Below are 69,609 nucleotides of genomic sequence, written 5' to 3' on the forward strand. Positions count from 1 at the left end.
TAATGAGTTATAATTAACTAATAATTAACTTACTGATTATAATGAGTTATAATTAACTAATAATTAACTAACTGATTATAATGAGTTATAATTAACTAATAATTAACTAACTGATTATAATGAGTTATAATTAACTAATAATTAACTAACTGATTATAATGAGTTATAATTAACTAATAATTAACTAACTGATTATAATGAGTTATAATTAACTAATAATTAACTTACTGATTATAATGAGTTATAATTAACTAATAATTAACTAACTGATTATAATGAGTTATAATTAACTAATAATTAACTTACTGATTATAATGAGTTAGAATCAACTAATAATTAACTGATTATAATGAGTTAGAATCAACTAATAATTAACTGATTATAATGAGTTAGAATCAACTAATAATTAACTGATTATAATGAGTTATAATTAACTAGTAATTAAGTAACTGATTATAATGAGTTAGAATCAACTAATAATTAACTGATTATAATGAGTTAGAATCAACTAATAATTAACTGATTATAATGAGTTATAATTAACTAGTAATTAAGTAACTGATTATAATGAGTTAGAATCAACTAATAATTAATTCTGTATGTTCACCTGCTGTGGAATGAAGGGTTCTGAATTAATATTTATATTATATATAAAGTATTTAAACCTCATTACGAACGTTATTTTTAACTCGCACAGTAAATCTGCGGCAGGTTTGTTTTCATTTTCAGACAGTGAGACTTTCGCCTCAGGCCTGAGGTTTTATTAGTCATCAGATCAGCTGCTGAACAGCTGATTTACCGTTTGGCAAAAGTTACAAAAGAAACTAGCGCTGCGTTTTACTGATCCCTGTGAGGTTTGTGAACTACTGCACAGCCTCAACAACGTCTGAGGGATTTTAAAACTCAACCGACCGTACAGGAAAACACAACTGACTAAAGGTCATCAGCAACTTTCAGGAAATAACTGAGGTTTGTGGAGCTCAAGAAGAAGAAGAAGAAGACGAAGAAGAAGAAGAAGAAGAAGACGAAGAAGAAGAAGAAGCAGCTGATTCTCCTGAGCTTTGAAACATGTCTCTGTCTGGAAGTAGAACATCTGTGTCTCTGAGCTCCTGATACACGAGAACGTTTCTTCAGGTCAGCAGCCGTGTTGTTTTTTCCGTCTTATCTGACGGAAGTAAAAACCTCAGCAGACGTGTCACCTTGACACCTGAGACGCCGGCAGGATTCACGTGTCGGTGCCTGTAAGCTCCAAGGTTACAGAGATATCCGAGGAGCCCTGAACGCCTCACGTTCGACCTCATGTAAAAGAAAATGACCACGAAACGAGAAACATCTCACAGCAGGAAGCTGAAGAACAAACCTGGGTTAGAGGACGACTGCAGGTCCTCAAACAGACCATCAGAGGAGAAGGAAGGACTCAGGTCACTGTGTGACATCACAGACAGGTGAGAACAACAGGAAGTTGAGCTGCTCCAACACGCTCAGTAGCAGAGATATTTGTAACACTACAAACACAGTTCAGAGTTCTTCTCTCGTCCCAGGACGGTCACTGGACAGACTAGAGACAGATAGAGACAGAGACAACTAAAGCTGGAACTCATCCAGCAGAGACAGTTTTCATGTTGTGAATCTGCTTCAGGGGAATTTAAGAGAAATCAGGATTTGAAGTAGTGAAATATATCGTGACAGTTGCTGATGAGAAGATATTATGGTGCTGTGGATACGTCACAGTCCTCAGAGTTCAGTTCTGCAGTAGCTGATCTGCCGATGACTCGTTTTTACTGTACATGTCCCAGGAAGACATTTGTCTCCCCCTCAGACGGCAGCGCTGTGGGAACAGGAGTTCCCAACCCACCATTTAACAAAAGTCCGTTTCTCCCTCTGCAGAGTCCAGCTGTTGTAAATTATACCAATCTGAGCGTGTGGGGGGCGGGTGAGGAGGTGGGGGGGAGTCATCTGGTCCAGACCCATTGTTTTGTGTTGAGGAATGAGCTCAGCGTGGGAAACTGGGATGTGGAGCGATTACGAGAGCTGCACAGCTGGACGAGCGGCTCTGGAAATCGCTGCTGATGAAAGAGACACACACCAAACCCACTTAACCCCCCCTCCACAAAACACCCCGACAGTTCCCCTAAAGTTCCTGTGATTCACTCGGAGCTCCGTTTCAGTCTGATGTGTTCGGGATCTTTGGGAAAACTGGCTCCGGTGATTCAACCTGTTACTGGAAAACGTTCCAGCTGTGGAACACAGAGCACGTTCACGTGTTTTAATCTTTCGAGGAATTCTGGGATGTTTTCCCTCCATGTTTGGACTTCAAAGAGACACTACCCCCCCAACACTCAGTTCTTCACATGACGCTCGGCTTTAAACTCTAAGTGATCTCACAATAATCTGGAACTGTTACATCCAGAGACACAAACTTCATTGAAAATTCTGATGATTTTAGAAAACTGTGACGACTTAGAGCTGCTCTGTTCTAAACACACGTGAAAAGTTTAACATGTAGTTTCCTGCTGACGATCATATCTGAACGTGTCCAACACCCCAGCAGCAGCAGTCACTGTATTTTTAGTGCAAAGTTTAGTTTGCCTGTTGATGCTCAGGATTTCAGCTGTGTTGGTTAAACCCAGATCACTGAAGGAGGCCCCTCTCCGTCCATCTGCACCTTTTCTTCTCTGTGGCAGGTTCGTGTCACCCTCGGCCTCCACTGCACAGTCGAGTCGGGACATGTCGCCTTCTGCTGCAGACACTTCAAAGAGTCCACGAGCTCTGAGCTCTGCGAACGCATCATATTTCCTGAGATTTCAACTCCTGCCTCATTCTGAACTTCACCATCCGCTCAAGATTGAGATTCATCATGAACTCACTGACTGAGCAGGATGTTTATGGAACCTGAAGCTTTTAAAACAGCCCCAAAACATCAGATTCACCTTTGCAACAGAATAGACTCCAAATGTGAAACATCCGTACTGAGTCTTTGTTCAGACAGTACCAGACTACATTCACAATTCTGCGAATTCTACACTCTCACTTGTTCTAGATTATTTAACAACTGTAAAAAGAATTATTTCACAATCTGTGGAACCAGTACTGAAACTCAGGGCTGGTTTTGGTGACCAGGTCCCAGAAACAAATCTTCTAACATCAGAAGAAATTTCTATTTCTTCTTCAGGGAACCGCAGACCAACCTCCTGAGAACCTCCAGATCACTATCTACATGCTAAATGCTCTCCGCCTCCACCGATGAGACCCTGATACATGAACTTCGTTGTGTGAGGATCCGCTCTGTTAAAAATCAACTTGGCAGAAAAGGACAAAATATTTAGAGACGTCTAAACAGGAAAGAGCCTCTTCAAGCAAACATGAAACTCGATGAGCCCTTAAACGTTCAGCAAACAGTCAGAGAACCACTTCCTGCCCGGACGACAAATATTTAGGAAACTCACTGAGAGATATCATTAGACAATCCCAACAAGACCAGGACTCCATTACCCACAAGCCACTACGTCTCTGCAGCGTTCTAATAATTCAACATGTTTAGTCTAAATTAAAATAAATTAACAGAGACATGAGAGAAACACGACTAAAGGCATGTTTTCAAACTGTGTTTTAATTTCAAACTGGAGTCAGGTACAGATGAGTGGACAGGTGTGTGGAGGACAGGTCAGAGGTCATGACAGACAGGCCCAAAGATTTTCACTTTACTGTGATGATGACTCCAACACCCTGACTTCCTGATTCCTGCGTGTTCAGGTTCTCCCCACTTCACACCTCCCTCCTGATCCGTCTCCCACAGAACAAAGCCTGATCTTTAATTATGGAAACTCGGCCTCGAGCTCAGAAAACACCGAGTGGAATTAGACGCATTTCCATTTGAAAACAGGGCGTTGATCCGGCTGCAGCTCTAATCAGAGTCAGTACCTGAGGCCACAGAGACGGCTGCATGACTGAACCTCTCAGGAATGTCAAGCACTGTTACAAACAGTGGAGCTGCTGGGGGGGCCCGGGGGAACCGCGGCTGCAGAAATAGACAGGTATTTTTAAAAAAGCTGAGTCAGAACTTCAGGACGACGACGGCACACGAAGCAAAAAAACGTCCACACTGTTTCCTAAAGTCCGAGGAGGGGTTTTCACAGGTCGGACCTGAACCAGGACTTCAAGTCTATTTAAAATGCTGAAAAACTAAAACCTGCACTCAAGGCCCCCGTCTCTGTTTCCTGAGGTCCTGACGTTCCACCACATCTCACAGCGTTCATCAGCAGGTTGAGCAGAGTTGGAGTTTACTTCAATTACATGAAGACAGAACGGTTTCCTGCCACAAACCAAACTCTGTAGAACTGTCTGAGAAAAGTTCACATGAAATTCAGTGAAATCTTTGGACCTAGAGATTCAGCTGAAAGAATAAGAAAAGATAAAATGTCTCAGCACAAACCGAAAAAGGATTCCTAACCAACCAAACTCTGTTCATTTTTCTGAGTATTTAAGGAAATAGTCAGGGATTAATAAACTTAAGGCCCACTTCCAGAGATCTCCTCTGAATTCCACAGGCTTCATCAGCAGATGGAGTTTACTTAGACGACATGATAACAGACGTTAATATGTTTAACTTTGACTTTATTTTACAGCGTTTGAGTCTCAAAGTAAAAATTTAACACGAATACTTTGAGGATGTACATGAGATGAAGCTGAAAGTGCCACAGTCAGAATACGCAGCAAGGTCAAAGTGTCACAGCAGAACAACACAAACCTCAGACAGTTTACACACCACCAACCAAACTCAGTGCAGTTTTTAACTAATAAATTCAAACTAACACTGTAAACTTGAGTTTAAAGCTACAGGTAACCTTCATTTTCTTTTTACTTCATTTGATAAAATGTCTAGTTTTATCTGAGCAACAGTTCAGTGAAGGACTGAAGCATCCAGACAATGATCGTGATGGAGAAGTTGTCTGACACTAATCCGTGTTTCACTTTCACAGCCTGACCAGCTTATTTTAACCTCAACTGATCAGAATCAGCCTCAAATCTGAAGAATACAAACACGACTTCATCAGACGCCGCTCTACTTATTCTCAGAGGTTCGTCCTCTGTTGTTTACTGTTAAATGAGGACACGCTGTGAGAACAGCTGTCTCCAGAGGACACATCAGTCCTGTCTGAGACCCCCCAGCAACAGGAGACACCCGGTGCTAAGTTCACACCTCCGGCTGCTCGACTGCAGCCTGGAAATCACAAGGTGAGTGTGATGGAGCTGAAGCACTGAGGCTGCAGCCGGGTCAGAAAATAGCTGCAACCCCCCCATCTACACACTCACTGTCCACCCCAACAATGAAAACTATGTCCAACACGCTTCAGTGATCCAACTCCCTGATAATCAGCCTTCACTTCAAATGTGAAGCAAACAACAATCACTGAGTCTCACCAAACTCCGTAGAAAAGTCGACCAATTTAAAGTTTAGCCTTGTAACAGATATTCAATAACACTTTCTAAATCTAGTTTGAGGAGCAGCTTCAATCTTTTCGGTGTAAGAACCACTTTTGATTCAAAGAAGGAATCCACCACAGAAAACAGGATTTAAAGCCACTGAAGTTAGGCCGAATGTGAGTCTGAGTCCTAACGATTCATTCAATATTTAAGTTTGTCTCATTCACCGTGAACTTTTTTATCTGGAGCCAATAAAACTTTTAATTGGAGTTTTTTCGGAGGGAGTGCCCGCGGCGCGCCGGGTCTCCCCCCGGCCGGGGCTCTTACCGAGGTGCAGGGTGAGGTTGATGGAGTTCGGGTACTGGATCCCCGCCAGCATGGTCTGGCTCTGCCACCAGGTGGTGTCCAGGTGGTTGTTGTAGTCGGTCAGGTACACGGCGCTGTGGTGGTTCCCGGGGTCCGCGGCGTCGCAGATGTGGCAGGACTTGGTGACGCCGGTGGCTCCGGTCTGCACGCAGTACTCCTCGGGCGGGGACCCGCAGGTGTTGGTCGCCACCACCGTCATGTTGAACGCGGCGTTCACGAACTCGGGCATGCAGCGCTGCGGGGCGCCCCGCTCGTCCGCGCACTCGTCCATGGCGGCGCGGACGCAGAACGCGACCCAGCTCCAAGCGACCAGAGCTCGGACCAAACTCGGCATTTTTCAGTCGTCCCGGTTCTCGGACACAAAACCTGCGCGCGGCTCCGACTCCGACTCCCTGAACTCGTCCAAAGTTTCAAATCACCGACAGATTCCGGACGACGTCAAGTGAAAACATGCGGGAAGAAGCTCCGGGCCGCGTCCTGAGCTCGTGTCCCGGCGGTCCTGGTGTGTGCGGGTCTGTGTGCGGGTCTGTGTGCGGGTCTGTGTGCGGGCCTCAGCTCTTTGTGTCCTCCGCCATGCACCAACTCCAGCAGGAAAAGACGGGGATCAGACTACACCCAGTCCGCTACTGCGCAGGTCTGAGGCGGACACCGCGACCACTTCCGACTCAGATCAAATAAAAGTTGGTCCAGAATCCGAGTCCAGGACCGAGTCCGGGTTCCTAAGAGTTAATTAAAACTGAAGTTAAAATGAGATCTGTCTGATTTTATTATTAAAACTGAGTTAAGATTTTTATCTCATTACAAACACAGATTCTGGTTTTAATCGTCAGACTTATTCAAAACTCCACTTGAACATAAGTAAAGTAACGAAGTGTCCGTAATAATAACAGCTGGAGAATAATAAACTAAATTCTTACCCTGATCTGTTCTTTTTAAAGTGTTTGTATTTTTCTATTCTGATTAAAAAACTAAATATAAAACATAAAATGAGACAAATCATCGTCATGGTTGTTAATCAATCACAGACAGAGTCTAACCACCAGATCATCTGCACCAGCGTTAAACGGGTTATTTTAGCCTGATAACAGCAGTTTCTAAAACAGGACTCTGATTAGATCATCAACCCTGAACCATCAGACCAGGTCCACAAACCAGTAAACAGCTCAAACAGTGGATGAAAGGATGAATCAGAGACACACAGCTGTCATGTTGATGTTCATCAAATGATCATTTGGAAACGAAGACGTTTCAAAACCTTTTGCTTCTGTTTGGTGAAGGACAGAGGAGGCCTTCAACCCCTCCCAGAGTTAAACATGGTGGTGGGAGCACAATGCTGTGGGGCTGTTACTGCTTCAGACACAGGGAACGTTGTTCGGCTGCATGGATCATGAAGAATATCGTAAAACCAGTCTAGATTTAGGTCAGAGTCCAGATGTCAGTCCTGCCTCCAATCTGTGGAGAGAACTCAATTCAATGTTTGTGTGTACAAGTCTGTCTATCTAGATCTATCTAGATCTGTCTATCTAGATCTATCTATCTAGATCTATGTAGATCTATCTAGATCTGTCTAGATCTGTCTATCTAGATCTATCTATCTAGATCTATCTAGATCTATGTAGATCTGTCTATCTAGATCTATCTAGATCTATGTAGATCTGTCTATCTAGATCTGTCTATGTAGATCTATGTAGATCTATGTAGATCTGTCTATGTAGATCTATGTAGATCTATCTAGATCTGTCTATCTAGATCTATCTATCTAGATCTATGTAGATCTATTTAGATCTGTCTATCTAGATCTGTCTATGTAGATCTATGTAGATCTATGTAGATCTGTCTATCTAGATCTATCTATGTAGATCTATCTAGATCTATCTAGATCTGTCTATCTAGATCTATCTATCTAGATCTATCTAGATCTATGTAGATCTGTCTATCTAGATCTGTCTATGTAGATCTATGTAGATCTATGTAGATCTGTCTATGTAGATCTATGTAGATCTATCTAGATCTGTCTATCTAGATCTATCTATCTAGATCTATGTAGATCTATTTAGATCTGTCTATCTAGATCTGTCTATGTAGATCTATGTAGCTCTATGTAGATCTGTCTATCTAGATCTATCTATGTAGATCTATCTAGATCTATCTAGATCTGTCTATCTAGATCTATCTATGTAGATCTATCTAGATCTGTCTATCTGCAGTTTTAACAGTGGTCTGTTTGAACGCTGCCATCTTGTGCCCAAAGCTACAAACAGCAGCTGAAACAGTAGATTCAAGATTCAAAGTGTTCATTGTCATGTGCACAGTGAAGAAGTCATGTTTCCCTGTACAGTGAAAGTCCTCCTTTCAAAGTGAGTGTGAGAAAATAAAAAAACAATAAATAATATAGAAACTAGTTAATAAACAATAAAAAATAGAGAAGTATGCTGAAATAAAGAAATGGACTAAGTACAGAGGTGTGTGCAAAGTCAGTGTACAATTAGGAGTTGTGTGCAAAACAGACATTAATGTTCAAGCAGCAGTAAATAATGTGAGATTTCTGCGTTTTTGCAGTGTGTTGTGTCAAGAAGGGCCGCCGACGTAAAACATTTGGTTAGGATGGGAGTTAGAAGTAAGAAATTGTGGAGTGAGTTAGATGATGTGATGCAGAGCATCCTCAGAGGTGAGAGAGTGGTGATTGGTGCAGATTTAAATGGACGTGTTGGTGAAGGGAACAGAGATGATGAGATTGTCATGGACAGGTTTGGTCTTCAGGACAGAAACACAGAAGGACAGATGGTGGAAGACTTTATTAAAAGGATGGAGATGACTGTAGTGAATACTTTGTTCCAGAAGAGGCAGGAACATAGGGAGAGATATAAGAGCAGAGGGAGAAGCTCCCTCAGGTGGACTAGATGTTGTAATCTGAAAGAGATCAGTGACTGTAAAGTACTGGTAGAGGAGAGTGTGGCCAGACAACACAGGGTGGCGTAAAATACGATGGTGGGGAGGAAGATGAAGAGGACGAAGTAGTTGAAGTTAAAAAAGGAAGAATGGTTTAGTTTTCAGGGAGGAGCTGAGACAGACTCTGAGTGACTGGACAACTACAGGTAATGTGATCAGGGAGACAGGTAGGAGGGTACTTGGTGTGTCATCAGGGAAGTGGACAAGGAGACTTGGTGTTGGAATGAGGAAGTCCAGGTGTGTATACAGAGAAAGAGGTTAGCTAAGAAGAAGTGGGACACAGAGGACTGAAGAGAGAAGACAGGTGAAGGTAGAGGTGGCAAAGGTCAAACAAAGGACATCTGAGGACTTGTATGTTAGGTTGGACAGTAAGGAGGGAGAGGTGGATTAGTACAGGTTGGGGAGGTAAAGAGACACAGATGGGACGGGTTAGGGTGATCAAAGACAGGGATGGAAATGTACCGACAGGTGCCAGGACTGTGACAGAAGATGGAGGAAGTAGCAAAGATTAGTAAGAGTGAAGTGAGGAGGAGGAGGATGAAGAGTGGAAAGGCAGCTGGTCCTGATGACATATCTGTGGAGGTATGGAACTGTCTAGGAGAGGTGGCAGAAGAGTTTCTGACTAGTTGTAGAGGGAGAGGATGTCGAGGAATGGAGAAGTGTACTGGTGCCTATATTTAAGAACAAGTGCAGAGGAATGAAGCTGATGAACCACAGAGTAGTGGAAGCTGGGCTGAGGTCAGAGGTGAACATTAGTGAGCAGTGATATGGTTTCATGTCTAGAAAGAGTTCAACAGATGCTGATGGACGAGTAGAGATGGACAAAATGAGTTGTCTTCACAGATGTAGAGAAAGCATCTGACAGGAAGCTGAGAGAGGAGCTGTGAAGTTTGTCAGAGTAGAGTAGGACATGTAGGAAAACTGTAAGACAGAGGTGAGGTGAACTGTAGGTGTGATGGAGGAGTTGGAGGTGAAGGTGGGTCTGCATCAAGGATCTGAGCCCCTTCTTCTGATCTGGTGATGGACAGACTGACAGATGAGGTCAGACAGGAATCTTCACGGACTATGATATTCGCAAGAAGCTGCAAGGTCAGACCAACGGAGAGTGTGGATAAGAGGTGAATAGAAGAGTGGGGTGAAGAAGAGTGTCAGGAGTTGATAAAAGAGGATCAGAGAGAATGAAAGGAAAGACGGTGGAGAGACCAGAGATGATGTACAGCTTAGAGATAGTAGTACTGAACAAAAGACAGGAGGCAGAGCTGGAGGTAGCAGAGCTGAAAATGTTGAGGATCTATTGGGAGTGACGAGGACGGAGAGGATCAGGAATGAGTCCATCAGAGGGACAGACCATGTCAGGTGTTAGAGATGAAGTCAAACCGAGGTGGTTGAGAGGAGAGATCGGGAACATATCAGTAAATGATGCTGAGGTTGGAGCTGCCAGGAAGGAGGTGTAGAGGAAGAACGAAGAGGAGGTTTATGGGTGTAGAGAGAGAATACATGGAGTTGGTGGAGGATGGAGAGGATGAAGAGGACAGGGTTAAATGGAGGAAGATGATTCACTGTGGTGACGCCTGAAAGGAAACAGCTGAAAGGAAAAGAAGTGTGTGTGTGTGTGTGAAAGAAGAAGATCAAACGTTAGCTTGTCTGTAGAGGTCGAACTAATCGATTATTACAAGTGGTACTTTCAGTATTAGTTTGGTGGAATGGTTTTAGTGAAATCACTTCCACTGGCTTGTCAGTAGGGGGAGGGCTTGTTCTGTAGCTTCTTTCTCACAATATTCTCGAGTTACCTGTGGCCTGTGGGGTTCACCAACAGCTGTGGCCGCTGATTCAGCTACAACATTTTAACACAATCACAACAAACACCATGTGTTTCTGTACCCACCTGCAGAAGGACCCATAGATTTACCTCTGGACAAGAAGAACAGTTACTAAAGGGGCGGCAGTAGCTCAGGTGGTAGAGCAGTTGTCCTCAAAGCCCAGGTTAGGTGGTTGGATTCCCGGTTCCTCCTGGCTACTTGCTGAGGTGTGAGAGTAGCAAGGGGCTGAAACCCTGTAGTAGCGCCGACATGTACTGTCTGGCAGCTGTCCAACCACAATTTCCCCAAGTGATGTCAGGCATCTACTCTACTACAGTTTCCAATGCATAGTGTTCGTGCTCTGAGGAAACTCCACCCCTCAGGTGACACAGACCAGAAAACAGGTGGTTATTCTGCTTCAGAAGAGACAAACACACACACTGAGAGACAGTTGATAGAATTCACCTTCAGACCAAGACCAGACTGGGAATACTGGGAATACTGGGATGCTACCACTTCAACCTGCTGCTGACTCTAAATTCAATTCAATTCAATTCAATTTTATTTGTATAGCGCCAATTTACAACAGAAGTTATCTCAAGGCACTTTACAGTGTAAGGTTTAAGACCTTACAGAAAATATTTATACAAAATATTAGAGAAAACCCAACAATCCCATTTGAGCAAGCTTTAGGCAACAGTGGAGAGGAAAAACTCCCTTTAGAGAAAGAAACCTCCAGCAGAACCAGGCTCATAGTGGGCGGCCATCTGCCTCGACCGGTTGGGGTGAGTGGAAAGAGAAGAGAGAAAAGAACAGCACTAAACACTGAAGAGGAGTTTGAAAAGAACAAAGACTGTGAGAGAAGTAAGGTTAAGTAACTTTGAGGGAACAAGGACAGTGAGTGATTTTCAGCTGCTGTGTTAGAAAATGTCTTCCAGATTAGAGGAGGAGCTCTGCTGTCCTGTCTGCCAGGACATCTTTAAAGATCCTGTCGTCCTGTCATGTAGCCACAGCTTCTGTAAAGTCTGTCTGCAGAACTCATGGACAGAGAACTGATCCATGACTGTCCGGTTTGTAAGAGACTATCTTTCAGAGTGAACCTCCCTGTAACCTGGCTTTAAAGAACCTGTGTGAGAGTTTGTTACAGGAGACAGATCAGAGATGTTCAGAGAGTCTCTGCAGTCTGCACTCGGAGAAACTCAAACTCTTCTGTCTGGACATCAGCAGCCGCTTTGTCTCATCTGCAGAGATTCAGAAAATCACATCAACCACAGATTCAGACCCATCGAAGAAGTTACTCGACAACACAGGAAGGAACTCGAGGAAACTCTGGAGCCCTTAAAGGAGAAGTTGAAGGTTTGTGAAGAAGCTAAAGTGAAGTTTGATCAAACAGCAGAACACATTAAGGTCCAGGCCCGACACACAGAGAGGCAGATCAAGGAGCAGTTCAAGAAGCTTCACCAGTTCCTAGAAGAGGAAGAGGAGGCCAGGATGGCTGCACTGAGGGAGGAAGAGGAGCACAAGAGTCAGAGGATGAAGGAGAAGATGGAGGCTCTGAGCAGAGACATAGCAGCTCTTTCAGACACCGTCAGAGCCACAGAGGAGGAGCTGAGAGCTGGAGACGTCTCATTCCTCAACAACTACAAGGCTGCAGTGGAAAGAGTCCAGCAGCGCCCCCTGCTGGAGGATCCACAGCTGCCCTTAGGAGCTCTGATAGACCAGGTCAAACACCTGGGAAACCTGAGCTTCAACATCTGGACCAAGATGAAGGACGTGGTCTCCTACACTCCTGTGGTTCTGGATCCAAACACTGCTCATCCAGAACTGATCCTGTCTGAAGATCTGACCAGTGTGAGACGAGGAGAGAAACAGCAGCTTCCTGAAAACCCAGAGAGGTTCAGATACTGGTCTGTTCTGGGCTCTGAGGGTTTTAACTCGGGGACTCACAGATGGGATGTTGAGGTTGGAGATAGTACAAACTGGAAACTGGGTGTGTTAGCAGAGTCTGTTCAGAGGAAGGGAAACACAGGGTCTGGATTATGGAGGATCTGGTTCTTTCTGGGTAAATACACAGCACTGTGTCCATCACATCCAGAAACTGTTCTCCCAGTGAAGAAGAAGAAGATCCAGAGGATCAGAGTGAATCTGGACTGGAACAGAGGAAAGTTGTCTTTCTCTGATCCTGATACTTAGACACACATACACACCTTCACACACACTTTTACTAACAGACTGTTTCCATATGTTTATAATGGGAAAAATCTCCCAGTGAACATTTTACCAGTGAAGGTCTCTGTGAGAGTAGAACAACACACACAGTGTAAAGATGATGATTATTATTATTGTGATGTGGTTTGTGGTTAACAGAAACTGGATCCAGAAAAGGTTGAACATTTTTAGTCGAACATTTGTTGTTCTGTTTGTTGTTTGTAGAATTCAGTTTTCTGCTCTGCAATGCTGCCACATTATAGAACATATTTGTACTAACAGCTAATTACTAACCCATCCCATTTATGAAGGTATGAAGATATGATCAAATCACTAAAGGACTAATGCTTCAAAAACAGACAGATGTTCTTTACGCAACATCTTCTTCACCTGTACTTAATCTAAGGTCTTTCCTTTCTTCCAAACTTCCAAATTCGTACCCTTGCACGTCCTGGTGTAAACACACAAAAGAAAGAATAATCCAGAGAATTACTGTTGATTTTTATGTTCTTACTTTATTGATGTCAGTGTAAAAACATGTAGCAGGTTTTCTACTTGGAATTTAAACACTCTCAACCATTTCTGTCTGTCCTCATTGTTTTCATTCCACTCATGTCGTCTTTCTCTTCATCTGCACGATTTTGTTCTATTTCTTGTCAGTGCACCTGTCTAAATACTGCTCCGCCCCTGACTTACCTGTTCTGCACATACTTATCAAGGAATCTCTATATACTCACTCCCAGATTGTTCATCAAGCCTTTCCTCAAGATTCTCCAGCTTCCTGTTCTATCTGTGAACTCACTTTTTTGTTACCTTGGACTTTGTCTCATTGGACCAATGATCCTGGTCGAAGAGTTTAGTTTTTTTAATGAACCTGAGCTCTGCTGCAGACCTGTGGTTTGTTTGTCTCTCTTACTGACATGTAACTAAACCTCAGCTCAGCTTATTGACTACAGCTTTACCTGCCATGTAGTGATACCTTTGCCTCAATTCTCTTGCAAGAATCATTACTCACTAATTTGCCTGTGCTCGGCTCATAGACCAGGCCTCAGACTTAAGCCACAGTGACAACTAATACAATCTCACTGGACATACTAGCCAGGTGACTGTTGTGAAGAACCTCCTGTCTGCTGTAACTCCAGTCTCAACCTGGTTCTCTACCTGCTCAGTCGTTGCACAAATGTAATAAAGCGTTTAAAAAGCTGAAGCTGTAAATACATCAAGATAAAAACTGAGGGATCTTAAAAGGGATATTTGGCCAGAGAAGAGGGTGCATTCATTGAGAATGGAGGGGAATCTTCTGCAGAACAAGGCTGCGTGAAAAAGATTTAAACGTAGTACTGGTGTTGACCATCTCAAGGATGTGAGGACTTTACTTTGGGTTTCCAAAGAGCTAAGTCAGGTCTCTGTGTCACTAGCAGAGATAAACCGTGACACCACTTGTCCCCCCTTTACAGTCACTTCAGATCAGGTCCATCATCAGCTAAAAGTATGGGTGGCACCTTCTCTCTCTCTCTCTGGGCATCAAGAATACCTAAGATTTGGAAAACATCTTGTATAGTTCCAGTCCCTAAGAGCAATGATGATTGAACACCTATTGTATTCATGTAAAATATTATGAAATGTTTTGAGTGAGTGATTTTAAGAGCCCCTTAAGTTGCAGATCAGCTCTTTTTTTAGACTCTCTTAAATCTTCTCATATATGTGTAGAGTGTGCACTGCTGTAAATGGTACATTCTATTTAGATGGTTTTCATTAACAAAAATAGTCTTTTGAAATCAGTAAAACATTTCAAAATGTTTTATACCAGAGTTCTGAGGCCAGTGCTTTGTTTTATGGGGTTATATGTTGTTGGGTTAATAGCATCACTGCCTAACCAATCAACAGCTTTCTTACAGGGGATTGTTATATCAAAAGAGTTGATAACTGGTTCATTAGAGACTGAAAAAGGACCAGAGAGAGGGTAAAGACTAGTTTGAGGGTCATCCCCTAGAGTTCTGGTTTTAAAATACCCAAAATAAGGTTGGGCATAAGGAACATGTTTAAGGTGCACAAAAGGGTAGAATAGGCAGATTGGAGATGATGGGACTGGCGCTTCAGCATTAGGTCCTCCTGACCAGTAGATGGCCCAAGACCAGGCTCTCAGAAGGAGATAATGGTGCGTAAAAGGGAACAGGATTTCTAGAGCAGCAGCACAATAATGTAATGGGTGGGTGTTATGTGTGTGGAGGAGGCAGAAAGACTGGTCCAAGAGGATAGGTTCTAAACACAGCAGAGGTCTAGAGCCAGAAAGACAGTCGAGAGAGAGAGGGTCAGGGGCAGAGTCGGAGTAAGTCAGAGTTTCAAAGCCAGGGCCAGTAGAACGGAATCAGACTTACAATTGACAAGAGATGGTTTGTGCAGAGGGAGGGAGCCAGAGTCAGCAAAAGCACACGTGATCCAGGCCGGAGAGTCACTTCTGGAATGATAGCAGACATCTGACAAAAGGAGTGTGAGTGTGGTGCTGATTATGAAGGAAAGACACAGGCGAAAGAAATTAGGCTGGTTAGGAATAAAGTGGTGGAATTAAACCAGGAACCAGAACAGAAGTGCCAAGTATTTTCAAAATAAAACAAGGAATGGATAGTGACCATGACAGTACCTCCCCCTCCATGGGCACCTTGTGACGACCTTCCAAGTTGAACTTTTCCAGGGCCAGCTTTACTGCCAGACGCTCTTGAGACCTTATAAAGTTGCACTCAGCAGGGCACAGGTGGGATCAGAAGAAGGTGCAGGGATGGATCTTCTGATTGCTCGGTACATTGTGGGAGCACTGCTTCCAAGTTGGTGTCAGTGGCACCAACCTCCATGACGAACTGTCAGGGGCGTTCAGTACTTGTGAGTTGAAGTTTTTCAAGATGGCAAAGGATCTTTCTGCAGCATTGGTCCACTGGAGTTTACTTGCTGGAGGTTAGCTGGTGAAGAAGAGCAGCAATCAAGCTGTAACAATGGATGAAGTGTTGGTAGAAACTAGCGAAGGCCAGGAACCTCTCCCAGAATCCATCTTTATGCTGCTGACGGACAAAATTTCAGGAAAGACTCTGAGGGGGAGTAGAACTCAGTCGGTTCTGGAGGAGCTGTTGTTGATAAACCTGAAGGCCTATCCTAAGTCCTGAAGACCTGATTGATAGAATTTAAATCACAGCTGAAAGAGGCCACTTCAAAATAGTCCAGTGATCAGTTCGTAAACATTCTTGGTGCTTTGATCTGTGGTTCATTATCCTGCTTCAGGACTCATTACCTTGGACAGAGACGCAGCTTATGACACTAGTCTGGAGATTTCATTGTGTCCTGCACAGATTCAAGACTCCCAGGATGTTTCTGGCAGGTCCCTTAGCGTATTATTAGGACTGGACATAATGAGGGACTTGGAAAAACAAGGACACCTCCCAAAAAACAAGATGAATTGTTTCACTTACCCAAGCAGGTGAAGCTGCTTTTATTAAGATAATACAGCAGCATTACAGCTAAATACAACATGATGAAAATCTACATTGATTTCCTCTAAAAGTTCATTTAAATTCAGCAAAATCATCAGTGACATAAAAGATGTGTTGAACCCTAAGCCTAGGTTAGCAGCTGTTTTTTGTTTTGTCTCTGTCTAAGTCGGTCCAGTTTCAGTTGGTCACTTTGGGTGTAGATAGAGCTGCGTGTTCTCCATCCTCCTAAAGTCCAGCAGCACCTCCCATACCTGTGCACTGAAGCACACATACTGCTTTTTAAAGCACCAGAGGAATACAATGAGGAAGTACTGGTACTCCAGTAACAAGTATTTATACAGCTCAACATGTACTTTAATCCACCGCTCAGTGCTGGAAAGTAACCACGTACATTTATTCCACTGCTTGTGTAGTGTAATTTCTTTTCTCCCGTCTCTTCGTGCTTCATGATTCTGTGTGACGTGATTTGAGTTTATTGTTGAGTTGGTGCCAAACACAGAAAATCTGACTGAAATTCAAAAATCTCCATTTGTAAAGTAACTAGTAGCTGATAAAAAAATTGTTGATTTTTTTTATGTTTCTCTTCAGACTTGTGTTAACGCTAAAACAGTTTAGAGATCAGCCGGAAACATGAAACATTTATTGAGAACAGTTTTTCAAATCATTCACACAAGTCACCAAACTGGGAATTTCCATCTTTACACACATGTACAGAACCTCATTGACTTTTCTGCTGATTTTACCTGCTGAGCTTTTTTGTCAGTTTGGTCGTCAAATGTTTTCTATAAAACTAAAAACTTTTCCATCTTCAGACCTGAACCGATGGCGTCAATAACCTCCTCTGTACCCTCCACCACCTCCTCCTCCACCCCGGTATCCTCCTCCACCCCTTCCATAGCCCCCACCTCCTCGATAACCCCCTCCTCCCCCGTATCCACCTCCCCCCCTGTAACCTCCTCCACCTCCACCCCTGTACCCTCCACCTCCTCTGTATCCTCCTCCCCCTCCTCTATATCCTCCTCCTCCTCCTCTGTATCCTCCACCCCCTCCTCCTCCACCTCTGTAACCTCCTCCTCCACCTCTGTATCCGCCTCCTCCCTGGTAGCCTCCACCTCCACCTCCTCCATCGAAGCGTGCCATCTTGGGAGGTCGAGGTCCATCTCCCATCCTGTGCAGAGACAGAACACCGTAAAATAAGCTGCTCGTTGATTGGACAGCCGATTCTGTCTCTGGACCAGTAGCTGTGTGTGTCGTTACCTCTGGCTGTTGGCCATCATGTTGAGTCCAGCTGCTGTCGGTTTGGAGATCTGTCTGATGACATTGAGCAGGTGCTCGTTGGTTTGGTCCATCTGCCCGATGTATTCTGGGTCTTTGGTCACTTCCACCACCAGAGCCTCCAGACCGGCCCTCAGAGCCAAGATCCCCCCCGCCACATTGTGGGGAGTCCTCAGTTTGATCCTGCACACATTAATGTGTAAGGTCAACACTCACAAATCTATTGTCTGCTTCATCAGTTGCAGTCTCTCTCCAGGATTTTGAGCTGTTGCACCAACACTGACATCTCCTGTTAAAAAATTTGATTTGATCTCACTGGGTGTCAGGAAGTGTTGATGGAAACTTCATAAGAAACAAGGTGAAAACAATCAGGACGTGAACCACATCCAGCTGTGGTCATGTGGATCCTCACCAGTCGTCGAGCTCCACCACGTCTCCGTTGGAGTTGATCTTTTTGCAGCCGAACAGCAGCAGCTGCAAAGGACTGACCAGAGTCATCCCTTTAGCTGAGATCGCTCTGGTTCGAATCTGAAACAAACAACAAACAGCAACGCAACTCTTCAGTTCCCTCATCAACAACAACACAACACAGACTGAAAACTGCACAGAATAGAAATAAGCAGCTCTGTTGAGGGAGGATCAGTGAGATCCACAAAGTTACTGACATTTAATGGATCTGATCATCGTACAGCTGAAAATCAGCAGCTGGAAAACATTTTGAATCATGAACACAGACCAAGGGGCTGGAAAAGCCAGGAAGCCACTAGACCAGGACCCCTGATAAGAGACAAAAGTCAGTTCAAACACTAAATGACCACCATGACAGTTTGGGGGGGGTTTACTTCTAATCTGTCCACATCTGGACTCAAAAAATGAACGTATGGACAAACCACAAAAACGAATATGTTTCTTACCTGACAACATTTTCTTAGTTATATTCACCAAATATTCTTTGTAAATTAAACAGAATTGAGTTTTAAATTGAGTTTTTAAAACCTTCTCGGACTGTACTGTGATTAAACTTAGACTTTTTGATTTACTGCAGCACATGAGGATTTTTCCAGTTCTTTTGAAAAATGTGAAAAATCTGAATCTGTGTCAGCTAAACGTGATTTCTACCTTCTCGCTGAAGACGAAGAACGGGGAGGGATAAGTCATGTCGTGGCTGCTGAAGGGACAGTTGACAGAGGACTTGTGGATCAGAGCGTTACGTCCCTCGGTGGTCAGGATCTTTCTCTTCTCCTTGTGGTAGCAGACGTTGGGGTATGAGCCAAAGGTCAGCAGAGAAACCACCACGTCCAGGTTGTTGTCCGGGCCGATGTTGTTGAACATCTGCGTCATCAAACACTCTGACACAGATGCAGGGGAAGAAGGACGATGATGATGATGATAACATGATGATGATAATTCAGAGTTCACAATGATTTCTCAGGGAATTAATGGTGCATTCAGGTACCTTCGGGAAATCCAGAGTTGACCAAGATCTCTTTAAGCTGGACTTTGGCCTCCCAGGTCATCCTCAGAGTTGACATGTTGAGACGTTTGTGTTCACAGAAACGACTTTCTGCTTCCTCACCGTTGATCCTGAACAGAAACATTAAAAGATTAATAAATTATCAGCTTCAACATTCAAAGATTTTAGTTCTGCAGCCAATAAACATGTTTTTCTACAGAATATGTGAAATTAGCTTAGCAGACACACCTGACATCGTCCCAGGCCTGGAAGACCGACAACAGAGCCACGTGATCAGAGAAACGACTGCCAGCAAAGTTTCTGTGAACGAAGCCGAGACGTTTCCCTTCATTGATGAAAGGTTCTGGAAAACAGGAGGCAGCTGAGATGGTGCACATCGCATCTCCAACACTGCAGGGAGACAGAGAGATGGTTCATTAGGGTCCTGATGGAGAGACGCAGTCAGGTGATAACCAGTAAACTGAAGGGGAAACTGACTGGAAGATGCAGCCCATGATCATCATCTTCCCCAGGCGAGGTTCGATGGGCAGCCGAGCCAGAATCCGTCCCAGAGGAGTTAACTCATCGTTGACGTCTAGAGCGTCCAGCTCTGAAAGGCACACAGAGGAAGAGTCGTCTCTTTAACCCATAATTAGTGTGACATTACATTCGCCAAAGCAGGTTATTATGGTGCAGAAACACTCACATGAATAAGATTAAATAAAATGATATGCAAAAAATGTGGTATTGTTATGGTTACGTGGTTAGAAGTGTGTGTATGGTACCTCTCAGGGTGTGTTCAGCCTCGATCACGGCGTCCAGCGGCGGTGGCTCAATGGCCTTGGACAGAAAGTTACCGATGGCTCCAAGTCTCAGCAGTTTGATACTCAGAGCGACTTCATGCAGCGGCGTCCTGAAGATCTCTGGAGTCATGTGAGTCTCGAGCCTACATCCACACACCCACACCCACACCCACACACACACACACCCACCCACCCACCCACCCACCCACCCACCCACCCACCCACCCACCCACCCACCCACCCACCCACCCACCCACCCACCCACCCACCCACCCACCCACACACACACACACACACACACACACACACACACACACACACACACACACACACACACACACACACACACACACACCCACACACACACACACACACACACACACACACACACACACACACACACACACACACACACACACACACACACACACACACACACACACACACACACACACACACACACACACCCACCCACACACACACACACACACACACACACACACACACACACACACACACACACACACACACACACACACACACACACACACACACACACACTTTACAGTCTGCTGAAAATGAATAAGAGTGTAATGCTGAGTTTTTCAGAGTTTGGAGGTTGATGTTCAAACCTTTCAAATCGAGCCCGGCTGCACAGGTGAAAGCAGAACCCGGGTCGGACTCTGCCGGCTCGACCTTTCCTCTGCTCCAGGTTGGTCTTGGAGGCCCAGACGGTAGCGTAGTTGGTCATGTTGTTGTGAGAGGTGAAGAGCTTCACTTTCTGCCTGTGAGCACAAGAAACAGTTTAGTTTGAAGTCTGAGCTGAAGCTAAACGCCGACAGTCCGAAACTCTTACTTGCAGGAGTCGATGACGTAGACGACGTCGTTGATGGTGATACTCGTCTCTGCGATGTTGGTCGACAGAATCACCTGAAACAGTTGGAAGCATTTCTAACGTTTATCTAAAGAAATACAAAAGTCTATTTTCAACTCTAATGTTCTGTCATAATTTCAAATGTGATCAGTGCGATCGACTATCTGCTGTCTCTGATGTCTGGAACACGACTAACTGGGACGTGGCTCGAGGATTTTCATTTCATTATTATGTGTGATGGGAAACTGTCGACTTGATATTTCTCCGTCCTGCTGAATCTCACCTTTGTGATGTTGTCAGGAACTGGTTCAAACACCTTCCTCTGCTCCTCTCTGGGAATCTGTGAGTGCAGCGGCAGAATCCGATACCGATTACCTCCTAAAAATAATTGAGGAAAATAAGACATAGAAAACCCTTTAGTGCAGCCTCACTCAGTGTTCATCAGTCCGGTTTCATACTGGATTGATATTTTTTGCCATAAGATTTATCCATACTTTTTTTATGAACTTCTAATGCAGTGTCATAGCCTCCGGATTAGCTTTCCTGTCTCTGTAATTCTGTCTCTCCCTCAATCTTTGGACACTTCTACCTCATTGAGGGATTCCTCTTAGCTGCCTGGAGTCTATAAAAATTTTAATTTTTATTGTGGGGGGGTGGGGGGGACAGTGGAGCTTTGTGGTGATGTGTTCATGACCACAGTCACATCTGTGATACTACTGCATGTGTACTTTGTTTTGATGTGAGACTCACCAAAGTGTGGGTTGGTCTCCAGGTGTCTCTGCATGGAGTAGATGAGGTTCCAGCCCGGCAGGAAGATGAGCACGGCTCCGGCCACCTGCAGCGTCTCTATGTATTTCAGAAGAGCTTCAACGAGCTCGAAGGACGTCTCCTTCTCGTTAATCTGAGCCATTGAGCGCTTCGTCTCCGCTGTGTAGTCCGGACCACAGATCACATTACAGTTAGTCTGCAGAGAGGAAAATAAGAGCTCAGCACCGAACTGACACAGTAAAAATCCTACCTGAGAGAAAGGTCAGCATTTACTGGTTACAGTGAAGAACTGAACTAACCTGTGACTATGAGCTTTATAAATAAATCTGAAGAAGTATTTCAATGACTCATCATCATTTGCAGTAAGAAGGATTCAACTCATTCAGCACTTCTCTGAGTGGAACATTTAGATTCTGATGCATCATCAGGACAAACTGCTTCTTACATCATCTTCTCCTCCCTCCTCCTCTTTGTCTTTCTTCTTTCGGTCCATTGGTGGAGGAACAAAGTTGGTCATCTGGATGCAATCTTCCAGGAAATACTCTGCAAACAAAACAATAACGAACTTTGCAAAACTCCACTCAGAGACCACAGAGCAGAGGAACTGGATTTTTGGTTTAATCCTCCAGTTTCACCACAACAACATAAACTGCAGCCGTTTCTAAATGTTGTGAATATTCTGCGTTCTAGATCTAGTCCGGTACCTTGAACGGGAAAGGTGCGGCCAAACACCTCGATGATGGGACAGTTGAAGAAGTACTCTCTGAACATGGTGGTGTCAATGGTGGCAGACATGAGGATGACCCGGACCTCTGGGTAGGCCTGGACCACATCTCTGAGGACCACCATTAGGAAATCGGTCTAGATGGACACATAACAGAGTCAGACAACACAGAGACATTCAGGCCTGAAAGGCTGAAGCTTAACTAGAGCTCCTGGTTCACTGGTTCCAAACTCACGTTGATGTCTCTCTCGTGGATCTCATCAACGATAACGTGACTGATGCCTCTGATTCCAGCTTCAAGCTTCCGCAGCAAAACACCTAAAAACACAAAAACACACTCAACATCACAACATAATGTAGAGACGCTGGGTTCAGGTCACAGGCATCTGGCTCTTTCTCTATGTTTGTTGTTCTTTTCCAACTATAAATCATAAAAAAAAAAACTAATTTATTTGACAAACAGCACCAGAGCCAGAGTTGGATGATAAACATTGTATAACTTCGATGTAAATAACAATAATTTAAGAGTTTCTTAAACTACAAAGATGCTGATGAACAGTAACTACCTGAAGATCAAGCAGCTGACAGAGTTTACGTACCGACGGTGCAGAAGAGGATGCTGGCATGAGGTCGGGGGAGGACGGACTCGAAGCGGACACTGTAGCCGCAGCATTTCCCAAGATCCTCTCCTCTCTCAAAGGAGACTCTTTCAGCCACAGACACAGCGCTGATACGTCTGGGCTGCAGACAGAAAGACGAATCAGGCTCAGGTAATTTTACAAAACCAGAAATCCTCACGGTTGAGAGATCAATTTAAAAACTGTAGGTTGAAGGGAACAGGTTCATAAAACCATGACGTGATGTCTTTACTTCCCCTATAGTTTAAATATGTGTGCAACAAGATGCTGCAGATCTTTTACCAGACTGTTGTAGCCAGTGTGATATTCTTTGCTGTTGTCTGCTGGGGCAGCAGCATCAGAGCCAGCGACACTAAGAAACAGAATAAGCTGATCAGGAAAGCTGGGTCTGTGCTGGGGGCTTCTCTGGAACCTTTAGAGCAGGTGGTGGAGAGGAGGATGCTGCACAAACTGCTGAGCATCATGGAGAACAGCTCACATCCTCTCCACAGCCTGCTTATCAAACAGCGGAGCAGTTTTAGCCAGAGACTTCTCCAGCTCCGCTGTGACAAGGAATGGTTCAGGAAGTCATTTGTGCCAACAGCCACCAGCCTGTACAATGATTCCCTGACAGAGAGTCAGTGTCCACGCTGATGGTTTAACAATGTGTAACTAAGGTCGCTTTCACACCTTAATTCGTTTGCTTTGATCCGAATCAGTTAATGAGTTTGTAACTTTGTATCAGTTTCTCTTCGGTTCGGTTTCGTTTCACACCGAGTAAAAATCCAAACGAACCAGAACACGTCACTTCAAACTACGTGAGAACGTCCTCTCCTCTTATTGGTCAGATTGTTTCTGCCGCTGGAAATAAAAAGTAAATTAATGAAGAAGATAAAGTGTTGTTCTACTGTACGTTTGTGTGACAGGAGAGAGATGATTTAACTATAAATGTTAATGCAGATCGATCATCCCGTTCATTATTGTTCATTACGTTACATCAGACATGGTGTCTGTGAGACACTTCACCTCCTCACGTCTCCACGTTTGTCCTCCATTAATCAGACAGCATGTTTTTGTTGGACAAACGAAAGAAATTGTAATCTACACACTACCCAAAGTCCTCAAATCTCGAGATTCATAGCGTTTGGTCCCGTTTTGGTTCGGTACGCGTTCCCACCAGGAGGACCGCACCAGAGTTCGCTAGATGATGCGGATCGAGACCACCTCGTTTTGGGGTCTCGGTGCGGTTGTTTTAGTGCGCACTCGAGTGCGATTACCGTGTTCACACCGGACAAAACGAACCGCACTAAGAGGGAAAACGAACTTGAGTGCGATTTAATCGAACTAAATCCTGTAGGTGTGAAAGCAACCTCAGTCACTTTACATTCAAGTCCTACTGTGTGTTTTGTTGGTATTACTGTCTATTCTCTGTGTTATTCTTGTACTGTGTCTCATGTATTGTTGTGTAGACTGTGTTACTCAATGTTCAAATGTTTTTGTGTGTAATGGCTGCTGCAACACCAAAATTTCCCCTTGGGGGTCTGTCTGTCTGTCTGTCTGTCTGTCTATTCCCTTTGCTCAAGTTATTTTTTCCACAGTGTTTGATATTTTTTAATTATTTTTTTCAGTCACCAGTCCCATAAAATAAAACCTGAAGGAAACAGCAGGGAACAACATAATGATGTAATATAATTTACTTTCTAAAGATGGGGAAACAGGATAATATAAAGCATAATAAGTATAAGGACATGATCCCCCCCAGAGAAAGCTGTGTGGTTGTATTTGATCAGTTTCTCATCAGAGTCCTGTTTTCGCTGTGTGGACGGATGCTGAGCGTTACCTGAGTGACCACGATGTTACAGTCGGACGCTCGGCTTCCTTTGATGAAGCGGTCCAGGATGTACTGAGGAACCTGGGTGGTTTTACCGCAGCCCGTCGCTCCCCTGATGATCACCACAGGGTTGTCGTTGATAGCCGCCATGATCTCCTCCTCAAACTGTTTGACAGGCAGCTGATTGCGCTCCATCAGGATCTGAACCACAGAGACTTCACTTTAATTACTCACAGCAGCATCAACGGATTAACACAGAATAAGGTCACAGTTTTGTGGTTCTGTGTCTTTGATGACATGTTGCACAAGGTTTTTCATTGTTTACCACTTTATAGTCTTTTTCCCACCAGTGTTGTTTATATCAGGACCTGATTTCTCTTTGTATGTTTGTTTTATTACTGGGATGTTTTGCAGGACCAGGGATGCCTGGGCCGTAAAATGTCTGATTGTGTTTTGTATTTTGCCTTTTCCACTCACGTAACCAAGAACTTCAGAAAATAATGTTTGATTGCAGCTTGTTGACTAGTTCCAGGCTAAGTTTACTTTGGACACATGACAGTAAAGTGCAATTGTCCCTTAGTAGAGTCTGAATAAAGCAGAAGAGCAGGGCTCACCTTCTGCAGGTTGTCGTCGTGATCCAGCTGGAACATCAGTTCATCATGCAGGTCACTGCTGATCTGCTCTGGGGTGCACTGAAGACATGGGAGCATTGACATATTTCATGTTATATTCCTGACAGGACACTGACTTAATGTGTTGTTTTTTTATTACAGAGCAGCCGATTTACTGTGTTTATATCAGGTTTGTCAGCATTTGTCAGAACTGAAAATCTGCCAGCAGAGAGCCAGTTTCACAGCCTCTACAGTTTATTTAGCAGAACAATGAAGACTCACATAGGCCAGTGGTCCCTCATCAATGTTGCTGCTGGTCCAGGGGTTCCAGTTGACCTGTGGTGGTGACCAGGGGACGACTCCGGCTCCGCTCTGACGCTGGGACGGCTCAAATGTCGCCATCTTGCCCTGAACCAGAGACACTGAGCTGCTGGGGTCTGCAGGCTGGACAGAATGAGACGGACCAAGGCAACATGTTAAGGTCCAGGTTATAGATGATTCTGTTCTACAGTAAGTCTAGCAGGTCTGATAACAGCAGTATTAATGATTAGATGGACTTGATGCCTCTGGTGACTCACCGGTGGGGGGATTTGGACACCGAGCTCCTGGACAACATTGGCCAGCTGCTGCTGCAGATCTGGAGACACATTGACCTCATACGGCTCCAACTGGACACAAAACACAACTTTATCATCAGCATTAATGAATTTTGTTTCATACAGAATCACATTTTGAGGCTAATGCTGACGTACAGTTTCTCCTTCCTTCTTCTTGGTGACTCCGGAGTACGCCTCGATGACCCCAAGGTGGTAAAGCTGCCGAATCAGAGACAGAGCACACGACTGAGCTGCCAGCTTCTTGTTGGAGCCGTGTTCTCGAGCTGTAATTCCTGCAGAAGCAAAAAGACCTGTGACCTTTGACCCAACAAATGACAAATCAGATGAAATCAAATCAGATGTTTTACCTTTAGTCAGTAGCTTGTCACTTGTTAAACTAAGTACAAGACAGAGATGAATTTTGGCTTTCGTTTTATTTGTGGTTGCAGCCTTTTGAACAGATGACCTACACTATGACCTGTCCCTGAACGCCTCATGGAACTAATGACCTCCACCATGACAGAGGTGGGATGTCTTTAACAGGCAGGTTACACTTCACACATGAACGTCCTTGTTGCGGTTTCGATTACTGTTACATCCCATCCCTTGATGCACGTTCATCATCATAGAATAAACATATAGTATTTCCTCATCAATTTTATCCACAATAACCACAAAAGCCATACGACGACTTGAATCCACCTTTACTGTACCCTTTCACAGACTGACAGTATTTCAGCAGCGACTAGGGCAGTTTATTAGTTAGAAATCCAACACAAAGAGGAGATGAACTGTTATTGACCAAGTAATCAGCTGACTTATTGTTCTTCAAAAATATTTCAGCATTAAAAAAATAAGTTTCTTACTTCTGCCGAGCGGTCTCACAAACAGCTGCATCTCAGCTATGAAACTCCTGCAGACACAAACACAAACATCACAGCTTCACCTTCACTTACCAAATTAAAACGTCTTACAATTCTTAGAGTGAAATCTTAAACTCACCTGATAAGTTCTCATGAGGAAGCCTGTATGTTTTTCTGCCAGTCTTAAAAAACACCAATCAACAGCTCTGATTCTGGTCTCTCCTGTTTGTTCTTTGATCCTGTGGTGAACAGTGACACCAGAAATCACAACCAGACTCCACTGAGCTCCGAGCTGCACCCATGGGACACCTTTAGTGCACCTAAACGCTGTCCCATGTCTTTTTTCAGTGTGGTTGTGAGTTCTGGCGTCATCTCTGTGTTCTCCAAGAGAGCAGGAAACTCACTTCAGTCTCTACAACTCACCACCTGTCACCAGCTGAATGTTGGTTATATGATCTTAATGTTTCTGGATTTAATAAAGCCTGCATCATGTGTGTCACATGTCCCTTCGAGTTAGTAGTGCAGTTTTAATTCAACTCTGTGTTAAGTTGAACCAGGATTCAGCTGGTGTCTGGCTCCATCTCTCACCCTGTTCTCTGCTCTGTTTTCACTTTGGTGTAACTAAGTGTGAAATGAGGTTCGTTGCAGTGAGATCTCTCTGGTGTAGCCAACACACTCCGGAGGTCTCTGAGTTTACAGCAGTCCAGCAGAAAAACATACAGGAACATCTTGAACACAAAGTGTGAGATTTAAACTACCAACCAAGCCTGTAGCACCAGACTGAATAACAAGTTTGACTAAAATGATCAGTGGATGAAAATAGTCTGGAGACAGGTTGATGCCATGAAGCTGGTGTTTTAACATTTAACAAGAACATTTCTGTAAAGTTGAGTCACTAAAAAGAAAGAATTCTTGTTATCTATCAGAATGTGTGATATCGTGTTTGAATTTACTGCTGGTCTAAGAGTTTTCGGATCCAGACCTGTTGTGGTCTGGTCCCACTTGGCTGTATTTATACTCAGCGCTGGTTTTCTCCTTTTGGAAGAACTGGTTCAGTCGGGCCTTGGCATTTTCCAGCGTCCAGTTACCATGGAGATTAGCATTGAGGTCCACCTCCTCCGACTCCAGAGTCTAGGAAAACCATCCAGACAGGAAGTTAGTTCAGCAGCCAGTGAGACAGACTGAAATTGTTTAGTCAATAAAAAAAAAAAAAAAAGAAGTCACACCGCCTGCGCTTCCTGTTCATCTCTCCTGGCGTAGTACTCCTTCAAGTTAGCTCCTCTGTCCCACTGAGCCCCCCCTTCTCCTCCTCCTCCTCCTGAGTAACCCCGTCCAGTCCCTCCTGGAACTGGTCCACAACCACCGCCGCCCTCTTCTAGCAATGACAAAGAAAGACGTGCAGAATGAAACTGACATCAAAATGGCTGCGCATCACTTCACATGGTCCTAATTTTACCTTTCTCAGTCTTCACGACCAGGTGAGGTGGCAGAGGACCACTGGACGGAAGGTTTCCGAAGCCGCAGTCTCCTCCTCCACCTCCATCGCACTGGTCTGTTGGAACTCCCACCTGGTGACACAAGTGGTGAAATCAACCTTTGCACAACTTTTCAAATCGGTGTGATTCTTACTAACAGAACATATACAACTATAAATGAGTTGTGAGAAAACAATTAAATGAACAACAGGAACAGTGTGCTGACCCCTATAGCTGGGACCTCCGCCGCACTCATTTCCCCAACTCGAACCAGGTAGTTGACAAAGTCCCTGGCAGCGTTGGTCTGGGCGTCCTTCTTGTTGGTGGAGTTTCCCATCCCGATGTAGTTAAAGCCATCAACACGGACCTGCACAGAGGTGTTGAGGGACAGAATGAGAAAAAGAACTGTTAAACTACCTTAACTCAACACACCTGCAACAGAACACAGATTTGAAAAAACTCACCTCGCACATAAACTTCTGTCTGTTTTTGTTGCCTGCAGCTCGGATGTCGTAGCTGGGAGTCAGCTTCTTCTTCCCACACCAGGCATACAAAAAGTTCTTGATGTCTGCCATGGTGGCCGACAGTCGGGGAGCTTCCTCCTCTGTAGTTAGCAAACTTCTTCAGAGGGATCAAAGGATAAAATGTGTTGTTTCAGTAATTCAATATGTTGAATCTAGTGACAAAGTGTTACAGTAAATCTGACAGATTGACTTAGACCAAAGTCAAACATTTATTTTACACATAACTCGTAAAATTACAACCAAACATGACAAAATGAGCATATTCTTTTTCTTTCTGACACTGTGAACACACTTGACTGTAATGCAACTAAACTAGAAAAGATGACTGTAAATTTATTACAGCATTAAACTAAACCTATATGAGAAAAAGGACAATTACTTTAATTTCCACTGTTTTTCAGTTGAGTTTGGCTGATGGCTCCAATAACAATTTAAAACAGTGGAGCCGGACAAACGTTGCATTAAATATAAAATTATATATTATTTAGACATATATAATAAATATAAAATCTTAAATCGATGATGTCTTTTGAAACTTACGATTTTGTTTTCACTGTTTACAGCAAACAGACGTATGTTAGCTAGCGTTAGCACAAAAGCTATCGCTAGCTTCCGACTGTGAGGTGAAATCACCTTCATTTAAAGTCACATTAGTCACATTAGTCACATTAGTCACATTAGTCACATTAGTCACATTAGTCACTGAGCCCCGGTGTTTTTACAGCACCTGACATGCAGCTGAACATTTAAGTCACATTAAATTAACTTAAATTAACCTTTAGGTTAAAGTTAGCCTGAAGTAAACGTTAGCTAGCTAGCTGGTTGAATCAATGAGCTAACGTTAGCTTGGTTTCGGGCTCTGCTGCCAACATTAGAAACATAAATAGACCATAAAACAATAAAAAAGTTATTGACCCCGAGGTTTTAACTCACGATCCACGGAGACGAAAACTGTTCAAGTCCAGGACGAACAGCACCGGTGGTTCCGAGTCCGTCTTGTTCACTGACGGTTGAAGAATCCGCCGCCTGGCGCCGCCTCCTGGTCCGGAGTGGAACAGCAGAGTCCTGACTGAGCCCTAATTAATAAATAAACCATTTAGATACTTCATTTAGTTCTGTGAACCTGTACTCTGTCATGTGTTAACACCTGAAAACCCAAATAAATACTGATATAACATGTTTAACATCAGATCAGCATCTGTTGAAGTGAAGTAACGATGTTCAGGATGTTGGACAGAGATAAACTCGGAGCAGCTCCCAGTGACATCACGCGTGCTGTGACCAGCTTCTACATGTTAACACAGTGATTAGACAGGAGCCGCAGACTAAAAAGTGAAGTCAGAGCTGAGAAATGCAGCGGTGTGTTGGTAACGTGTGTGTTCAGGGCGTGGTGTTGACAAGGGTGCAGCCCTGTGTGTGTTCTAATCCTGCGGCGGTGGAAAGTGTCGGCATGAGTAGCCAGGTCCCGGCAGGGTGTGTGTGACGGATCATAGTGTGTGTGTGTGAGTAAGAGTGTGTCTGAGGTTCAGGGTGTGTCTGGCTGCTCTGTCAGATCTGCAGCCTCAGGACACACGTCCAGTGGAAACAGCTGCAGGCTGTGTTTAGTGTTTAGTGTTCGAGCTCTCAGGAGACAAATGATCTTTATCTTCGTCCTGGTCCACAAACCGAACCCAGAGCTGCAACAGTATCAACAGACACGGGACAGAGTTCGACAGTGAACACACTGATCCCATCATGAGCCAGTTGATCACGGTGCATCAGGATTCATGTCTAACACCGACTGGCTGAACGTCTCTGCGTCCTGTTGGACTCGTTCAGAATTCAATCTATTCTACATAATAATAATAACAATCATCACAGATCAGCTGCTCCCAGCACAGCTTCATGTCTCCTGCTCCACGTCCCAGGAATCAGACCAGCTCAGCATCAAGGTCTGAACCTTACAGTGGAATCAGCAGAAGGATTCTACTCGACTCTATTTGTGTCTGAACTGTGTTGTGACCTTTGAGGACCGAGGTTGTGTTCATGTTACAGCTGAGATAAAGCTGGTTCTGGACTCACTGCTTCACGTCACAGTCTGTTTACTTTGAACTTCAAATCTTCTTCAGTCATTTTCTACTTGTTGATATTTTTGACATTCACTGTGAGTCTTTGAGTATTTGAGTCTTTGAATCTTTGAGTCTTCGAATCCTTGAATCTCCATCCTCCACTTTCACAGTGCTTCATTTCATTTGCTCCTTTTTCATTACTTGGATTAGTTCCTGGGTTTAATGCTGTTACATGGATTCGCCTCCTCTTCCTCCTCCTCTTCCTCCTCCTTCACCCCCTCTTCCTCCCCCTCCTCCTCCTCCACCTCCTCTTCCTCCTCCCCCTCCTCCTCCTCCACCTCCTCCTCCTCCTCCTCCACCCCCTCTTCCTCCTCCCCCACCTCCTCCTCCTCCACCTCCTCTTCCTCCTCCCCCTCCTCCTCCTCCACCTCCCCCTCCTCCTCCTCCACCTCCTCCTCCTCCCTCTTCCACCTCCTCTTCCTCCTCCCCCTCCTCCTCCTCCACCTCCTCTTCCTCCTCCTTCACCCCCTCTTCCTCCCCCTCCTCCTCCCCCTCCTCCTCCTCCACCTCCTCTTCCTCCTCCACCTCCCCCTCCTCCCTCCTCCACCTCCTCCTCTCCTTCTTATCTCAGCATGTTGACCTTTATGATTCTTTATCTCCCAGACGACCTTTGCTCCCTCGTACTTCTGGCTCCGTGTCTGTTCTGGATCACACAGACTGAATGTGGATCTTTTCCGTTTCTGGAACAGAGGATCTCTTCACTTCGCTCTGATTCTAATTTTCTGTCTTGTGAAACATCTCTGTGTCATGAAAATGTAAATGTGCTGGACGAGTCCCAGTGAAGGTCCAGAACAACGCCCCGGACTGTCCCAGCTCTCAGTCACTGCAGCCGTCACATCCTCTGACTGTGTGCTCTGTGAATCACGTGTGAGTAAGTGTGGACCTGTGCAGCCTGTACAGACCTGCAGCAGCAGGGAGTTAAAAGCAGAGGTTGGAGGAGCGTGAGGAGTTTTCACTGATCCCACTTCAGGACTCAGACAACATGAGGAGCAGCTGGACTTCACTCTGCGGGGTTCTGGCTGCGGTTTGTTTCGTTCAGGCGACACATACGTTCTACTGTAAGTGTCCAGTCTTCTCACTCTGCTTTTATTCTGAGGTTCATTGTCTTTAAATGAGCGTTGAGTTGATTCTATTAACTATTGAAGGTTTAACTGGGTGAGAGGAGCTGTGGCGTCTTCATCAGACTCTTTAAAACCTTGAATCTTCTTTGTTTTAGTTGTTTTCAAGGAAATATTCAAGAAAAGATCTAACAGATTACATTTAAAGGGTTTTAGTGCTACACAGATAAAGAATAATGCTGATGTTATTATTTTATTGTGGATGCAGGACAACATTAGGTTGAATTAACACGTATATTATATACATAAAGAACAGTAAACTGAAGAGACAACAAACAAATAAAAAACTACAAAACATCCAGCTGTGATCAGAGTTGAACATGATCCAGTCTTAAACATTTCTGTGTAGTAAGTGAACACATGGTGTGGTGGTCGGTTTGATTCACGGTTCTCTGGCTTCTTTAAAAAAGAGAAATCTGATGTGTAGAAGTGAATCGTGGCTCGAACTAAGATTTGTAAAGATCTTAGAAGAAGAGTTGTTGACTCTGACCAGGCCGGGAGAGTTTCTGTAGAGCTCGGACTCCACCAGTCAAATACAGAACATTCAGCACCGCTGTGGACCAACAAAGACCAGGAGCAGGAACGGGAGAAGCTGTGTCAGAGTCCAGGAGGTCGTAGGGAACCTCAGGGGAACGTCTAAAGGTCTCCAGAGTTCTGAAGTCCACCAGAGGAGACACTCTCCAGAAGAACCTCACTGTCTGTCTACGGTGGGTTCAGGGACCTGCTTCTGGACCAGGACTTGTCATCACTGATGGAGCTGTGAAGATGTGCAGGTCCCAACACTCAGTTATTGAACCAGTTCCTGAGGTTTGAAACCACAACGATGAGATGAATTAGTTTCTGTTAACTAGTGTTAGAACCAGACTCAGACTGTAAGAACCTCAGAGTTCTGTCTTTTGTTTCTTCTGAAGACACTGAGCTGCTTCTCTTCTCAAACCGCCCAGAGGGAGACAGACAGGTCAGATATGACACTTAAACACGGTAAAGATGAAGTCAAAGGGTCCAAAGCTTCATTACATTTACATTTAGCTTTTTATCCAAAGCAACTTACAAGTGAGGAACAAGGAGCTCTTGCCTAAGGACCCCTACTGGAGGTGGACCACAGCTGGGATTTGAACCCCAGTCTCCCACAAGGGAAGTGGTGATGTTACCACTGATGAGTAGAAAAAGCAGAGCACATGAACACTGGATGAAAAAGGAAGAACGTGTGTTAACATGTTTAAATCTGTTTGTCACATATTACAGTGATTGAAGAACCAGAGTCTGGGTGGAACCTGTGTTCTCTGAGTTTTTGTTCCCTCGGGCTAAAAGATTCAGACCAGGAACTCATCGATGTCTCCTGTGTCCTCAGCAGACAGACAGGAAGACAGACAGACAGTGAACTCCCCTCTGACCCCTCAGACTGTACAGAGACAAAAATCAGTGTCTCAAAAACAGAAGAACTGGTTAAAACAGTGAATTTTGGACAAACACTCAAACTGACGTGTTTAAATATCGAGTGGAGTTCTGTTCAGCGACATGATTCGTGTTATTTTACTTCTTTAAATCCTTAAATCCTTAAATTCTTGACAAACTTGAGTTTGTGAACGTCTGCGTCCGTCACACTGAGTCGGACTAAACCTCGGATTCTTCTCTGAACAGTTTTCGAGTTCCCCTCTTTGGGACAAGCAGCAGCCTGTCCAGTCTCTGTTCTGTGGGTGTGTGTCAGGCTCAGTGATGATGCCTCAGACGAGGCGTTGGTTGGTTTGGGTGGGACTCTGTGGTCTCTGAGGATTTGTCTGCAGGGCTTCAGGTTGGGAGGCGCAGCTCTCTCTGAACAAACCACAGAACATATGAGGAGCTTCACGCTCTGTAAACAGCTCCGTGGTAGGAACCAGGTAAACGAGCTCCGCTCTGCTCCACAGCACGCTGCGACTGCAACGGGAGGTCCCACAGCTGTCTGCGGGACGCCTGGGGCCTGCGCTGTGTGGACTGTCAGGGGAACACCGAGGGTCGACGCTGCGAACGCTGCAAAGCAGGTTTCTATCTGGAGGGGGCGGGGCCGAGCTGTGCACCCTGCCGCTGCAACCCCACAGGTGAGAAGACACCTGTCTTTATGACCCGCCTACGGTTTGGACAGTGTTAGGCCGAAGTCTCAACTTGTTGCTTTGACTCCAGGTTCTGTCAGTGCCACATGTGACAGCAGGGGGCGCTGCACCTGTAAAGACGGTGTCACAGGGGAGAAGTGTGACCGCTGCCCTGAAGGAGCCATCGGACCCAACGGCTGCTCGACAAGGTGACGAATCACAGCATTCACTGTGCTGTGGAGCTGTGAGCTCATAGGCACAAGGGTTAAAGGACACTTCAGTTCCTTTCACCACTTCAGCTCCTTTCATCATTTCAGCTCCTTTCACCACTTCAGCTCCTTTCACCACTTCAGCTCCTTTCACCACTTCAGCTCCTTTCATCATTTCAGCTCCTTTCATCACTTCAGCTCCTTTCACCACTTCAGCTCCTTTCATCATTTCAGCTCCTTTCATCACTTCAGCTCCTTTCACACTTTGAATTTTACATTTTTACATTTCCTGTTTTTTCAAACCCACTTCGTTTGCTTTACAGACGTCAGCCCAGACAGGATACTTCCACTCAGACTCTGCTGTGTTTCTGTTACGGTCACAGCAGCCGGTGTTCTCCACAGTCTGGTTACTCCGTCCACAACGTCACCTCCACCTTCACCACAGGTAACCACTTCACTTCACTTCACTTCACTTCACTTCACTTCACTTCACTTCACTTCACTTCACAATAAAAGACCCTCAGTTCAACACAGGAGCACCAGAAACAACAGCATGAATGTTGCGTGTGTTGCTTTCAGGTCCAGAGGGTTGGAAGGCAGCAACAGCTCAGGGCGTCACCCCCGATGACGTCCACTTCCGCTGGACACCAACGTACCAGGACCTGGAGGTGATCTCCAAAAACAGCCTGCCAGTTTACCTGTACGCCCCAGGTGAGAATAAACCCTATGACTGATGTCTGTTTTCCTTATTTCTTTCCGTCTCCTTCCTCACCTGTCCCTGGTCTCTTCTTGCTTCCCGTGCCCTCGTTTCCTCTCCTCTCCTGATCACCTGTCTCCTTCTCCCTCATTCTTCTCACCTGTCCACCTGCTCGTCCTCCCGTTCTCTGTTCATTTCCTCCTCAATCATTCTTTTTTCCCTCCTCTCCTACAGCTCCTTACCTTGGAAATCAGCTGCTGAGTTATGGTCAGAACTTTTCCTTCTCGCTGCGTCTGGACCGCGGTGTTCGACACCCGTCCACCAACGACGTGATCTTGGAAGGAGCTGGTCTGAAGGTGTCCGCCTCGCTGGGTGACCTGCGATCCATCGTCCCCTGTGGACAGAAAATCACCTACATCTTCAGGTCAGACAACAATCCTGCAGAGACCCAAACAGTTCTGCATGAATCCACCACCGGGGTTTAAGTTAAGGCCTCGAGACATCATGGGTTTGATCTGTAGGAACATTCCTGCCCCAAAATACTAAATATAAGATTAACGAACACCCAACAAAGAAACCTGGGCCTTCAAAACCACCTCGATGCCATTTGAATGATGTAGTTCTGAGTTTTTCACTAAAGCTTCCAAACGTCAGACATTTGGTAAATTGGACATTTTACTTTACTTTAGATCTTAATTTAACAAGTTAGATTTTCTTTTTTTTATTAGTACGTCACAAAACTAAAGACTAAAGAATTTGATCCCGTGTTGAACATGAACACACAGAGACACAAAATAAATCAGATTAAATAAATTAAATAAAACAATTCTTTCATTTAAGACCCAGACTTTACTACAAACATCATTTATAACGCCAAAACCAGTTATGCTGTATTCAAAACCAAATAATGTGTTTAAATCATGAACAGCACAGAACAATATTCACCGCAGAGCGTTCAACACTACATAAATAATCTAGGAAAATCGCATTCAACGTGATTTTTACATTTAACAGACACAAAAACACATTAATTCACAATCACTGTAATCGAGACTCGTCCTCCAACATCATGTCTTTGTGAGGTTTAACCAGGTTTTGGACTTTATCCACAGCACAGGTAATATTTTCCCTGGCCAGGAAACGGGCTGCACCCTCTGGTGTACCGGATCCAGCCTTGACAGCACTCCACAGAGAACCTGCTCTGGACTGGACTCTTTGTCCTACCTGCTTCACGGTCGTCCTATGACCAGGAACATGTTTTACAGTAGTAGCTAGAACTTCATTATGATGTTTGTTCCTGGTCGTCCTCGTCCACCACCCCTCACACGAACGTCCTCGTCTGTTTAATTTATTTCATGAATAAAGAATGAATTTGGTTCGGAGAAGAAGGTTTAGGAAAACCTCATCCAGCTGTGAACTCACCTGACAACATCATCGTGAATCTGATAACATTACAGTGCTGATACAGTACGGTACAGTACGAGAACAACAGCAGAGAAGCTGTGTGAGCATGTTGAATTGAACTGCGACAGCATCAGCAGCTTCATGTCTCACAAAACATCTTGTATCTGATCAACAGACTGGATGAGAAGTCCGGCAGCAAGTGGAGACCTCAGCTCTCCACGTTCCAGTTCCAAACGCTCCTCCAGAATCTCGACGCCGTCAAGATCCGAGCAACATTTGGGGAAAATGGTAACTTCTGTCATGACTTCCATCGGTTCTGCACACAAAGTTCCTTCATGAGTTCTAACTCATCTCTCAACACAGTTCCTCCATAAAATGATCTTTATGGTTTCGGGCTTAGAGAAATCTGCTGGATATCAGGAAGAAGGTCACTGGTTGTGTCTTTTCAGGTCGTGGGTATCTCGACAATGTGCAGCTGGTGTCAGCACGGCGTGGAGACGGTGTCCCGGCCCGCTGGGTTCAGACCTGCAGCTGTCCACAGGGGTACGAGGGAGAGTTCTGCGAGCGATGCTCAGTGGGCTTCAGACGCAGGACTCCTGCAGATGGATCCTTCAGCCCCTGTGAGCCGTGTAACTGCAGGGGAGGCAGCTGCGACCCGCAGACCGGAGACTGTTACTCTGCTGATGAGACTCGTGGGGAGCTGAGCTGCTCTCAGGGGTTCTACCGAGACCCCCGGCAGCCTCAGACCTGTGTGAAGTGCCCCTGTCTGGAGGGAGTGTCATGTTCTGTGGCTGCTGGTTCACTGGAGCCCCGATGTGAGCACTGTCCACTGGGAACCACCGGTAGGTGTCACTACAAACAGACTTCAGCAGCTGAAATGAGCACTGAACACCTGGACGAAGAACTATTTATTAATTATTTAGAATATTTCATTATTAACTGTGACGGTTTCTGACCAGCTGCCGTGTTCTGACATCACGGTTTGATCATGTGTGGATCTCCCTTCAGGTTCCCGCTGTGACGTCTGTCAGGAGGGTTTTTTTGGCGACCCTTCAGGAGACGCCGGTGTTCAACGGCCCTGTCGGCCCTGTCAGTGTAACGGACACATCGACGTCAGCGTGGCGGGAAGCTGTGACCGCCGCAGCGGTGAATGTCTGAAGTGTTTGAACAACACGAAGGGACGAAACTGTGAGAGCTGTGTGAGGAGTTTCTACCACAGCAGAACCACAGACGCCTGCAAACGTAAGAACCGCGTTCCAGTCAGGATGCTCCGATCATTTTCTGATGTGAAATGTGGTTAGTTTCTGTCTGGACACATATGGTCCATAGATCATTATTACCCCCCCCCCCCCCCCCCCCCCCCAGCTTTAGAGTATGTGACCTACTGTAACAAGACGTTTGACATGATCTTCAGGTTGTTTCCTTTCTGTTTTGTCCAGCGTGTAACTGTGATGTTCTGGGCTCCGAGTCTGGACAGTGTGATGATGTTGGTCGCTGTCGGTGCAGACCAGGTTTTGAGGGCCTGAGGTGTCAACGATCTAACTGTCCTGCCTGTTTCAATCCCATCAAGGCAAAGGTAGAGCTCAATGTCCTGTTGTAGCAAACTCTCCTGTTTGGGGACTGTGAGCTTCAGATTGGATAAATCTTTACAAAGGTTAATGTGAGCGCTCTAAACGAGCAGCATTGGTTCCTTGTGTTTCAGATGGGGGCCTATGCTGCAAAACTAAAGGAGCTGGAGACTCTGTACTTCAGCACGGACGGAGGTTTGACACCAGTCAACAGTGCTGAGATGGAGGCTGCCCTCAGAGAAGCTGGGAAACTGGTGGACGACCTGCAGGACAACACCGAGCAGCTCAGAGGTACAACAGCAGCTCATCTACACCATCGCTAATTCAGTGATGGTCAATTACTGGAGCCAGAAAAAAGATAATGTGACAGGCTGAAACTCCAGCGTAACTTTTAAAATGATCTGTGACATGGACAGTAGACAATGGTTGGTGATCTGCTGAGAGTTCTGTTTCAGCTCTAATCACTGCACTGATTGAAATGTGCAGATTGAATTTGGAGGCTCTCCCATTTATTTTACAAAGGTTTTCTAGCAGCATCTAGTGGACGTTGGAGGAATAGCTGGTTCAGAGGGGCACACGAGTAGATCCTGCTGTTTTTACTGCTGTTCAGTAAAATGATGATCATCACACTTCCTGTGTCCAACAGAGCTGGAGAAGACTCTGCAGGCTCGGCTGTCGACCATCAGCAGGAGACAGCTGGCTGAAGGACAGGACCTCCAAAACATTGCAGGCACAGCAGATGACATCAAGCAGCAAAAGAAAACATACACAGTTAAGGTGGAGGAGGTCCAGATCCTGATGGAGGAGATGAAACGCCAACTCGAGGAGGCCAGGTCTAACCTCGTTTTAGCGGTAAGACACCAGACTGACTAAACAAGTCTGAACATGCAGCTATGTTCAAACCTCTTAAAACTGTCAGAAACCTGCTGATGGTCAAAAAATAATTAGCAGAGGTGGAGGTCGGACATTTCAGTTGCTATTATTAAAAAAACTCAGTTAATGAATCTGTGGGAAGAAAGAGGGTGGTTCTAACTTCACCTGTAACGGTGAAAAATAGGTTCTAAATAATCAGTTTTCTCTTCCTCCTCCTGTTAGGAGGTTCCTCTTCAAGATGCCCCTCAAGGTCCAAACCTGTTGTCATCGTTGGTGCAGACAGCTACGAGTCTGGCTGATAAGTAAGTCTATGGCATCGCTCTGAACAGTCGGTTGGTCGAGTAAGTAGCTCAGTCCTGATTCTTTTCTGTTCATCCTGTAGACATCAGACAAAAGCAGGAGCTGTGGAGCGAAGTGCCAACGAAGCTCTGAGTGACTCTCAGAAAGGTCTGGCTCTGGTCCGAACGCTCATGAACAAAGAGAACAAAGTCAAAGAGCTGATTGGAGATCTGAAAACCATGTGAGTCTGAATTCACATTTAACTTATGTTCTGACTCAGTTTAGCATTTATTCAGCGGAGGCCGAGCTCCTACTGTCTAAAGTTTGTACTGTGGTTTAATGATTACGAGACTCCTAGAAGAAGCTCAGAGCCCAGTCACCTGTGACATGTAAGGTGAGATTCTAGTATTTCTGCAGGTATGATGAGACTTCAGCTCAGGTGAAGGGTTTGGAGAACCAGGCGATTCGTGTGAGCACTGAGGCCAGAGGTGAGAGCACAATGGCAGGGAACATGTTGAAGGACATAGTCAGCATGGAGCAAAGCATTCCATCATCACTGAAGGTACCGACTAGTTCAGTTTCAGAAACTGATCTTATAGCTGACATCACCCTGTCAGATTTGTTAATCCCGCTGTGTTCTCCCATGATGCTCAGGAAAACATGGGCGGCATGGTTTCCAGGTTGGACGGTGTGAAGGCAGCAGTGGAGGAAAACATCTCAGGCTTTGAGGCGCTGCAGGGCGGCGTGCAGAAAAACATGGCTGCCACCGAGAACCTGTTGGCAAAGGGCAAGGCCGCCCAGCAGGTACTGAAGGATGATCAGATATTCAAACGTAACCCTCTGCAGGCTGTTTATTGATCAATGAAAACACTGAACACCTTTCATTCAACTGCACACCTGTGGCAGGTGAACTGTGGAAATAGAAATAGAAAGAAACCGGGACATCTAGTGGCTAGATGGGAGACTGGCAGGAGGCCAAGAGAGTGTGACAGTAGAATCTGTGAGCTAGAATCTAAACCATCAGTCCACCAGAAGATGATCAGAGAAGAAACATATATGATACTCAAGGATGATTTAATTAGTGGGGGCTCATGTTTGATTGAGCACCAGATTAAAACCCAACACAAAGTCAGAGAATTTCTTTATTTACATCACACAGACCAGACGAGTCTAATCCAATGAATCACTAGTTACTAGTTAAAGTGTGCCCAGCTCCAACAGTCTGCTCTCAGTTCTGATGAATCCTAATTGTTCATATTCACGTTATTGTTCTGTAGGATTTCAAGAAGATGCTGGACAGAGTCAACATCGCCAAGGACACCACAGACGGTGCTCTGCAACTCATCAACAGCAACACCAAGGAGCTGGACAATGCCCTAAACACCCTGAAAGGTAAACTGACCATTGTCTTTAGTTTTTATTGCAGGCTGCCTGTTGGGATCAGTTGAGTCCACCGACTCTGTAGCAGGACCAGACTCAACCAGACTCTTTCTCCTCCCCAGGGTTCGACCAGCAGATCGAGGGCAGCAGAGCTCTGTCTGATGCTGCCATTAAGCGACTTCCAGGCATTAATGCCACCATCCAGCAGGCCGTCGGCAACAATGCTTACACAAAGTCTGCGTTTGATGACGTGTCTGAGATTTTTAGTAGCACACAGGGAACCATCGCCCAGCTGGAGAAAGTAGTCAACGATCTGGAGGTAAAACTAGCATATGTTTAGCCTAGCTTAGCATTAAAATGGAAGAAGAAGGACACTATTAGCCTTCATTAGCCTTATTTATACATTAAAACATTAACATTTCTGTCAACAGTCAGTTCAATAGTTGTTTGATTAAATAGTTGATTGACAAAAGTTAATTAGATAAAAAAAAAATTTGATAATTGACCATTTACATCCATTTATTAGATTAGATTTCTGGCATCTTGAATGTCAATACATTTTTTCACATCTCAAATTTTCATGTTTGACTTTTGAAGGTTTTGTTTCTTTTTTTTATATTTCTAAAGACTGTGTGGAGATGTGTGATTTGCAGTGACTTCATCTCATTCCCACTCTTTGTCTGAGAGAAAATGGAGACAAATACCTGTCAAACTGATTTTGATTCTGACAGATAGGACAGGATAGTCCTGGAGCAAGCAAATACAGTGGCAAGAAAAAGTGAAAGTGTGCACCTTAACAGCAAACAGTGAACCTTTAGGAATTAAATTGTTTTCTGCAATAATCTGATCTGAGCTTCATCTGATCTGAGCTTCATCTAATCAAGAGTATTAACAAATCTAATTTGCCTAAAATAATAACACAAAGAAATTCTTTCATGTCTTTAATGACAACAACCTAAGAAACCTCATAGTCCAAAAAGTTAATTGGAGTCAGGCGTTAACATACCTGGAAGAAAATTATTTTGAGGGTGTGGACTGGAGCTACTCAGACAAAAACCACTCAAACTTTTGGAGTTTGCTCCGTACAAGGTGAAAATGCTTATGTGGACCTTATGACGGAAGCTGCTGTTTACTAAAAAGAACATCGCTGCAGCCGGAAGTTTCCAAAGAACACACTGACACTCCACAGCAGTACTGGGAAAATGATTAAACTTGATTGAACTATTTGAAAGAACACACAGCACTACATCTGGAGTAAAAGGTCACTGTATAAAATCATGAAAGCATCATCGCAGCTGTAAAGTATGGTGGAGGAAACATCATGATTTGGACCTGCTTTGCTGCATCAGGGCCTGACCAGCTTGCAGTGATTGGGGGGGAAGATGAATTCCCAGACGTATATAAAAAAACTTTAAAGGATAATGTGCAAATGCCTTTGCCTGTAAGTGGCAGCATTAACAAGTGTCATTTTAAAGATCTAAACTGCTTTGGATGGATGTTTTAATAGAGTCTGCTCGTTTTAAACCCGTTTTACTCTAGGACATCAGCTCTGTGCTGACCAGATGTTTTGCCTTTATTCTTCAGCAAACGTTTGGATCTTTGCCGTCTTACGCTGGTCTGGCAAATGAAGCCACCAAACTGAACGAGGACTCAAATGTTCTGAAAACAATGACGAGTGATACGGATGCAAACCTGAAGTCTGAGCTGGATAAAGCCAGGAGGCAGAAGGCTGATGCTGAGCTGGTAAACTGTCCTCACAGAGACAATGTGTTAATGATAAGAGTCCAAAGTGATGGACCACATGTTCAACACAGTAAATGTTTCTTCTGCAGGCTGCTATTGGAGCGACTGCAGCTTTCAACAACGCCAAACAGACGAGAGACGCTGTGGGAAAAACACTAGGAGACATCAACAGTCTGCTGGCTAACATGAGTGAGTAGTATGGGTTTCAGTTAATAAATAACTCTAAACTCAATGTAGCGTGTTAGCATTTAGCTTTCAGTTCAGTACGTTGATTTTCTCTTTCACAAACTCTGCTCTTGCAGCGGGTTTTAAGAAATAAGCTCTGCTAAACGCGTGGTGTGTTTACTGCCTCCACTTCACATTAGTCTCCACAGATCACAGCAGGACAGTTTTCAGGTTTTCTTCCTCTCTGTGTCCTTGTCCTCAGACCAGCCGGGTGCAGTGGATGAAAAGTATCTGAAGCAGCTGGAGGAATCTCTGGCTGGAGCTCAGAGAGAAGTGGATCAGAATCTGAAGCCACGGTTCAGGGACATGGAAAAGAAGGAGACCGCAATGCGACTTCGGCTCGACTCCATCAACTCGGACATCGACACCATCCTGGGAGACATCGCTAACCTGGAAGACATCCTGAGGACCGTCCCCAACGGCTGCTTCAACAACCCACCCATCGAGCAGGCCTGAGGACCGAGTCTTTACCTGCTGCCAAGTTCAGTTTTTCATACAAAGTCCAGGTCCAACAGAACAAAAACCTACTTTGTCCCAGAAAAATCTGAATTTATTTCATTAAGTAATAAAACACATGAGGTTTTCAGTGATTGGCTCCAATGAATGATGGTGATATTGAGAAACTCTGAAGCATCTTGAACTGATTTAAAGGATTTTATTACAAATACTACAGTAAATAAAAGTCTGAATATATACAACACTTATATTAAACAACATTCAGTTTTCCTTTTCTGTCTTCTACAAACCTCTTCATGTTACACAAAGAAGCTGTAAATCGAATTAATAATTATTGCACTGATAAAGTTTATTCTTCTCATGTTGAACTAATATAAAACATTTTACCAGATGACTGGATGGATATTAAACTAAATATTGAGTATTGATGTTTCTGTTGATGTTAAATTGTTTTATTTATAAATGTACATACACTTTAAGTTTTTATATCTTTTAATTTCAGTGTTTTTATTCTTTCGCAGTGTGTTGAGAATCACTGTGTCTGAACATAGAAATAGCTGTGTCTCCCGTTTTTAAATAAACGCTGCTCTTTATTCCCATGAACATGTTTAAGTTTCATTCTTTATCACTTCTCTAATATTATTCTAAATGATAAAACAGGTCTCTGTGCTGCCAACAGCTGGAGCTTTGTTGTATTGTTCACCTGTCAACTGCTTTTTAAATTAGTTTATCTCAGGTATATCTTAAAAATCCTGCCAACAACAATATGAAGAGTTAATAAAAAACAATTACAAGATATCACCTATTGTATTAATTCTAAGAAAAATAAATTCACACTGCTGTAGTGAGAATAAACAGAAAATCTTTGTATTTATATTTAAAGTTTCTTCTCTAATGAAACTGGAGAAATTCTGAAAAGTTTTGCATGAAAGAAGATTTATCACTTCAGCAGATTTCAAGAAGAAGAAAGCCTTTATTTGTCATATGTCACAACGAAATTGGTCCTCTGCATTTAACCCATCCCCCTGGGGGGAGCCACGTACAGCACCTGGGGAGCCGGAGCATTGAGTGTCTTGCTCAATGACACATGGTGTCTGCATTAGGGTTTGAACCCCGAACCTTCTGCATCTAAGGTCCAGAGTGTTGATTTGCAAATCAACCCTCCCTCTCTTAACAGAGGTGGAGGACTTAGACACAACCTGTCTTCTATTTATCATGCTGCCCTTTCATCTATCCCGAAAAAGATCAGGACCAGTTCACACCTGCACCAGGTTGGACACACTTAACGACCCATTTAGGTGTTAATAGAGGGGGTGGGCAGAAGTGTGACCATTACAACCTTCACATCCCCCCCATCCTTTGTTCCACCTAACGAGCCTATTCAGGGCAAGGGGTGGAGTGAAACCAGCCTTGGAGCATAAATTTGCGGCCTCTAACCAACTATCTTCAGACTGAAGAAGCTACTTGGATGAGTAGCGAAACGTTTCACCTAACTAAAGGAAGTCCAGTTGCCATGACTCAGCTTTCAGATAACTTCACCTGGACGACTGAGAATCTTCAGCGACATCTAAGGCCAATGATCAACACGTTGAGCCACCAGGCTGACTTAGTCAGGTATTTGCAATCAAACAGGTTTTGGAGCATGTTGGTACAAAACATCTATTTTTCAAATGACATACTGCAGCTTTAACAGTAGGATGTCTGAACGCTGCTATTAACTACAGAGTTCCTGCTCTGAGGAAACTCCACCCCTCAGAGACACAGAACAGGAAACAGTTATTCTGCTTCAGAAGAGACGAACACACACTGAGAGACACTAAGATAAGATTCACCTTCAGACGAAGACCAGCACTTCCACTGAGGGAGGACAGCTACAGGAGGGAATACTGGGAATACTGGGAATATTGGGATGCTACTACTTCAACCTGCTGCCGACTCTAAACACTGAACAGGAGTTTGAAAAGAACAAAGACTGTGAGAGAAGTAAGGTTAAGTAACTTTGAGGTAACAAGGACACTGAATGTTTTTCAGCTGCTGTGTTAGAAAATGTCTTCCAGATTAGAGGAGGAGCTCTGCTGTCCTGTCTGCCAGGACATCTTTAAAGATCCTGTCGTCCTGTCCTGTAGCCACAGCTTCTGTAAAGTCTGTCTGCAGAACTCATGGACAGAGAAACTGATCCATGACTGTCCAGTTTGTAAGAGACTATCTTTTCAGAGTGAACCTCCCTGTAACCTGGCTTTAAAGAACCTGTGTGAGAGTTTGTTGCAGGAGACAGATCAGAGATGTTCAGAGAGTCTCTGCAGTCTGCACTCGGAGAAACTCAAACTCTTCTGTCTGGACCATCAGCAGCCGCTTTGTCTCATCTGCAGAGATTCAGAAAATCACATCAACCACAGATTCAGACCCATCGAAGAAGTTACTCGACAACACAGGAAGGAACTCGAGGAAACTCTGGAGCCCTTAAAGGAGAAGTTGAAGGTTTGTGAAGAAGCTAAAGTGAAGTTTGATCAAACAGCAGAACACATTAAGGTCCAGGCCCGACACACAGAGAGGCAGATCAAGGAGCAGTTCAAGAAGCTTCACCAGTTCCTAGAAGAGGAAGAGGAGGCCAGGATGGCTGCACTGAGGGAGGAAGAGGAGCACAAGAGTCAGAGGATGAAGGAGAAGATGGAGGCTCTGAGCAGAGACATAGCAGCTCTTTCAGACACCGTCAGAGCCACAGAGGAGGAGCTGAGAGCTGGAGACGTCTCATTCCTCAACAACTACAAGGCTGCAGTGGAAAGAGTCCAGCAGCGCCCCCTGCTGGAGGATCCACAGCTGCCCTCAGGAGCTCTGATAGACCAGGTCAAACACCTGGGAAACCTGAGCTTCAACATCTGGACCAAGATGAAGGACGTGGTCTCCTACACTCCTGTGGTTCTGGATCCAAACACTGCTCATCCAGAACTGATCCTGTCTGAAGATCTGACCAGTGTGAGACGAGGAGAGAAACAGCAGCTTCCTGAAAACCCAGAGAGGTTCAGATACTGGTCTGTTCTGGGCTCTGAGGGTTTTAACTCAGGGACTCACAGATGGGATGTTGATGTTGGAGACAGTACAAACTGGAAACTGGGTGTGTTAGCAGAGTCTGTTCAGAGGAAGGGAAACACAGGGTCTGGATTATGGAGGATCTGGTTCTTTCTGGGTAAATACACAGCACTGTGTCCATCACATCCAGAAACTGTTCTCCCAGTGAAGAAGAAGAAGATCCAGAGGATCAGAGTGAATCTGGACTGGAACAGAGGAAAGTTGTCTTTCTCTGATCCTGATACTAACACACACATACACACCTTCACACACACTTTTACTAACAGACTGTTTCCATATGTTTATAATGGGAAAAATCTCCCAGTGAACATTTTACCAGTGAAGGTCTCTGTGAGAGTAGAACAACACACACAGTGTAAAGATGATGATGAAGATGACGAAGATGAAGAAGAAGAAGATGATGATGATGAAGATGTTGATGATGATGTTGATGATGATTAAGATGTTGATGATGTTGATGATGATGATGAACGTTCTGGTTCCTCAGATGATGATGATGATGATGATGATGAACGTTCTGGTTCCTCAGATGATGATGATGATGATGATGATGAAGATGACCCAATGATCCAGACAGAGTCGAACATTTTCACAGCAGAAAACTTCTCTGTTTGATTCTGTGACCTCAGAGATTTGATTGTATGTAGAATTGAGCTCTGCTTCATCTTCATCATTTGATGAACAAACATTCCTGCTGTTCCAGATTTTACAGTGATGATGGCGATTTGATTTTTGGTAGTGTATCATGACCCCAGTCTGACCTCTGGTCTGGTTGTTCTGTATCTGGCCCTCGCTGAGCCACATTCATCTACTCTCTCGTCTGATCGGCCTCCTTACTCTCTTGTGTTTACCTGGCTACATGAGCGGCTCCTGGAGCACAGGTTCTCTACCAGACTGTTCTGTGCTGCAGACGACTTTTAATGAACTGTGGAATCGACAAGAAGCTGCTGAGTTTAAAATGGTTCAGTGTTTGAAGCATTGACAGAGTCAAATAAGACTCATGAAGTCAGGACGACAGCTCAGCTGCTTCTGTAGGTTTGAAATATTTCTGAACTTCTTTCTTTCTAAAATCACGCAGCATGAAAATCGGCTTGTAACCTGAACTATGATCTGCTATTCCAAAAAGAAATAAAAAGAAATAAAGACCAACCACGTGCTTTCTTGTTGTGGCCTCACTCTGTCCTTCCCAGACTCCTTGTGGCAGATGCTGACTCCAGCTTCACCTCCATCACCCTGTGGTGTCAGTGTGAGTCGGATCTTTTTCTTTTTCTCTTTGGATCAAAGCGTCTGATAAATGACTAAATTCAAATCTTTTCTGCAGACACCAGTCACTTCTTGTTTCCTTTCGACTGACTTGAGCGCCACCTATTGATCAGGAGTGTGAATGGTTCTGATCCAGCAGAACCAGGATCTATTCCTACAGTTTATCAACCCTCAATAACTATTGTCAGACCTTCCTGCTTGTGTCCAGTCTTTCCTTGGTTCCTGTACTTACGTTGGTCAGTCATGCTTCAGGGTTGTGGTCTGAGGGACAGGAGCCAAATGAAGCAGGACATGGGGTAAAAAAGAAAAAGCTGCTCTGTGCTCCGCCCAAAATCCACGTTCCTGCTCCCTGCTCGCTTCTCATAAGCCCTGTTTTGGTGTGTAAGTGTTGAACAGCACATGTGTTGTTGTATGTTGCTTTTGGTCTTTACAGACATGTTGCTCATCTCATTATCACTGGCTGTAGGAGGGAGGTGGAGAAGGAAGTGGCCGGACCGAGAAAGGCTGCAGACTTTCAAAAGTGGAGAAGACAACGAGAGACGTTTAAATATCATGACGACGACAGCGCTGAGTGTGGTCACCGTGTCATTGGCACGTTTCATGTATCCTGACACACAGATAAATACAATGAAGGATGTTTAGGCATCAGTGACGTTAGACTGAACTCCTGTAAACTGTAAACACACAGATGTGCAGAGAAACACACACACGTACAACCTTTAAAAATGACAATCGTTTTTTAAGAGTGCATCACAGTTTACAATCAAAAGAAGTCAGAGCAAGAAAAATCCCATTAATACAGAAAACAAGATCCGTTTTCAGCTACGTAGTCCAACTCAAAGAGCCTCATGAAGACACACAGAGAAGACACGAAGAACCATAGAAATCATCAAAGTAAAATACATCCACATCCACGGATCTTCTTCTTTTTCAGTACTGACAGATCTGAACCTTTACACAGGAAATAGAAAATGGGCAGACATGGGTGATGATGGTTCCCGCTCTATATTACAGTTATATCTATATTTTCATTTTGTGATGTCTTTTTTTTTAATATTCTACCAAGTGATAAACATTCATGCCAAAACCAAACTGTCTAATCATGCAGTCTAAGAAGAGCAAACCGAGAAAGGAAGAAGAAACAACCCTCCACCGTCATCGTGGTACAGTCCATCCCTCCTCACAGACCGAGTCTGGGTTTTAAATGTTGAACTCAGGTTTGGGTTAGTCAGTGCTGTTGCTATGGTTACCTGCAGATGAATATATTGAGCACAGTTAGTTTCAACACGTCTTCATGTCAGATTTGAAACCGTGATTCTGATGCTGTAGCGTAACTCGACCACAGCTGACCGATCGGTTCATGTTCCTTCAGACCAGGACGGAAACAATGAGCCTCATGCAAGAACACTGACACGTTCTCAGGCTGAACGGGACTTTCATTACTTTAGATCTTTGACCTTCCAACTCCCTGAATCTGTCTTAAAGGTGACTGTGGAGTTTTCTAATCCGTTTCCATTCTGTTTCTCACAGTTTGAATCCTTGAGGTCTTCAGACCTACTGGTGGTTTTCAGCTCCCCTCAGATGGACACCTGGTGTCCGTCTACTCTCACTCCGGTTGGGAACAAACAGTACTGCTGACAGATCCTGAACCACAGACAGATCCTGAACCACAGACAGATCCTGAACCACAGACAGATCCTGAACCACAGACAGATCCTGAACCACAGACAGATCCTGAACCACAGACAGATCCTAAACCACAGACAGATCCTGAACCACAGACAGATCCTGAACCACAGACAGATCCTGAACCACATACAGATCCTGACCACATACAGATCCTAACCACAGACAGATCTGAACCACAGACAGATCCTAACCACAGACAGATCCTGACCACACGATCCTGACCACAAACAGATCCTAAACCACAGACAGATCCTGAACCACAGACAGATCCTAAACCACAGACAGATCCTGAACCACAGACAGATCCTAAACCACAGACAGATCCTGAACCACAGACAGATCCTGAACCACAGACAGATCCTGAACCACATACAGATCCTGAACCACAGACAGATCCTGAACCACAGACAGATCCTGAACCACAGACAGATCCTGAACCACAGACAGATCCTGAACCACAGACAGATCCTAAACCACAGACAGATCCTGAACCACAGACAGATCCTGAACCACAGACAGATCCTGAACCACATACAGATCCTGAACCACAGACAGATCCTGAACCACATACAGATCCTGAACCACAGACAGATCCTGAACCACAGACAGATCCTGAACCACAGACAGATCCTGAACCACATACAGATCCTGAACCACAGACAGATCCTGAACCACATACAGATCCTGAACCACAGACAGATCCTAAACCACAGACAGATCCTGAACCACAGACAGATCCTGAACCACAGACAGATCCTGAACCACAGACAGATCCTGAACCACAGACAGATCCTGAACCACAGACAGATCCTGAACCACACTCTTCTTGATTCTCTTTTCCCTCATCAGCACCAGCTGCTTCATCTAACATCACTTTATTTCTTGTGGTCTTGACTGTTCTTCGTCATTATGATGGAGTCAGTGGGATCTTGTCTGCAGCTGCTGTGGGATGCAGCAGTAAGGTTCCTTACTAGGACCGAGCAGAGAGACCTGGCCTCTTGAATCTGGTTCCCAGTGAAGTCCAGTAGTCGGCCTCCTGACGGTTCCTTCCAGCAGAGGTCTCCTACTCTCTCAGTCCACACTGCAGACTGTTGGGGACTAAAGGCTCCGTCCTGACTCCACAGTCCTCACACCTGTTGCCCACTGACTAATCACTCCCCCTCGTATGTTTGAATCCGGGCGGACTGATCCTGTTCTTTAGATTATTGTGGTTCCTTTATACCCACGTGTTCCTCTCACTACTCGATGAACTGCTGATTCTAATGTGAGCTGTTTCGTACAACAAGCCTGGATCACTCTTGATCTGTTTCTCCTGGATTGTGTCCAGGTTGATGTGTTCTTGCATGAAGCCCATCGACCCTGATACAGAGGGAGGTGTTTTGCCCTGCACCCACCTGTCGGGGTCACACTGAGCATGCCCGGCTGTGTCATGCATCCCTGAACTTGAATAAAGACAAAAACAACCAGAGTGAGGAAACACTGCCGTCAACTCTGCAGTGGAGAAACATCGACGACACCTCCGCAGCCCTTAAGGATTACCTCCGTACCTGCGCTGCAACACCCCCATCTTATTCCAAAATAACCACCCTACCCACCCCCCCTCCCTGATGGTAAAGTCCCTTGACTCAGACGGACGGATGGACACTGATGCTCCTGTTGGAAAGTGACAGAGTATATGTTTAACACAGAAGACAGACAAGGGAGTTTTAGTTTGATGGAGGGGGGGCTGGATTTAGATAGATGATGTTGTTGTAGGTAGGTTGGCCCCCCCACCCCGACTCTTCCTGTTCTCATGCGGACAGGTTTTCGTCTCTATCCTGAGGCGTTGATGTACAGCTGACTCTGCAGGATGTAGTCGATGACGGGCTGACTCAGGTAGTCCACCACGTGTCCGTCACCGTGCTGCAGGGCCAGTCTGCAGGGAGGGGGGGGCTCAGGTCACTTCATACATTTATCAATAAATCAGCTTTTCATTTTCCAGTAGACACTAAGAATAATTTACATGACCTAAAAGGCACCACCTGACCCCAGTCTGGGGGGCTGACTGTTTCTGGAGGGGGGGCTCTCCATTCTCCTGTGTCCAGGGCCACATTAAGTCTAATCATGTATATTTCTACCTGTAAATTGTAGAGGTTTGTTTCATTTAACCCCACCTGCTCTTGGTGGAGCTGACGATGGACATCGGATGGTTCATCACATCTTTTACCATGACGATGTTGTCCTGAAGCCGAGAACAGGGAACAAACATCAGATACTGAAGCAGCACATTTCTCCTGAGTACACCGTACAGCTACATGTCAGAGTGTTGCCGTCTGACCTTGTACTTGCGGAGAATAGAGGAATGATTCATAATCCTCTCTGTGTCGGCTCCGTCACGAGGAACCACCACGATTCCAAAGTCCCCGACGATCACCTCCATCTGAAAGCACATGGACCCTTTGACTACAGTCAGACTGGTCGTCAGCGTTGTTCCCATGAACACTTTGACTCCACATCATTTATAGAGGTTTATAATGAATGGGTTTATTAATAATTCATAAATGATCAACTGATGCTTTATAGACCATTAATGTCACCAACGTTTGGTCGACAGTTTCTGTTGAAGGACAGGAAACAACTCAGTCTTAGAAGAGATCTGTAACGCATTAGTAAGTTTTTCATTAATCACTAATAAATCCACTGATTAGAGCTTATGAACCCCTCAGAGATTGTTATATATTGTTTCTTTAATCACAGTGACACTTTGGCTGTTTCCATGTTCAGTACTGCACCTCAGTTGCTGACAGAGGAAAGTTTACTGCAGCTTTTCAGGATCACACAGAAAATCAGAGCCCAGAGCTGATCTGCACACACGCTGCATGATGCTTGGGTCTAGATAATGTAATTAGTCACAGGTCGAATTACTACATCACAGGAGGAACTGTGGCTGCAGCCAAAGACGGTTTTTATCATCATTTCACATTGTGAGTATCTTATCTTTGACACCAGAGACTTTTAAATGATCCATCAATTACTGTGAACAGATACACCAATAGAGTTGGTTTCTGGGGTCAACAGGGTTCCAACAATACTGCAGGCCTGTCTAATGAATTCATATTGGTTGTTAAAGGACTGATCTGTCCTTTGTTTGCTGTAAATCAGCAGCTTGAATCAGTGACGTCCTGCTCTGCATCAGAACACGCTGCCTTCATTAACTTCATTAACTTGCACATGAAGGCGGTGTCCACTACACAGTGCTGATGAGCACAGATGAACTGGAAATAACAGGAAATCAGTCCCGACTTACTGGAAGTTTGACTTAAATAAATGATCTGAGTATTTGTTCCACATCAGGAACCTGGATCTGGAGAACGCTGCTGCTTGTTAAGTGCATTAAAGAGATGTTTCCATATTGTTTCCTGTGTCAACAACATAGAAATGAGAGGAAAGAAGAAGGGGCGGGGCCACAGCGTGCTTACATCACTGTCCTTCCACAGGCCAGGGATGCAGAAGGACTCCAGGAGGTCACTGCCACACAGGAGCAAGATGCGTAACTCTACAGACGACAAACAGGCAGGAGGAAAGAGACACGTCCTCAGTAAACAGCACGTTTACTGGATCCAAACAAGACACAGCAGGAAGGAAACCAGAGCACACAACACCGAGTGTGTTCAGGATCAGGTGCTGAAGACACCACTCACCGATCTCCTCGTATCTCATCGTGGTGCCCAGGTTGGCGTTTTCATCTGATGGAAACAGGAAGCACACAGTGAGTCCACAGTTAGTCTGTGAGTGTGCACGGATCCATCAGATCCATCTATTGTATTTTCTTTTTGAACCTTGATTCGTTCCCTGTAGTCTGGCAGGCTGCTGATCTGTCCTTTGACATTTTATGATGTTAACTTGGGGTGAATGGATTTTTAATATTGACGTCACCAGGCTGGTGTCAAATCACCACCAGTGTGATGTGGAGACAAAGACCAGGGCCTGTTACTGCATCTACTCACCAACGAAGGTGAAGCGTTCGATGTGCGGACGGACGCAGCAGATTTTCCCCAAACTCTCGCTGATCTTCCCCCAAAGTTTGACTGAGCACAAAGAGGAAGTAGAAAAAGATACAGATGCTGCTTTTAAAGGTCAACTTAAATACGACTGTATGAACGAGAACATGATCAGAAACATGAAACTATAAAACACATCGAAAACAGATAAGAACTGTTTTCAGGATTCAGGTATTTAGAAGAATGGGTCTTATTTTATCAACTGATCATTAATTTGAGAGTAAAATCAAAGCAGCTGTCAGATGAATCCAGTGGTTTAAAACAAACTTACAGCAGAATGTTCAGCAGAACAATGTTCTGTTAACAGAACAGGACACCAGCTGCACGTTCCTGCTTTTAAAAATCAGTGAGAGCTCAATGAGTCACGAACAAACAGACTTTGACTCACCGGCGGTGGGCTTGTGATTCATGTTGCCGTGGTTCTGGTAGATGGGGGGAGGGGTCTGGTTCTGTGGCTGACCAATCACAGGAGTGGTTGATGGCGTGTTGACGTTGGACAGAATACAGCCGGTGACTCTCTGAGGAGACAAATGGAAGAAGGTTTAACGGAGCCTGGGGTGATTAGTGTTACCGTGGAAACCCACAGGTCCGGCTCGTTGATGTCTCACCTTCATCAGGTCGCGGTGATGCTCCAGCACGCTGCAGGTCGTCTGCCAGGTGTCCTGGTAACACTCCCAGGGGTCCACCCTGCATGTTAGAAACACTGGGGGTTAAATGTGTCCGAGCTCGTCTGATTTGTTCCTCTAAAAAAAGAGTTCATCGTAACGTGACACAACTTTTAATGTGAAGTGTTTCAGTGGAAACGTCACCTGATCCAGTCCGAGGACTGAACGGCCAGCTGACACATGGTGAGACGATGTCTGCTGGACACCAGGCCCTGCAGACACAGAGATTTACAGATGTGCACTCTGACTCTCGACATGTATAAAGCTGCTGCTGCTGCTGTGGGGACGTGGACGTCGACGTGGACTGAGTTTCCACACAGATCCTGTGATGTTGGTTTATCAGACTGTTGGGAAACGTGTGCAGAACGAACCCAAACAAACCAATCTGCTGTGTGAGCAGGGAGACGTCACTCATATAGCTGCTCTGCTCACCTCCACCTGTTCCAGCAGACGGTGGTTAGTACTGACTCTCTGTGACCTGACGAGTTACACGGCGAGTGAGTGAGTCTTAGTTCCTGCTTTTTCAGTCTTTGGTTTTTTAGATTCCTTCCAGATCATTAGGTTTTTGTTTCGTTGTTCATCACTCTATTATTTTGTTTTCGAGCTGCTGGGTTTTTTTCTTCTGTCTATGCACAGTGATTTTTAAACTAGTTTATTATTATTGTTTGTCCTTTTGTAAATAAATCTGTTGAATTGCTCTCTTTCTACCTTGTGTCTCTGCTCCTCTAGTTAAGACCTTTGCAGCACAGTAGACAACTGAAGTTCTTATCTTCCAGTGTCTAGTTATAACGTGGAGTTAGCATCCACCTGATGAGGCACAGCTCATTTCTTCGTGGACAGGCTGCCGCCTTGAGGCACCAAGGGTTCAGAGAGACTTGTCCAGGGACACTTCAAGAGGTGGCACCAACAGTGGCAGTTGTCTATGGGGACAACCACCCTACCAACTGATCCACGGTCACCCATTTCTGCTTAGCTCTAGTTTTGGTCTCCTCCAACACCTTTCAATCAATTATGAAAACATAAACTACACACAAACTAATACAGAGGATGTGTTTGTGTGTTTGTGTTCATCATCCAGCAGCTCAAGTGGCTGCAGGTCATGCTGGGGAAACTAAATCAAATCTCACTTGAAATGAGCAGCAACGATTCCTGATGCAGCTGAAACTGTGTTTCTGCAGCATCTATTATTCATGTTGTGTGTTTCTGTGCAGGCAGAGTGAAAGTAGGACAAGACCTTCATTAATTCCTGCAGGAAGCTCAGTGGAAACAGCAGCTGCAGCAGCAGCTGCTGAAACTCGCTGCATGATGTCAAACACACAGATAGACCAACATTCAACTGCTGTGTTGACATCGTGCTTAAATAAACAGTCTGAAGTTGAAAATGAAGATTTCTTTCATTACTTACAGGTTTTCCGTAGGAGTCGTGCACCGGAGAGATGATCCCTCCGATCACGATGAAACGTCCTGTTTTGTGCAGATATTCTCTGGCTTTTTCTGCAAAAACAGAGAAAAGGAGAAATGTTCTCTGATCCATGTCTGACGAAGCAGCAGAGTCCTGAAGGAAGACTGGAGCTGATCCTGAGCTCCAGCTTCTGTATCTAACATCTATCTGTAGTAGATTGATCATTATCGCAATATTGAATGTGTAGAGGAAAAGTGAAGCTGCACAAATTTACTGGTCCTGGAGATAATCAGCAGTTTCATTCATTCCCTCAGTCATCAGATGGACTGGTGAAGTGCATGCTGGGAAATAAAGTTGATGAACTGTGAGTGTTTCTGTGATGGAAGAGTTTAGTGTGAGACGTTCAATCCATCAATCACTGATCGATACATTCACGATTCATCAGAGGATCAGCTGAGACGCTTCACTGCTGCGGGTCGAGGTCATTTCTCTTGAACAACATCATTAAATCAGCTAATGACAAACAACTTTACAATAAAATATCATTTTACAAAGCGACATGTTGGTCTGGAGGGAGACGGACGGATGCTTCACATCGTCCAGAGACAAACACGCAAACAGAAACAGACAGTGATGGAAGAAAGCTTTCGATAGGTGAAGCTGAAATGATCCAGAGAACACGACCAACCCCTGATGGGCGTCTGTGGCTTTTTGATGTTATGTGTTTGGAGTCTAGCTGCTGCAGGTGTTCGGTGTCCGGATACAGAGAGACTAATGGAGAGAATAAATGGGTCAGGATGAAAGAACGTGGCTGCTGCGCTGCATCATTGAACAACTCAACACGGGTTTGGAAATGAGTTCAGTGTCACAGCATCAGCATCACAGACGTGGAGACGGCTCAGGAACCCCTGTCCGACGGTTTACTGCAGGACTAGGATCATGGAGGGATGTGGTCGTCCTCTGTGGTCTGAAAGGTCCCAGCTGGACTCAAACCATCACAAGATGATTTTCACACTGTCGACACCCGCTGTGCTCCTGCTCCAGAGCTCTACAGTAACCACTGTACTTCACTCTGAGGGCCACAGTTTATTGACAGCTGACTTTATTCTGTAATTTCATCATCGCTGAGTCACGTCTGAACACGGCCGGACGAACAGGTTGGTGGTGTAACGAGGCGTTCACTGACAGATACAGACACTTGTAGCTGCTTCACTTGAATCAATGCGATGCTGTTATTGATTAAATTCATATTCACGTGTCCAGAATCTTCTCTGTCGTGTCCTTCACAGCTGCTGTTTCCACCTCGCTGACACGTGACAGTAGTTCTGTTTAGTTCTGTTTCTGTTTGCTGACACCACTTTCTGTTTTTATGTGAATGAAACCTTCAGGAGCCTGATTTTAGGACTTTATATTATTGAATGATCGAATCTCAGGAACCTCCTCAGGTGTGACACTAGAAATTTAAAGTGAGTGGAGTTAGGAGAGTGTGAGTCTGGATCAGCTGATGGATCCACACTGTGGTTAAACTCACCTCACTCGTCTGGACCTGTGTTGTTTCAGTGTTGACGACTTTCATTTTCATTTATTGGAACTTTTCTTACATGTTATTTCAGGTGTATGTTCTGTGATCTATTACTGGTTCTGTTACAGTGTCGGAGATTCTGTGGTCAGATGTTTCCACAGCTGGAGGAGACAAGATGCAAACTGACATGATAGGTGCTCTTTAGTTAATAGCTCACCCTAAATGTATGTTAAATAACAGGTAATGATGGTTTATATGTTCTCGTTCATTAAGAGGTGTTTATTATATATTATTATATATATGTTACTGGAGTTATTAATTTAACCTGTTCAGATACTCAGATTCCTATTAATTTATTCATATTATTCAATCATCATTATCAATAAATGATGTAATCATGACAGAATCTGTTTAATCTTCACACAGGAAATGAAGGAATTCTCTAGATACAATAAAAACAGTGGTTTTAGGATCAGCTGATGTGGAGCAGAAAGCAGCAGTAGAAATCTTAAATCTGATCTGTGGTTCAGCTGGAGGCTTCCTGTTTGTTGTGCATCGTGTTTGTGTCGCTACACTCCGGATCCCGGAGGATTCATTTCTGGGCTGCGCCACACGCGGACTGAGGCCTAAAGAGCTGTGACACGAAGCATTTACGTCTTTTCCTCCGTTATAACGTGTTCCCACCGTGGTGAGCGGCTTCAGTGCTGCTCTCATCGTGTCCTTCTTCTGTTGTTGTGTTCAGTGTCTTCGTCTTCTTCTAGAATCGTCGTCCGTTTCAGCACCACCCTGCTGGACAGCGACACACACAACGCAACCGAACCTCGTTCAGATTTCAGCGTCTTATTTCGGATCCGTCAGCGCTCGTATTATTATCATTGGAGGATTTCATGTGGTCGTTATGTCCTAAAAACACTCAGCCAACCCTTCCTCCACCCCCTCCACCCCCTCCGCCGCCCTCACAGCGCAGATACTCACCGAACATATGGATGTGTCCCTTGGTGATGGGGTTGAAGCTGCCGCAGGACAGCAGGATCACATGAGTTTTGGTGGTTTCTGTCATGATGTTCTCGGTCTTTTGATGGTTTTCTCGCGTCCCGGTCCAGTCCGGTGCCGGTCCTGTGTGGTTGTGTGTTCACCGGTTGTTTGGAGCAGGCAGCCGCAGCAGAGAGAGAGAGAGAGAGAGAGAGAGGCTGCGGCAGGATGCTGGAGGAAGCAGCGTCAGTCTGTTAAAGAGACACTGACACAGCAGAGTCTGACGTTACTGCTGCTCTGATCACACTCAGACATCAGCAGAACAGAATAATACATGTAAAGATGGGCACTGAGGTGAGGAGCAGCTTATGAACCAACATATAACAACCACAGTCTGATGGAAACGTACAGAGGAGGAACAATAACACAGGGTATAAATACTCCATTACATTAGAAGTAATTTCATTAATCGTGCACCAACATGCTGAACCACTGAAACTGTCACTTTGACCACTGTTGATGTGCTCATACAGAACCGAACCCTAAAGAGTAAAATCAGACACAAGACAAGAGGCGGGTTAAGAAGTTACTGCAGTACCTACACATCCCACCACCTTGAGGCTCGCACACAAAATTTAAGTTTATTATTATTGTATTTATTATAAAGTTTATTTTCAATTCAATTCAATTTTATTTGTATATAACTTTTTAAATAGTGTAGAAATATAATGGAAAGGTTCTTTTTCACTATTACAAGAAAAGTTTGACCCCCTGAATGAAACATAATTATTAATTATTATTTCTGGAAATGTTATGTATGAAATGTTACATAAACAGGGTAACCATACTGTATATTTCTTCATAGTGTATATTTCTCCATGGTAACCATACTGTATATTTCTTCATACTGTATATTTCTCCATGGTGACCATACTGTAGATTTCTCCATGGTGACCATACTGTAGATTTCTCCATGGTGACCATACTGTACATTTCTCCATGGTAACCATACTGTATATTTCTTCATACTGTATATTTCTCCATGGTGACCATACTGTATATTTCTCCATGGTAACCATACTGTATATTTCTTCATACTGTATATTTCTCCATGGTGACCATACTGTATATTTCTCCATGGTGACCATACTGTAGATTTCTCCATGGTAACCATACTGTATATTTCTCCATGGTGACCATACTGTATATTTCTCCATGGTGACCATACTGTATATTTCTTCATACTGTACATTTCTCCATGGTAACCATACTGTATATTTCTTCATACTGTACATTTCTCCATGGTAACCATACTGTATATTTCTTCATACTGTATATTTCTCCATGGTGACCATACTGTATATTTCTTCATACTGTATATTTCTTCATACTGTGTATTTCTCCATGGTGACCATACTGTATATTTCTTCATAGTGTATATTTCTCCATGGTGACCATACTGTATATTTCTCCATGGTAACCATACTGTATATTTCTCCATGGTAACCATACTGTATATTTCTTCATACTGTATATTTCTTCATAGTGTATATTTCTCCATGGTGACCATACTGTATATTTCTCCATGGTAACCATACTGTATATTTCTTCATACTGTATATTTCTCCATGGTGACCATACTGTATATTTCTCCATGGTAACCATACTGTACATTTCTCCATGGTAACCATACTGTATATTTCTCCATGGTAACCATACTGTATATTTCTTCATACTGTATATTTCTCCATGGTGACCATACTGTCTATGTCTTCATACTGTATATTTCTCCATGGTGACCAAACTGTATATTTCTTCATACTGTATATTTCTCCATGGTAACCATACTGTATATTTCTTCATACTGTATATTTCTCCATGGTGACCATACTGTATATTTCTTCATACTGTATATTTCTTCATACTGTGTATTTCTCCATGGTGACCATACTGTATATTTCTTCATAGTGTATATTTCTCCATGGTGACCATACTGTATATTTCTCCATGGTAACCATACTGTATATTTCTCCATGGTAACCATACTGTATATTTCTTCATACTGTATATTTCTTCATAGTGTATATTTCTCCATGGTGACCATACTGTATATTTCTCCATGGTAACCATACTGTATATTTCTTCATACTGTATATTTCTTCATAGGTTATATTTCTCCATGGTGACCATACTATATATTTCTTTATACTGTGTATTTCTCCATGGTAACCATACTGTATATTTCTTCATACTGTATATTTCTCCATGGTGACCATACTGTACATTTCTCCATGGTGACCATACTGTACATTTCTCCATGGTAACCATACTGTATATTTCTTCATACTGTACATTTCTCCATGGTAACCATACTGTATATTTCTTCATACTGTGTATTTCTCCATGGTGACCATACTGTATATTTCTTCATAGTGTATATTTCTCCATGGTAACCATACTGTATATTTCTCCATAGTAACCATACTGTAGATTTCTCCATGGTGACCATACTGTAGATTTCTCCATGGTGACCATACTGTATATTTCTTCATACTGTATATTTCTCCATGGTGACCATACTGTATATTTCTCCATGGTGACCATACTGTATATTTCTTCATACTGTACATTTCTCCATGGTAACCATACTGTATATTTCTTCATACTGTACATTTCTCCATGGTAACCATACTGTATATTTCTTCATACTGTACATTTCTCCATGGTGACCATACTGTATATTTCTTCATACTGTACATTTCTCCATGGTGACCATACTGTAGATTTCTCCATGGTGACCATACTGTAGATTTCTCCATGGTGACCATACTGTACATTTCTCCATGGTAACCATACTGTATATTTCTTCATACTGTATATTTCTCCATGGTGACCATACTGTATATTTCTCCATGGTAACCATACTGTATATTTCTTCATACTGTATATTTCTCCATGGTGACCATACTGTATATTTCTCCATGGTGACCATACTGTAGATTTCTCCATGGTAACCATACTGTATATTTCTTCATACTGTATATTTCTCCATGGTGACCATACTGTAGATTTCTCCATGGTAACCATACTGTAGATTTCTCCATGGTAACCATACTGTAGATTTCTTCATACTGTATATTTCTCCATGGTGACCATACTGTACATTTCTCCATGGTAACCATACTGTAGATTTCTCCATGGTAACCATACTGTAGATTTCTTCATACTGTATATTTCTCCATGGTAACCATACTGTACATTTCTCCATGGTAACCATACTGTATATTTCTCCATGGTAACCATACTGTACATTTCTCCATGGTAACCATACTGTATATTTCTCCATACTGTATTCATATTTCTCCATGGTAACCATACTGTATATTTCTTCATGGTGACCATACTGTACATTTCTCCATGGTAACCATACTGTACATTTCTCCATGGTAACCATACTGTACATTTCTCCATGGTAACCATACTGTATATTTCTTCATACTGTACATTTCTCCATGGTAACCATACTGTATATTTCTCCATGGTAACCATACTGTAGATTATATGTTCACTAACTTAAAGATGTTCATTACACATTAATCTTTCCTCTTTTCTGATTCGACATATTTACGGTCATCAGCTCTCATCTGGAGTTTGTTTCTCTCTTCCTCCTCTTCATTCAGTCTCCTCCTCTTTTTCCTCCTCCTCCTCCTATCATTCTGTCTCTTACTTCTCCTCCTCCTCCTGTCTCCTGCTCTTCTTCCTCCTCCTGTCTCCTCTTCTTCCTCCTCCTGTCTCTTCCTCCTCCTGTCTCCTGCTCTTTTTCCTCTTCCTCCTCCTCTTCCTCCTCCTGTCTCCTCCTGTCTCCTCCTCCTCCTGTCTCTTCCTCCTCATGTCTCCGTCCTCTCTCCTCCTCTCCTGTCTCCTCCTTCTCTGCCTCCGCCTGTCCGTATCCTCATGTCGCCTCCTCTTCCCTCCTCCTGTCGCCTCCTCCTTCCCGCCTCCTGTCTCTTCCTCCTCCTCTTCCTCGCCTCCCGTCCTCCTCGTCTCCTCCTCTTCTCTCCGCCTCGTCTTTCTCCTCTTCCTCCTCCGCCGTCTCCTCCTTTCCGCCCTCTTCTCCTCCTCTTCCTCCCCTCTTCCTCCTCCTGTCTCATTCCTCCTGTCTCTCTCCTCCTCCTCCTGTCTCCTCCTCTTCTCCTCCTCCGCTTCCTCCTCCTGTCTCCTCCTCGTCTTCCTCTCCTTCTTCCTCCTCCTCGTCTCTCTTCCGCCTCCTCGTCTCCTCATCCTCTCCTCTGTCTCCTCGTCTCTTCCTCCCCGTTCTCCCTCCCTCCTGTCTCCTCCTCTTTTCCTCCTCCTCTTCCTCCTCCTGTCTCCTCTCCTCTCCTCTTCCTCACCTGTCTCCTCCTCGTCTTTCTTCCTCCTCCTGTCTCCTCTCTTTCCGTCCTCCTCTCCTCCTCCGGTCCCTCCCTTACTCCTCCTTCCTGTCTCCTCCTCTCCTCCTCCCCTTCCGCCTTCTTCCTCCTCCCTTCTCCTCCCTCCTGTCTCCTCCTCTTCCTCCTCCTTCCTCCTCCTCTCCTCCTCCTGTCTCTCCTGTCTCTTCCTCCTCCTGTCTCCTCCTCCTCCTCCTTCTCTCTCCTCCTCCTCCTCCTCCTCCTCCTCCTCCTCTTTCCTCCCCTGTCCTCCTCTTCCTCCTCCTCGTCCCTGCTCTTCTTCTCCTGCCCTCCTCTTCCTCCTCCTGTCTCCTCATCCTGTCTCCTCCTCCACCTCCTGTTTCCTCCTCCTGTCTCCTCCTCTCCTCCTCCTGTCTCCTCTTCCTCCTCCCCTCCTGTCCTCCTCCTCTTCCTCCTCCTGTCTCCTCTTCCTCTTCCCTCCTCCCCTGTATCCTCTCCTCCTCCTCTTCCTCCCTGTCTCCTCCGCTCTTCTCCTCGCTCCCTCCTTCCCTGCTCTTCCTTCCTCCTGTCTCCTCCTCTTCGTCCTCCTGTCTCCTCATCCTGTCTCCTCCTCCACCTCCTGTTTCCTCCTCCTGTCTCCTCCTCTTCCTCCTCCTGTCTCCTCTTCCTCCTCCTCCTGTCTCCTCTTCCTCTTCCTCCTCCTGTCTCCTCCTGTCTCCTCCTCTTCCTCCTCCTGTCTCCTCCTCTTCCTCCTCCTGTCTCCTCTTCCTCCTCCTCTTCCTCCTCCTGTCTCCTCTTCCTCCTCCTGTCTCCTCCTCCTCTTCCTCCTCCTGTCTCCTGCTCTTCTTCCTCCTGTCTCCTCCTCTTCGTCCTCCTGTCTCCTCATCCTGTCTCCTCCTCCACCTCCTGTTTCCTCCTCCTGTCTCCTCCTCTTCCTCCTCCTGTCTCCTCTTCCTCCTCCTCCTGTCTCCTCCTCCTCCTCCTCCTCCTCCTGTCTCCTCTTCCTCCTCCTGTCTCTTCCTCCTCCTGTCTCCTCTTCTTCCTCCTCCTGTCTCCTCCTCTTCCTCCTCCTCTTCCCTCCTCCGTCTCCTCCCTCCTCTTCTCCTCCGTCTCCTCCTCTTCCTCCTCCTGTCTCCTCCTCCTCTCCCTCCTCCTGTCTCCTCCTCTTCCGCCTCCTCCTCTTCCTCCTCCTGTCTCCTCTTCCTCCTCCTCCTCCTTCTCCTCCTCTTCCTCCTCTCCTTCTTCCTCCCCTCCTCCTCCCTCCTCTCTCCCTCTCCTCTTCCTCCTCCTGTCTCCTCCTTCCTCCTCCTCCTCCCTCTTCCTCCTCCTCTTTCCTCCTCCTGTCTCCTCCTTCCTCTCCTCCTGTCTCCTCTCTTCTTCCTCCTCTGTCCCTCCTCTTCTCCTCCTGTCTCCTCCTCTTCCTCCTCCTCCTCTTCCTCCTCTCCTCTGTCTCTCCTCCTCCTCCTCCCCCTCCTCTCCTTCCTCCTTCCTCCTCCTCTTCCTCCTCCTCTTCCTCCTGTCTCCTCTTCCTCCTCCTCTTCCTCCTCCTGTCTCTTCCTCCTCCTCTCTTCCTCCTCCTGTCTCCTCCTCTTCCTCCTCCTGTCTCTTCCTCTTCCTCCTCCTGTCTCCCTCCTCTCTTCCTCCTCCTGTCTCTTCCTCCTCCTGTCTCCTCCTCTTCCTCCTCCTGTCTCCTCTTCCTCCTCCTGTCTCTTCCTCCTCCTGTCTCTTCCTCCTCCTGTCTCCTCCTCCTCTTCCTCCTCCTGTCTCCTCCTCTTCCTCCTCCTGTCTCCTCTTCCTCCTCCTCCTGTCTCCTCCTCTTCCTCCTCCTGTCTCCTCCTCCTCTTCCTCCTCCTGTCTCCTCCTCTTCCTCCTCCTGTCTCCTCCTCTTCCTCCTCCTCGGGGCCTGTGTGGGTCAGACCAGGAACAATATGGCGCCGGGAGGAGCGTTAGCTTCTGGACCAGTCGTTTTCTGAAACACTGGCGATCCGGCAGGATGAACCTGTGCGCCCAGTACCTACGGTGAGCTCGGTGCGGCCTCCTGTCCGTGTTCACCTGACGGCGCAGGTGTTGAGGAATTCGGACGTTTTAATCCAGCGGGTGAAATGTTTTGTTCGGTTGCTAACGCTAAAGCTAGCTGGTTTGGGGACCACCCCCTTAGCTAAATGTTGGCGCTAGCCACCTTCACATATCAACAAACAGTCGCCTGTCGGCTCTTTACAGGGATTAAGTCAGATATTTATGTTGTTTGGTATGAAGCGTGTCTAAGTATACGGATTAAATGTTTGTTGTGTTCCGCTGTTGTGACTTTATGGCTAATTTGCTGTTTACCCGCCACAGACAGACGCGTTACTCGCTGTGTTATTGTGTGTTAGCATGAACCTGTTAGCATGAACCTGTTAGCATGAACCTGTTAGCATGGCTCTGCGTACGTCCGGTTACCTTTAGCGAACAGAAGCTGGTTCATGATAAACGTGACTTTGGTTAATTAACTCCAGGATCTCCCACTTAAAATGGCCGATCAGTGTTTGCTTAGCGGTGTGTTTAGCTGTTTAACGTGAGATGTAGAGATGTGTGCTAGCAGTGGGCGGTCAGTGTTGGATGGTAGCTTGCTAATTAGCTGACGGCTTGTTTCTGTCCATTCAGTCCTGTTTTAACTCAGATCACAGTCAGACTCCGACATCACTACTTTGTCCTTATGTCGACATGTGACACAGCTGTTAAATGTTTAAATGACGTCCCAGCGGGTGGAGACGGTAGCTGCATCATCGTCAGGTCTCCCTGTGTTAGTCATGTGTGGATTGTCAGTAATGAGGAAGTCATGTATGTTACATGTAGTTTGAATGAGCTCCGGTCTTTCATGCTGTGTCTGATGGTTTGTGTGGTTCTGGTGGTGTCTAACCCTCTCTTCTCTGTTTACACCTGAGCAGACAGGCAGAGGCCCTGAAGGCTGACATGACAGGTAGGTCTAAACATCACTGCCAACAGTTTGCCTCTATACAGTTTTAGGGTTAGGCTAACCCTAACCCCTAACCCCTAACCCTACCTGAACCCTGGACACCTGTGATTATACTGGGCTGCAGTGATATTCACATGCAGATAAACCTGTGTCTTGACTGGAGAGATAAATTGATACTTGTGTGATGTAGACTACTTTTAACATGTTAGATATTGTTTTGATTACTTCTTTTGTTAACCTAATATTACAACATAAAAAGATAAATTAATCATAATACTTTTAGTCATTTATTCTAACACAAGGTAATATTCATACAGTCACATAAGATGTGAAGACAGACACTAAAAGCGAAAAGGCTAAAATGTTTACTATGTGGCTCAACTAAAAGAGTAGACAATTTACAATGTAAATCTAAAGAAATATATAGTAGGCAACATACAGTACAGTTTACTACTAGTTTACATCCATACTCTTCATCTACACAGATCTGAATCTACAACATTATTGAGAATACAAAACTTCCATCATCCAGTGTTTATAGCTTTAAGACCCTGCTACAAAATAGAAACGGAACATTGCAGAACTAAAGGGACTATTATTTCACAGTAAATAGCTCCATGCATATTTTAATCAAAAACCCTGAAAATGTTCAGTACTAACCTAATTTAAACAGTATTTAAACAGCGATATTATTTTCACCATTGGTTGTAATTCCTACACATTTCATCTAATGTTTTCTACAGAACCCTTAATGTCAAACTGACGGCCCACATTCTTTATTGTTCTGTTGAATTCACTGTGGTTGTGTACAGAGGTGAACACAAAGGTGAACATTTTGTCACTGTTCACATACTTATGAGGCTGCATTTGTTAAGATTAGTCAGTCACTGATGAGTCTAAGTAATTATTTTCAAGCTGAACCGATTAAGTATATCGTTCTTTTATTTTAAATTTCTAAATGATGTGAACTGACTATTTTTGGAGTTTATTGTTCATACAAAAGAAGACGTGTGAAGTATGGAATGAACTGTTTCACTGGTTTTATTAACTAAATGCTTATCTTTCAACTAGATGAGTCAGTTAGTAAAGAAGAATATTGAATGATAGGAAGCCCTAATGTGGACATTTAATTCGATTACATTTTAATTAAGTGCTAATTGAAACGTTGGCTGTACTGTTTTGTGCCCTCAGTTAATTTAACATAAGTGACTTCTGACAGTGATTTTCTGCATTGTGGCATCTCCTGCTCCCCCAGCAGTTCGTTTTCCAGGTTTTATACCAGGACGTGTATTGATTTTTGTTTTCCCACAAACACGCTGTTAAGCACACTTCAGATTCACCACTGACTTTACTTAATTTTACCATCCAGTCACATTTTCAGAACAGAGCAGCAGCTTCTCACGCTGGTTGGGTATGAGCCAGAGCATTTGGTAGAGATGACTACAGTCAGCCTGCAGCTCTATGGTGGTTTTTACATTGACATGTTGTTTTTAGAGGACTTGGACACATCTGAGACTCATTAAACTAATCTTGACTCTAAACAGAAACACAAAAAACATGGTAGCGGCTTGGTTTCAGTCTTGGTTCCTCAAACATCCTAAATTATTCTCAAATAAGAGTATTGGCCTTGAAGGAGGCGCCTAGATTTTTATTTTATTTTTTTTGGATTTAATGCGGAATGATCAGATTACAGTCAGGTGGTTTCAGATTAGGATCAGGACCACCTTCTGTTCAAAGTCATGATTATTAAAGCACTGTGAGCTGAAAAGATCTTTTTCTTCCCTTTTAGAGTTTGTTCTTTGTGGTGAATCATATCATTAAAAAAAACATCACAGAGCAACTGTTAATTAAATTCAGTCTTATGTTTGGTGTTTGTTACAGTCAGCTTGGCCAAGTATTTAATTTATTTTAAAAAGTAGGGGGGTAATTAATGTTGGCTTCATCCTCCATTGTTTATTATTATTATCTGTTTTTCAAACTTCGTTTCATAGCTGCTGAAACCACTTCATTTTCAGCCTTCAATGATCATGTATTTATCTTAAAAACCACAGTGAAGAACAGTTCAACACACTTGATGCAGATCTAATAATCGGTTTAAAATGAAAGCAGAACAAATGTACGAGAACGTTGCCTAAAGCAAGCGGTGGCTGGTTTATTCAATGGATTTGGGTTCTCTTTATCCTGTAGATTCGAAACTGGGGGCAGCAGAGGTGTGGACGTCTCGGCAGGCCCTGCAGGATCTGTACCAGAAGATGCTGGTAACTGACCTGGAGTACGCTCTGGACAAGAAGGTAGAACAAGACCTGTAAGTTGCCCTGCCTCGAGCCCGACCACACATAATGTGTTGAGAGGAGAAGAAACCTCCAGGCTCCCCTGTCACCTGGTGGTGTTTTATGTCCTGATCCGAGTTTTCTGTCTCCCTGCAGGTGGAATCATGCTTTTAAGAACCAGATCACCACACTGCAGAGCCAGGCCAAGAACCGAGCCAACCCCAACCGCAGTGAAGTCCAGGCCAATCTGTCGCTGTTTCTGGAGGCAGCTAGTGGCTTCTACACACAGGTGAGACTCTGGCGATTCACATGAATCACTACAGGAACTAAATGACCTGGGTGACCAGTAAACACACAGTGTTTGAGACGTGGACCAATTCAATAACATTTCTTTTTTCGGATTTCTCTCAGTTACTGCAGGAGCTTTGCACCGTGTTCAACGTGGACCTGCCGTGTCGCGTCAAATCGTCTCAGCTCGGCATCATCAGCAATAAACAGAGCAGCACCAGCGCCATCGTAACCCCACAGCCCAGCTCCTGCTCCTACATCTGCCAGCACTGCCTAGTCCACCTCGGAGACATAGGTGAGAAAATCTTGTTTTGTTCAACATTTCTTAATAACTATAAATTATCAAAGATCAAATTTTGATGTTTCTGGTCCTTACTGTCTTCCATGTGTCTTTGTTTCAGCGCGTTACCGTAACCAGACCAGCCAGGCAGAGTCTTACTACAGACATGCTGCTCAGCTGGTTCCATCCAATGGTGAGTCTGACAGGATACACTCAGCTGCAGGCGTCTCTACCTTGAATGATCTGAAACCACAGTAATACCGTTACAGTGTCGTATAAAATAATTTAGTTGCTGTGTTGTTGAAAGAAATAAAATGAGCAGTGAGCAGTAGTTGGGAGTGTTACCAGAGTTGATACATCACTGAACTGTGTATGTGGTCTGATCCTTCTTCTGCAGGTCAGCCGTACAATCAGCTGGCCATCCTGGCGTCCTCTAAAGGAGATCACCTCACCACTATCTTCTACTACTGCCGCAGCATTGCAGTCAAGTTCCCCTTCCCAGCAGCCTCCACCAACCTGCAGAAGGCGCTGTCCAAGGCTCTGGAGAGGTAACAGCATGGCACATAAACACATGGCTTCAAATCCTGTTTCCCTGTAGTGTTAAAGAAGTGTTTGACACGAGTTTGAGGGACAGTTCTGTGTTTGTTGATGAGCCTGCAACACTGTGTCCTTCTGAAAAGAATCTCAACAGTTCTTGACTCTTCAGTTTTCATCTGAATAAATCCTTCACCTTCCTTTTGTGTTTCTGCAGCCGTGATGAGGTGAAAACCAAGTGGAGTGTGTCAGATTTCATCAAGGCCTTCATCAAGTTTCATGGTCACGTTTATCTGACTAAGAGTCTGGACAAACTGGACGGTCTGAGAGGGAAACTGGAGGAGCAGTTTCAGGTAAAAGAAAATGACAACACTTACTTTTTCATGTGTGCATTGTGATTCAAAGTATTTTTAAGTGTCTGTTTGATGACCTGGCTTCTGTGTTTGTTTGTCTGCAGCGTCTGATCCTGCAGAAAGCCTTCAGCTCTCAGCAACTGGTCCACATCACTGTCATCAACCTGTTTGAGCTCCACCACCTCAGAGACCTGACGGCTGACGGCAGTGAGCAGAACTACAGCAGCGAGCAGCAGATCAGCTGGTTCCAGCTGCTCGGACTCTTCAGTAAGAACCACAAACAAAACGCTGCTAATAACAGTGTTGTTATTACTGATCTTCTTTATATTAACATAGTACTGTGACTAAGATGATGTGGGTACTTCTAAGACTGCAGAATAAAGGACTGATACACCTCACTTCAAACTCAGAAATCTAAACTGGAATTTGTGGCTCATATTTCATCATTTTGAATACATTTAGATTTTGATAGAGATATTTATGCATTCACACGTCAGCTCCTCTGTTATCATCACCCTTTGTGTTTTAATGAGCCAGTGCTTCAGACTTCAGAGCTGTCAGGATGAACTTGCACCAGTCTAGTCTGTGCCTCCTTGAAGTTGGCCCTTTGTATAAATAACAGGCCAGCATGGGTTTGTTTATCTGACATGTTAAGAACTGTCTCAACAGTCTCAGACGTGGTTTCTGCTAATTGATTGTGAGTTTTTATGACACCCTGTCCACACAGTGTCCTTCCTGGGTGTCATGTGTAGCCGGGTTCTGCTAAACAAGACCAGAGGGGAGGAGATCATGGGGGAGTGTCCTCTGCCGGCTATCAAAGTTTCTCTGGACTGGCTCCGACTGCGACCTAGTGTCTTCCACGAGGCCGCCGTTGACAAGAGGCAGTAGTACGTCTGGTTAATGGCGCCTTTTATCACCACAAGGTTAGAATGTATTTGCTCTGTAGTGAAGCTTTAACTCCTCTTCCTCTTTCTGTCTCAGTGTTTGGCCCTGGCTCGTCTCTATCCTCAACAGTTTTCAGCCCAAAGAGGACGACGTGTCCTGTTCCTCAGGTAGGACACAGACTCGTATTGATTCATATACATATGTGCAGATGCCACAAAGTTCTTTATCTGGTTCACTGGTGAATATGAGC

General features: G+C 44.6%; 6 protein-coding genes across 15 annotated transcripts in view; 4 read left to right on the forward strand and 2 right to left on the reverse strand.

Annotated features, from left to right (window-relative positions):
- Positions 1-11,699: 11,699 nt before the first annotated feature.
- LOC113171866 (nuclear factor 7, brain-like) lies at positions 11,700-12,750 on the forward strand. The gene has a single exon (XM_033326471.1). The coding sequence runs from the start codon at positions 11,700-11,702 to the stop codon at positions 12,729-12,731; it is 1,032 nt and encodes a 343-aa protein (XP_033182362.1). The 3' UTR covers positions 12,732-12,750.
- Positions 12,751-16,850: 4,100 nt separating this feature from the next.
- Positions 16,851-29,649, reverse strand: dhx9 (DEAH (Asp-Glu-Ala-His) box helicase 9). Of its 7 annotated transcripts, none has more exons than XM_026374280.1 (28): positions 29,573-29,649; positions 28,580-28,736; positions 28,342-28,482; positions 28,097-28,208; positions 27,867-28,012; positions 27,623-27,771; positions 26,644-26,690; positions 25,934-26,070; positions 25,760-25,849; positions 25,464-25,625; positions 25,185-25,262; positions 24,580-24,771; positions 22,722-22,863; positions 22,358-22,440; positions 22,103-22,259; positions 21,844-21,941; positions 21,381-21,594; positions 20,914-21,008; positions 20,613-20,686; positions 20,389-20,541; positions 19,739-19,899; positions 19,452-19,563; positions 19,203-19,364; positions 18,957-19,084; positions 18,620-18,849; positions 17,913-18,028; positions 17,483-17,683; positions 16,851-17,393 (listed from the first exon to the last, which is right to left on the reverse strand). In XM_026374280.1, the coding sequence occupies exons 2-28, from the start codon at positions 28,688-28,690 to the stop codon at positions 17,054-17,056; spliced, it is 3,831 nt and encodes a 1,276-aa protein (XP_026230065.1). In that variant the 5' UTR covers positions 28,691-28,736; positions 29,573-29,649; the 3' UTR covers positions 16,851-17,053. The 7 variants fall into 7 exon arrangements, 5 of the variants coding, with proteins under 5 accessions (XP_026230065.1, XP_026230062.1, XP_026230063.1 ...); XM_026374277.1 differs by having other exon boundaries at positions 27,867-28,015; XM_026374278.1 differs by having other exon boundaries at positions 27,867-28,015; positions 28,580-28,725; positions 29,571-29,649.
- Positions 29,650-31,676: 2,027 nt separating this feature from the next.
- On the forward strand, positions 31,677-43,191 carry lamc2 (laminin, gamma 2). The gene is made up of 21 exons (XM_026374283.1): positions 31,677-31,805; positions 33,770-33,940; positions 34,023-34,140; positions 34,464-34,585; positions 34,720-34,851; positions 35,072-35,261; positions 36,417-36,529; positions 36,691-37,083; positions 37,250-37,483; positions 37,681-37,817; positions 37,944-38,100; positions 38,456-38,661; positions 38,905-38,984; positions 39,065-39,202; positions 39,379-39,523; positions 39,616-39,765; positions 40,239-40,353; positions 40,464-40,660; positions 41,926-42,084; positions 42,174-42,273; positions 42,512-43,191. The coding sequence occupies exons 1-21, from the start codon at positions 31,730-31,732 to the stop codon at positions 42,763-42,765; spliced, it is 3,387 nt and encodes a 1,128-aa protein (XP_026230068.1). The 5' UTR covers positions 31,677-31,729; the 3' UTR covers positions 42,766-43,191.
- Positions 43,192-44,561: 1,370 nt separating this feature from the next.
- LOC113171323 (nuclear factor 7, brain-like) lies at positions 44,562-46,254 on the forward strand (the record flags this gene model as incomplete). Its single annotated transcript, XM_026373614.1, has 1 exon — positions 44,562-46,254. A coding segment is annotated over exon 1 (1,443 nt), but the record flags the coding sequence as incomplete, so codon positions are not given.
- A 4,158-nt stretch (positions 46,255-50,412) lies between these two features.
- Positions 50,413-57,648, reverse strand: nmnat2 (nicotinamide nucleotide adenylyltransferase 2). The gene is made up of 11 exons (XM_026375050.1): positions 57,409-57,648; positions 54,915-55,003; positions 53,654-53,721; positions 53,453-53,531; positions 53,233-53,362; positions 52,791-52,871; positions 52,485-52,529; positions 52,263-52,339; positions 51,122-51,223; positions 50,958-51,025; positions 50,413-50,719 (listed from the first exon to the last, which is right to left on the reverse strand). Exons 1-11 carry the CDS (start codon positions 57,491-57,493, stop codon positions 50,617-50,619), a joined length of 927 nt encoding a protein of 308 aa, XP_026230835.1. The 5' UTR covers positions 57,494-57,648; the 3' UTR covers positions 50,413-50,616.
- Positions 57,649-63,632: 5,984 nt separating this feature from the next.
- smg7 (SMG7 nonsense mediated mRNA decay factor) overlaps positions 63,633-69,609 on the forward strand; it is a 14,137-nt gene continuing 8,160 nt past the window's right edge. For 2 of the 4 annotated variants that reach the window (XM_026374210.1, XM_026374209.2), the window contains exons 1-11: positions 63,634-63,812; positions 64,721-64,752; positions 66,937-67,054; positions 67,176-67,308; positions 67,431-67,602; positions 67,709-67,780; positions 67,985-68,135; positions 68,339-68,474; positions 68,579-68,741; positions 69,202-69,361; positions 69,456-69,526. In XM_026374210.1, coding sequence (XP_026229995.1) covers positions 63,787-63,812; positions 64,721-64,752; positions 66,937-67,054; positions 67,176-67,308; positions 67,431-67,602; positions 67,709-67,780; positions 67,985-68,135; positions 68,339-68,474; positions 68,579-68,741; positions 69,202-69,361; positions 69,456-69,526 — 1,234 coding nt within the window. In that variant the 5' untranslated portion in view covers positions 63,634-63,786. Of the gene's footprint in view, positions 63,813-63,869; positions 63,891-64,720; positions 64,753-66,936; positions 67,055-67,175; positions 67,309-67,430; positions 67,603-67,708; positions 67,781-67,984; positions 68,136-68,338; positions 68,475-68,578; positions 68,742-69,201; positions 69,362-69,455; positions 69,527-69,609 lie in introns of those variants that run through there. The other 2 variants (XM_026374208.1, XM_026374211.1) reach the window with 2 other exon arrangements.

The sequence above is a fragment of the Anabas testudineus genome, chromosome 17, assembly GCF_900324465.2.
Source record: "Anabas testudineus chromosome 17, fAnaTes1.2, whole genome shotgun sequence".
NCBI classification, from domain to species: Eukaryota; Metazoa; Chordata; class Actinopteri; order Anabantiformes; family Anabantidae; genus Anabas; species Anabas testudineus.

What these genes read in the sequence shown, in the direction of transcription:
- LOC113171866 (XM_033326471.1), top strand. Translation starts at nt 11,700, where the DNA reads ATGTTCAGAGAGTCTCTGCAGTCTGCACTCGGAGAAACTCAAACTCTT.
- dhx9 (XM_026374277.1), bottom strand. Translation starts at nt 28,690, where the DNA reads ATGGCAGACATCAAGAACTTTTTGTATGCCTGGTGTGGGAAGAAGAAG. An exon ending in CATCCTCTTCTGCACCGTCG is followed by an intron (nt 22,441 to 22,721) that starts GTACGTAAACTC and finishes TTGTGTTTTTAG; the next exon opens with GTGTTTTGCTGCGGAAGCTT. An exon ending in TTCCTGACAACATCACAAAG is followed by an intron (nt 20,687 to 20,913) that starts GTGAGATTCAGC and finishes CAACTGTTTCAG; the next exon opens with GTGATTCTGTCGACCAACAT.
- lamc2 (XM_026374283.1), top strand. Translation starts at nt 31,730, where the DNA reads ATGAGGAGCAGCTGGACTTCACTCTGCGGGGTTCTGGCTGCGGTTTGT. An exon ending in TCAATCCCATCAAGGCAAAG is followed by an intron (nt 37,818 to 37,943) that starts GTAGAGCTCAAT and finishes CTTGTGTTTCAG; the next exon opens with ATGGGGGCCTATGCTGCAAA. An exon ending in GGTCTAACCTCGTTTTAGCG is followed by an intron (nt 38,662 to 38,904) that starts GTAAGACACCAG and finishes TCCTCCTGTTAG; the next exon opens with GAGGTTCCTCTTCAAGATGC.
- nmnat2 (XM_026375050.1), bottom strand. Translation starts at nt 57,493, where the DNA reads ATGACAGAAACCACCAAAACTCATGTGATCCTGCTGTCCTGCGGCAGC. An exon ending in ATCACCGCGACCTGATGAAG is followed by an intron (nt 53,363 to 53,452) that starts GTGAGACATCAA and finishes TTGTCTCCTCAG; the next exon opens with AGAGTCACCGGCTGTATTCT. An exon ending in GTCAGCTCCACCAAGAGCAG is followed by an intron (nt 50,720 to 50,957) that starts GTGGGGTTAAAT and finishes CCCTCCCTGCAG; the next exon opens with ACTGGCCCTGCAGCACGGTG.